Below are 72089 nucleotides of genomic sequence, written 5' to 3'. Positions count from 1 at the left end.
GCGTCGGATTCGAAAATCTAGACTCACAGGAGAACGACCATAAGGTGCCCGAGGCAGCAATAGACCCTTGGAGACAAGTCGGCTGGAGGCCGATGTATTGGATCGCGACGCTATTTGAGTGTTCCATCGTCATTACAAGGCCCTGAACGTTACAATTAACTATAATTTTTGCGTCGGATTCGAAAATCTAGACTCACAGGAGAACGACCATAAGGTGCCCGAGGCAGCTATAGACCCTTGGAGACAAGTCGGCTGGAGGACGATGTATTGAATCTCGACGCAATTTGAGTGTTCCATCGTCATTAGAAGGCCCTGAACGTTACAATTAACTATCATTTTTGCGTCGGATTCGATAATCTAAACTCACAGGAGAACGACCATAAGGTGCCCGAAGCAGCAATAGACCCGTGGAGACAAGTCGGCTGGAGGCCGATGTATTGAATCTCGACGCAATTTGAGTGTTCCATCGTCATTACAAGGCCCTGAACGTTACAATTAACTATCATTTTTGCGTCGGATTCGAAAATCTAGACTCACAGGAGAACGACCATAAGGTGCCCGAGGCAGCAATAGACCCTTGGAGACAAGTCGGCTGGAGGACGATGTATTGATTCTCGACGCAATTTGAGTGTTCCATCGTCATTAGAAGGCCCTGAACGTTACAATTAACTATCATTTTTGCGTCGGAGTCGAAAGTCTAGACTCACAGGACAACGACCATAAGGTGCCCGAGGCAGCAATAGACCCTTGGAGACAAGTCGGCTGGAGGCCGATGTATTGAATCTCGACGCAATTTGAGTGTTCCATCGGCATTAGGAGGCCCTGAACGTTATAATTAACTATCATTTTTGCGTCGGATTCGATAATCTAAACTCACAGGAGAACGACCATAAGGTGCCCGAGGCAGCAATAGACCCTTGGAGACAAGTCGGCTGGAGGCCGATGTATTGAATCTCGACGCAATTTGAGTGTTCCATCGGCATTAGGAGGCCCTGAACGTTATAATTAACTATCATTTTTGCGTCGGATTCGATAATCTAAACTCACAGGAGAACGACCATAAGGTTCCCGAGGCAGCAATAGACCCTTGGAGACAAGTCGGCTGGAGGCCGATGTATTGAATCTCGACGCAATTTGAGTATTCCATCGGCATTAGGAGGCCCTTAACGTTACAATTAACTATCATTTTTGCGTCGGGTTCGAAAATCTAGACTCACAGGAGAACGACCATAAGGTGCCCGAGGCAGCAATAGACCCTTGGAGACAAGTCGGCTGGAGGACGATGTATTGAATCTCGACGCAATTTGAGTGTTCCATCGGCATTAGGAGGCCCTGAACGTTATAATTAACTATCATTTTTACGTCGGATTCGATAATCTAAACTCACAGGAGAACGACCATAAGGTGCCCGAGGCAGCAATAGACCCTTGGAGACAAGTCGGCTGGAGGCCGATGTATTGAATCTCGACGCAATTTGAGTGTTCCATCGGCATTAGGAGGCCCTGAACGTTACAATTAACTATCATTTTTGCGTCGGATTCGAAAATCTAGACTCACAGGACAACGACCATAAGGTGCCCGAGGCAGCAATAGACCCTTGGAGACAAGTCGGCTGGAGGCCGATGTATTGAATCTCGACGCAATTTGAGTGTTCCATCGTCATTACAAGGCCCTGAACGTTACAATTAACTATCATTTTTGCGTCGGATTCGAAAATCTAGACTCACAGGAGAACGACCATAAGGTGCCCGAGGCAGCAATAGACCCTTGGAGACAAGTCGGCTGGAGGACGATGTATTGGATCGCGACGCAATTTGAGTCTTCTATCGTCATTAGGAGGCGCTGAACGTTACAATTCACTATCATTTTTGCGTCGGATTCGAGAATCTAGACTCACAGGAGAAGGACCATGTGGTGCCCGAGGCAGCGATATCCCCTTGGAGACAAGTAGGCTGGAGGCCGATGTATTGAATCTCGACGCAATTTGAGTGTTCCATCGTCATTAGGAGGCCCTGAACGTTACAATTAACTATCATTTTTGCGTCGGATTCGAAAATCTAGACTCACAGGACAACGACCATAAGGTGCCCGAGGCAGCAATAGACCCTTGGAGACAAGTCGGCTGGAGGCCGATGTATTGAATCTCGACGCAATTTGAGAGTTCCATCTTCATTAGGCGGCCCTGAACGTTACAATTAACTATCATTTTTGCATCGGATTCGAAAATCTAGAATTACAAGAGAACGACCATAAAGTGCCCGAGGCAGCATTAGATCCTTGGAGACAAGTCGGCTGGAGGACGATGTATTGTATCTCGACGCAATTTGAGTGTTCCATCGTCATTAGAAGGCCCTGAACGTTACAATTAACTATCATTTTTGCGTCGGATTCGAAAATCTAGACTCACAGGAGAACGACCATAAGGTGCCCGAGGCAGCAATAGACCCTTGGAGACAAGTCGGCTGGAGGACGATGTATTGGATCGCGACGCAATTTGAGTCTTCTATCGTCATTAGGAGGCGCTGAACGTTACAACTCGCTATCATTTTTGCGTCGGATTCGAAAATCTAGACTCACAGGAGAACGACCATAAGGTGCCCGAGGCAGCAATAGACCCTTGGAGACAAGTCGGCTGGAGGCCGATGTATTGGATCGCGACGCTATTTGAGTGTTCCATCGTCATTACAAGGCCCTGAACGTTACAATTAACTATAATTTTTGCGTCGGATTCGAAAATCTAGACTCACAGGAGAACGACCATAAGGTGCCCGAGGCAGCTATAGACCCTTGGAGACAAGTCGGCTGGAGGACGATGTATTGAATCTCGACGCAATTTGAGAGTTCCATCGTCATTAGAAGGCCCTGAACGTTACAATTAACTATCATTTTTGCGTCGGATTCGATAATCTAAACTCACAGGAGAACGACCATAAGGTGCCCGAAGCAGCAATAGACCCTTGGAGACAAGTCGGCTGGAGGCCGATGTATTGAATCTCGACGCAATTTGAGTGTTCCATCGGCATTAGGAGGCCCTGAACGTTATAATTAACTATCATTTTTGCGTCGGATTCGATAATCTAAACTCACAGGAGAACGACCATAAGGTGCCCGAGGCAGCAATAGACCCTTGGAGACAAGTCGGCTGGAGGCCGATGTATTGAATCTCGACGCAATTTGAGTGTTCCATCGTCATTACAAGGCCCTGAACGTTACAATTAACTATCATTTTTGCGTCGGATTCGAAAATCTAGACTCACAGGAGAACGACCATAAGGTGCCCGAGGCAGCAATAGACCCTTGGAGACAAGTCGGCTGGAGGACGATGTATTGAATCTCGACGCAATTTGAGTGTTCCATCGTCATTAGAAGGCCCTGAACGTTACAATTAACTATCATTTTTGCGTCGGATTCGAAAATCTATACTCACAGGAAAACGACCATAAGGTGCCCGAGGCAGCAATAGACCCTTGGAGACAAGTCGGCTGGAGGCCGATGTATTGAATCTCGACGCAATTTGAGTGTTCCATCGTCATTAGAAGGCCCTGAACGTTACAATTAACTATCATTTTTGCGTCGGATTCGAAAATCTAGACTCACAGGACAACGACCGTAAGGTGCCCGAGGCAGCAATAGACCCTTGGAGACAAGTCGGCTGGAGGCCGATGTATTGAATCTCGACGCAATTTGAGTGTTCCATCGGCATTAGGAGGCCATGAACGTTAGAATTAACTATCATTTTTGCGTCGGATTCGATAATCTAAACTCACAGGAGAACGACCATAAGGTGCCCGAGGCAGCAATAGACCCTTGGAGACAAGTCGGCTGGAGGCCGATGTATTGAATCTCGACGCAATTTGAGTGTTCCATCGTCATTACAAGGCCCTGAACGTTACAATTAACTATCATTTTTGCGTCGGATTCGAAAATCTAGACTCACAGGAGAACGACCATAAGGTGCCCGAGGCAGCAATAGACCCTTGGAGACAAGTCGGCTGGAGGACGATGTATTGAATCTCGACGCAATTTGAGTGTTCCATCGTCATTAGAAGGCCCTGAACGTTACAATTAAGTATCATTTTTGCGTCGGATTCGAAAATCTAGACTCACAGGACAACGACCATAAGGTGCCCGAGGCAGCAATAGACCCTTGGAGACAAGTCGGCTGGAGGCCGATGTATTGAATCTCGACGCAATTTGAGTGTTCCATCGGCATTAGGAGGCCCTGAACGTTATAATTAACTATCATTTTTGCGTCGGATTCGATAATCTAAACTCACAGGAGAACGACCATAAGGTGCCCGAGGCAGCAATAGACCCTTGGAGACAAGTCGGCTGGAGGCCGATGTATTGAATCTCGACGCAATTTGAGTGTTCCATCGGCATTAGGAGGCCCTGAACGTTACAATTAACTATCATTTTTGCGTCGGGTTCGAAAATCTAGACTCACAGGAGAACGACCATAAGGTGCCCGAGGCAGCAATAGACCCTTGGAGACAAGTCGGCTGGAGGACGATGTATTGAATCTCGACGCAATTTGAGTGTTCCATCGGCATTAGGAGGCCCTGAACGTTATAATTAACTATCATTTTTGCGTCGGATTCGATAATCTAAACTCACAGGAGAACGACCATAAGGTGCCCGAGGCAGCAATAGACCCTTGGAGACAAGTCGGCTGGAGGCCGATGTATTGAATCTCGACGCAATTTGAGTGTTCCATCGGCATTAGGAGGCCCTGAACGTTACAATTAACTATCATTTTTGCGTCGGGTTCGAAAATCTAGACTCACAGGAGAACGACCATAAGGTGCCCGAGGCAGCAATAGACCCTTGGAGACAAGTCGGCTGGAGGACGATGTATTGAATCTCGACGCAATTTGAGTGTTCCATCGTCATTAGAAGGCCCTGAACGTTACAATTAACTATCATTTTTGCGTCGGATTCGAAAATCTAGACTCACAGGACAACGACCATAAGGTGCCCGAGGCAGCAATAGACCCTTGGAGACAAGTCGGCTGGAGGCCGATGTATTGAATCTCGACGCAATTTGAGTGTTCCATCGTCATTACAAGGCCCTGAACGTTACAATTAACTATCATTTTTGCGTCGGATTCGAAAATCTAGACTCACAGGAGAACGACCATAAGGTGCCCGAGGCAGCAATAGACCCTTGGAGACAAGTCGGCTGGAGGACGATGTATTGGATCGCGACGCAATTTGAGTCTTCTATCGTCATTAGGAGGCGCTGAACGTTACAATTCACTATCATTTTTGCGTCGGATTCGAAAATCTAGACTCACAGGAGAAGGACCATGTGGTGCCCGAGGCAGCGATATCCCCTTGGAGACAAGTAGGCTGGAGGCCGATGTATTGAATCTCGACGCAATTTGAGTGTTCCATCGTCATTAGAAGGCCCTGAACGTTACAATTAACTATCATTTTTGCGTCGGATTCGAAAATCTAGACTCACAGGACAACGACCATAAGGTGCCCGAGGCAGCAATAGACCCTTGGAGACAAGTCGGCTGGAGGCCGATGTATTGAATCTCGACGCAATTTGAGTGTTCCATCGGCATTAGGAGGCCCTGAACGTTATAATTAACTATCATTTTTGCGTCGGATTCGATAATCTAAACTCACAGGAGAACGACCATAAGGGGCCCGAGGCAGCAATAGACCCTTGGAGACAAGTCGGCTGGAGGCCGATGTATTGAATCTCGACGCAATTTGAGTGTTCCATCGTCATTACAAGGCCCTGAACGTTACAATTAACTATCATTTTTGCGTCGGATTCGAAAATCTAGACTCACAGGAGAACGACCATAAGGTGCCCGAGGCAGCAATAGACCCTTGGAGACAAGTCGGCTGGAGGACGATGTATTGAATCTCGACGCAATTTGAGTGTTCCATCGTCATTAGAAGGCCCTGAACGTTACAATTAACTATCATTTTTGCGTCGGATTCGAAAATCTATACTCACAGGAAAACGACCATAAGGTGCCCGAGGCAGCAATAGACCCTTGGAGACAAGTCGGCTGGAGGCCGATGTATTGAATCTCGACGCAATTTGAGTGTTCCATCGTCATTAGAAGGCCCTGAACGTTACAATTAACTATCATTTTTGCGTCGGATTCGAAAATCTAGACTCACAGGACAACGACCGTAAGGTGCCCGAGGCAGCAATAGACCCTTGGAGACAAGTCGGCTGGAGGCCGATGTATTGAATCTCGACGCAATTTGAGTGTTCCATCGGCATTAGGAGGCCATGAACGTTAGAATTAACTATCATTTTTGCGTCGGATTCGATAATCTAAACTCACAGGAGAACGACCATAAGGTGCCCGAGGCAGCAATAGACCCTTGGAGACAAGTCGGCTGGAGGCCGATGTATTGAATCTCGACGCAATTTGAGTGTTCCATCGTCATTACAAGGCCCTGAACGTTACAATTAACTATCATTTTTGCGTCGGATTCGAAAATCTAGACTCACAGGAGAACGACCATAAGGTGCCCGAGGCAGCAATAGACCCTTGGAGACAAGTCGGCTGGAGGACGATGTATTGAATCTCGACGCAATTTGAGTGTTCCATCGTCATTAGAAGGCCCTGAACGTTACAATTAAGTATCATTTTTGCGTCGGATTCGAAAATCTAGACTCACAGGACAACGATCATAAGGTGCCCGAGGCAGCAATAGACCCTTGGAGACAAGTCGGCTGGAGGCCGATGTATTGAATCTCGACGCAATTTGAGTGTTCCATCGTCATTAGAAGGCCCTGAACGTTACAATTAACTATCATTTTTGCGTCGGATTCGAAAATCTAGACTCACAGGAGAACGACCATAAGGTGCCCGAGGCAGCAATAGACCCTTGGAGACAAGTCGGCTGGAGGACGATGTATTGAATCTCGACGCAATTTGAGTGTTCCATCGTCATTAGAAGGCCCTGAACGTTACAATTAACTATCATATTTGCGTCGGATTCGAAAATCTAGACTCACAGGACAACGACCATAAGGTGCCCGAGGCAGCAATAGACCCTTGGAGACAAGTCGGCTGGAGGCCGATGTATTGAATCTCGACGCAATTTGAGTGTTCCATCGTCATTATAAGGCCCTGAACGTTACAATTAACTATCATTTTTGCGTCGGATTCGAAAATCTAGACTCACAGGAGATCGACCATAAGGTGCCCGAGGCAGCAATAGACCCTTGGAGACAAGTCGGCTGGAGGACGATGTATTGAATCTCGACGCAATTTGAGTGTTCCATCGTCATTAGAAGGCCCTGAACGTTACAATTAACTATCATTTTTGCGTCGGATTCGAAAATCTATACTCACAGGAAAACGACCATAAGGTGCCCGAGGCAGCAATAGACCCTTGGAGACAAGTCGGCTGGAGGACGATGTATTGGATCGCGACGCAATTTGAGTCTTCTATCGTCATTAGGAGGCGCTGAACGTTACAATTCACTATCATTTTTGCGTCGGATTCGAAAATCTAGACTCACAGGAGAAGGACCATGTGGTGCCCGAGGCAGCGATATCCCCTTGGAGACAAGTAGGCTGGAGGCCGATGTATTGAATCTCGACGCAATTTGAGTGTTCCATCGTCATTACAAGGCCCTGAACGTTACAATTAACTATCATTTTTGCGTCGGATTCGAAAATCTAGACTCACAGGAGAACGACCATAAGGTGCCCGAGGCAGCAATAGACCCTTGGAGACAAGTCGGCTGGAGGACGATGTATTGAATCTCGACGCAATTTGAGTGTTCCATCGTCATTAGAAGGCCCTGAACGTTACAATTAACTATCATTTTTGCGTCGGATTCGAAAATCTATACTCACAGGAAAACGACCATAAGGTGCCCGAGGCAGCAATAGACCCTTGGAGACAAGTCGGCTGGAGGCCGATGTATTGAATCTCGACGCAATTTGAGTGTTCCATCGTCATTAGAAGGCCCTGAACGTTACAATTAACTATCATTTTTGCGTCGGATTCGAAAATCTAGACTCACAGGACAACGACCGTAAGGTGCCGAGGCAGCAATAGACCCTTGGAGACAAGTCGGCTGGAGGCCGATGTATTGAATCTCGACGCAATTTGAGTGTTCCATCGGCATTAGGAGGCCATGAACGTTAGAATTAACTATCATTTTTGCGTCGGATTCGATAATCTAAACTCACAGGAGAACGACCATAAGGTGCCCGAGGCAGCAATAGACCCTTGGAGACAAGTCGGCTGGAGGCCGATGTATTGAATCTCGACGCAATTTGAGTGTTCCATCGTCATTACAAGGCCCTGAACGTTACAATTAACTATCATTTTTGCGTCGGATTCGAAAATCTAGACTAACAGGAGAACGACCATAAGGTGCCCGAGGCAGCAATAGACCCTTGGAGACAAGTCGGCTGGAGGACGATGTATTGAATCTCGACGCAATTTGAGTGTTCCATCGTCATTAGAAGGCCCTGAACGTTACAATTAAGTATCATTTTTGCGTCGGATTCGAAAATCTAGACTCACAGGACAACGACCATAAGGTGCCCGAGGCAGCAATAGACCCTTGGAGACAAGTCGGCTGGAGGCCGATGTATTGAATCTCGACGGAATTTGAGTGTTCCATCGTCATTACAAGGCCCTGAACGTTACAATTAACTATCATTTTTGCGTCGGATTCGAAAATCTAGACTCACAGGAGAACGACCATAAGGTGCCCGAGGCAGCAATAGACCCTTGGAGACAAGTCGGCTGGAGGACGATGTATTGAATCTCGACGCAATTTGAGTGTTCCATCGTCATTAGAAGGCCCTGAACGTTACAATTAACTATCATATTTGCGTCGGATTCGAAAATCTAGACTCACAGGACAACGACCATAAGGTGCCCGAGGCAGCAACTGACCCTTGGAGACAAGTCGGCTGGAGGCCGATGTATTGAATCTCAACGCAATTTGAGTGTTCCATCGTCATTACAAGGCCCTGAACGTTACAATTAACTATCATTTTTGCGTCGGATTCGAAAATCTAGACTCACAGGAGAACGACCATAAGGTGCCCGAGGCAGCAATAGACCCTTGGAGACAAGTCGGCTGGAGGACGATGTATTGGATCGCGACGCAATTTGAGTCTTCTATGGTCATTAGGAGGCGCTGAACGTTACAATTCACTATCATTTTTGCGTCGGATTCGAAAATCTATACTCACAGGAGAAGGACCATGTGGTGCCCGAGGCAGCGATATCCCCTTGGAGACAAGTAGGCTGCAGGCCGATGTATTGAATCTCGACGCAATTTGAGTGTTCCATCGTCATTAGAAGGCCCTGAACGTTACAATTAACTATCATTTTTGCGTCGGATTCGAAAATCTATACTCACAGGAAAACGACTATAAGGTGCCCGAGGCAGCAATAGACCCTTGGAGACAAGTCGGCTGGAGGCCGATGTATTGAATCTCGACGCAATTTGAGTGTTCCATCGTCATTAGAAGGCCCTGAACGTTACAATTAACTATCATTTTTGCGTCGGATTCGAAAATCTAGACTCACAGGACAACGACCGTAAGGTGCCCGAGGCAGCAATAGACCCTTGGAGACAAGTCGGCTGGAGGCCGATGTATTGAATCTCGACGCAATTTGAGTGTTCCATCGGCATTAGGAGGCCATGAACGTTAGAATTAACTATCATTTTTGCGTCGGATTCGATAATCTAAACTCACAGGAGAACGACCATAAGGTGCCCGAGGCAGCAATAGACCCTTGGAGACAAGTCGGCTGGAGGCCGATGTATTGAATCTCGACGCAATTTGAGTGTTCCATCGTCATTACAAGGCCCTGAACGTTACAATTAACTATCATTTTTGCGTCGGATTCGAAAATCTAGACTCACAGGAGAACGACCATAAGGTGCCCGAGGCAGCAATAGACCCTTGGAGACAAGTCGGCTGGAGGACGATGTATTGAATCTCGACGCAATTTGAGTGTTCCATCGTCATTAGAAGGCCCTGAACGTTACAATTAACTATCATTTTTGCGTCGGATTCGAAAATCTAGACTCACAGGACAACGACCATAAGGTGCCCGAGGCAGCAATAGACCCTTGGAGACAAGTCGGCTGGAGGCCGATGTATTGAATCTCGACGGAATTTGAGTGTTCCATCGTCATTACAAGGCCCTGAACGTTACAATTAACTATCATTTTTGCGTCGGATTCGAAAATCTAGACTCACAGGAGAACGACAATAAGGTGCCCGAGGCAGCAATAGACCCTTGGAGACAAGTCGGCTGGAGGCCGATGTATTGAATCTCGACGCAATTTGAGTGTTCCATCGGCATTAGGAGGCCATGAACGTTAGAATTAACTATCATTTTTGCGTCGGATTCGATAATCTAAACTCACAGGAGAACGACCATAAGGTGCCCGAGGCAGCAATAGACCCTTGGAGACAAGTCGGCTGGAGGCCGATGTATTGAATCTCGACGCAATTTGAGTGTTCCATCGTCATTACAAGGCCCTGAACGTTACAATTAACTATCATTTTTGCGTCGGATTCGAAAATCTAGACTCACAGGAGAACGACCATAAGGTGCCCGAGGCAGCAATAGACCCTTGGAGACAAGTCGGCTGGAGGACGATGTATTGAATCTCGACGCAATTTGAGTGTTCCATCGTCATTAGAAGGCCCTGAACGTTACAATTAAGTATCATTTTTGCGTCGGATTCGAAAATCTAGACTCACAGGACAACGACCATAAGGTGCCCGAGGCAGCAATAGACCCTTGGAGACAAGTCGGCTGGAGGCCGATGTATTGAATCTCGACGCAATTTGAGTGTTCCATCGTCATTACAAGGCCCTGAACGTTACAATTAACTATCATTTTTGCGTCGGATTCGAAAATCTAGACTCACAGGAGAACGACCATAAATTGCCCGAGGCAGCAATAGACCCTTGGAGACAAGTCGGCTGGAGGACGATGTATTGAATCTCGACGCAATTTGAGTGTTCCATCGTCATTAGAAGGCCCTGAACGTTACAATTAACTATCATATTTGCGTCGGATTCGAAAATCTAGACTCACAGGACAACGACCATAAGGTGCCCGAGGCAGCAATAGACCCTTGGAGACAAGTCGGCTGGAGGCCGATGTATTGAATCTCGACGCAATTTGAGTGTTCCATCGTCATTACAAGGCCCTGAACGTTACAATTAACTATCATTTTTGCGTCGGATTCGAAAATCTAGACTCACAGGAGAACGACCATAAGGTGCCCGAGGCAGCAATAGACCCTTGGAGACAAGTCGGCTGGAGGACGATGTATTGAATCTCGACGCAATTTGAGTGTTCCATCGTCATTAGAAGGCCCTGAACGTTACAATTAACTATCATTTTTGCGTCGGATTCGAAAATCTATACTCACAGGAAAACGACCATAAGGTGCCCGAGGCAGCAATAGACCCTTGGAGACAAGTCGGCTGGAGGACGATGTATTGGATCGCGACGCAATTTGAGTCTTCTATCGTCGTTAGGAGGCGCTGAACGTTACAATTCACTATCATTTTTGCGTCGGATTCGAAAATCTAGACTCACAGGAGAAGGACCCTGTGGTGCCCGAGGCAGCAATAGACCCTTGGAGACAAGTCGGCTGGAGGCCGATGTATTGAATCTCGACGCAATTTGAGTGTTCCATCGGCATTAGGAGGCCATGAACGTTAGAATTAACTATCATTTTTGCGTCGGATTCGATAATCTAAACTCACAGGAGAACGACCTTAAGGTGCCCGAGGCAGCAATAGACCCTTGGAGACAAGTCGGCTGGAGGCCGATGTATTGAATCTCGACGCAATTTGAGTGTTCCATCGTCATTACAAGGCCCTGAACGTTACAATTAACTATCATTTTTGCGTCGGATTCGAAAATCTAGACTCACAGGAGAACGACCATAAGGTGCCCGAGGCAGCAATAGACCCTTGGAGACAAGTCGGCTGGAGGACGATGTATTGAATCTCGACGCAATTTGAGTGTTCCATCGTCATTAGAAGGCCCTGAACGTTACAATTAAGTATCATTTTTGCGTCGGATTCGAAAATCTAGACTCACAGGACAACGACCATAAGGTGCCCGAGGCAGCAATAGACCCTTGGAGACAAGTCGGCTGGAGGCCGATGTATTGAATCTCGACGGAATTTGAGTGTTCCATCGTCATTACAAGGCCCTGAACGTTACAATTAACTATCATTTTTGCGTCGGATTCGAAAATCTAGACTCACAGGAGAACGACCATAAGGTGCCCGAGGCAGCAATAGACCCTTGGAGACAAGTCGGCTGGAGGACGATGTATTGAATCTCGACGCAATTTGAGTGTTCCATCGTCATTAGAAGGCCCTGAACGTTACAATTAACTATCATATTTGCGTCGGATTCGAAAATCTAGACTCACAGGACAACGACCATAAGGTGCCCGAGGCAGCAATTGACCCTTGGAGACAAGTCGGCTGGAGGCCGATGTATTGAATCTCGACGCAATTTGAGTGTTCCATCGTCATTACAAGGCCCTGAACGTTACAATTAACTATCATTTTTGCGTCGGATTCGAAAATCTAGACTCACAGGAGAACGACCATAAGGTGCCCGAGGCAGCAATAGACCCTTGGAGACAAGTCGGCTGGAGGACGATGTATTGGATCGCGACGCAATTTGAGTCTTCTATGGTCATTAGGAGGCGCTGAACGTTACAATTCACTATCATTTTTGCGTCGGATTCGAAAATCTATACTCACAGGAGAAGGACCATGTGGTGCCCGAGGCAGCGATATCCCCTTGGAGACAAGTAGGCTGCAGGCCGATGTATTGAATCTCGACGCAATTTGAGTGTTCCATCGTCATTAGAAGGCCCTGAACGTTACAATTAACTATCAGTTTTGCGTCGGATTCGAAAATCTAGACTCACAGGACAACGACCATAAGGTGCCCGAGGCAGCAATAGACCCTTGGAGACAAGTCGGCTGGAGGCTGATGTATTGAATCTCGACGCAATTTGAGTGTTCCATCGTCATTACAAGGCCCTGAACGTTACAATTAACTATTATTTATGCGTCGGATTCGAAAATCTAGACTCACAGGAGAACGCCCGTAAGGTGCCCGATGCAGCAATAGACCCTTGGAGACAAGTCGGCTGGAGGCCGATGTATTGAATCTCGACGCAATTTGAGTGTTCCATCGGCATTAGGAGGCCCTGAACGTTACAATTAACTATCATTTTTGCGTCGGGTTCGAAAATCTAGAGTCACAGGAGAACGACCATAAGGTGCCCGAGGCAGCAATAGACCCTTGGAGACAAGTCGGCTGGAGGCCGATGTATTGAATCTCGACGCAATTTGAGTGTTCCATCGGCATTAGGAGGCCCTGAACGTTACAATTAACTATCATTTTAGCGTCGGGTTCGAAAATCTAGACTCACAGGAGAACGACCATAAGGTGCCCGAGGCAGCAATAGACCCTTGGAGACAAGTCGGCTGGAGGACGATGTATTGAATCTCGACGCAATTTGAGAGTTCCATCGTCATTAGGCGGCCCTGAACGTTACAATTAACTATCATTTTTGCGTCGGATTCGAAAATCTAGAATTACAAGAGAACGACCATAAAGTGCCCGAGGCAGCATTAGATCCTTGGAGACAAGTCGGCTGGAGGACGATGTATTGTATCTCGACGCAATTTGAGTGTTCCATCGTCATTAGAAGGCCCTGAACATTACAATTAACTATCATTTTTGCGTCGGATTCGAAAATCTAGACTCACAGGAGAACGACCATAAGGTGCCCGAGGCAGCAATAGACCCTTGGAGACAAGTCGGCTGGAGGACGATGTATTGGATCGCGACGCAATTTGAGTCTTCTATCGTCATTAGGAGGCGCTGAACGTTACAATTCACTATCATTTTTGCGTCGGATTCGAAAATCTAGACTCACAGGAGAAGGATCATATTGTGCCCGAGACAGCAATATCCCCTTGGAGACAAGTCGGCTGGTGGACGATGTATTGAATCTCGACGCAATTTGAGTGTCCCATCGTCATTAGGAGGCCCTAAACCTTACAATTAACTATCATTTTTGCGTCGGATTCGATAATCTAAACTCACAAGAGAACGACCATAAGGTGCCCGAGGCAGCAATAGACCCTTGGAGACAAGTCGGCTGGAGGACGATGTATTGGATCGCGACGCAATTTGAGTCTTCTATCGTCATTAGGAGGCGCTGAACGTTACAATTCACTATCATTTTTGCGTCGGATTCGAAAATCTAGACTCACAGGAGAACGACCGTAATGTGCCCGAGGCAGCAATAGACCCTTGGAGACAAGTCGGCTGGAGGACGATGTATTGGATCGCGACGCAATTTGAGTCTTCTATCGTCATTAGGAGGCGCTGAAAATTACAATTCACTATCATTTTTGCGTCAGATTCGAAAATCTATACTCACAGGAGAAGGACCATGTGGTGCCCGAGGCAGCGATATCCCCTTGGAGACAAGTAGGCTGGAGGCCCATTTATTGAATCTCGACGCAATTTGAGTGTTCCATCGTCATTAGAACGCCCTGAACGTTACAATTAACTATCATTTTTGCGCCGGATTCGAAAATCTACTCACAGGACAAAGACCATAAGGTGCCCGAGGCAGCAATAGACCCTTGGAGACAAGTCGGCTGGAGGCCGATGTATTGAATCTCGACGCAATTTGAGTGTTCCATCGGCATTAGGAGGCCCTGAACGTTACAATTAACTATCATTTTTGCGTCGGGTTCGAAAATCTAGAGTCACAGGAGAACGACCATAAGGTGCCCGAGGCAGCAATAGACCCTTGGAGACAAGTCGGCTGGAGGCCGATGTATTGAATCTCGACGCAATTTGAGTGTTCCATCGGCATTAGGAGGCCCTGAACGTTACAATTAACTATCATTTTAGCGTCGGGTTCGAAAATCTAGACTCACAGGAGAACGACCATAAGGTGCCCGAGGCAGCAATAGACCCTTGGAGACAAGTCGGCTGGAGGACGATGTATTGAATCTCGACGCAATTTGAGAGTTCCATCGTCATTAGGCGGCCCTGAACGTTACAATTAACTATCATTTTTGCGTCGGATTCGAAAATCTAGAATTACAAGAGAACGACCATAAAGTGCCCGAGGCAGCATTAGATCCTTGGAGACAAGTCGGCTGGAGGACGATGTATTGTATCTCGACGCAATTTGAGTGTTCCATCGTCATTAGAAGGCCCTGAACGTTACAATTAACTATCATTTTTGCGTCGGGTTCGAAAATCTAGACTCACAGGAGAACGACCATAAGGTGCCCGAGGCAGCAATAGACCCTTGGAGACAAGTCGGCTGGAGGACGATGTATTGGATCGCGACGCAATTTGAGTCTTCTATGGTCATTAGGAGGCGCTGAACGTTACAATTCACTATCATTTTTGCGTCGGATTCGAAAATCTATACTCACAGGAGAAGGAGCATGTGGTGCCCGAGGCAGCGATATCCCCTTGGAGACAAGTAGGCTGCAGGCCGATGTATTGAATCTCGACGCAATTTGAGTGTTCCATCGTCATTAGAAGGCCCTGAACGTTACAATTAACTATCATTTTTGCGTCGGATTCGAAAATCTATACTCACAGGAAAACGACCATAAGGTGCCCGAGGCAGCAATAGACCCTTGGAGACAAGTCGGCTGGAGGCCGATGTATTGAATCTCGACGCAATTTCAGTGTTCCATCGTCATTAGAAGGCCCTGAACGTTACAATTAACTATCATTTTTGCGTCGGATTCGAAAATCTAGACTCACAGGACAACGACCGTAAGGTGCCCGAGGCAGCAATAGACCCTTGGAGACAAGTCGGCTGGAGGCCGATGTATTGAATCTCGACGCAATTTGAGTGTTCCATCGGCATTAGGAGGCCATGAACGTTAGAATTAACTATCATTTTTGCGTCGGATTCGATAATCTAAACTCACAGGAGAACGACCATAAGGTGCCCGAGGCAGCAATAGACCCTTGGAGACAAGTCGGCTGGAGGCCGATGTATTGAATCTCGACGCAATTTGAGTGTTCCATCGTCATTACAAGGCCCTGAACGTTACAATTAACTATCATTTTTGCGTCGGATTCGAAAATCTAGACTCACAGGAGAACGACCATAAGGTGCCCGAGGCAGCAATAGACCCTTGGAGACAAGTCGGCTGGAGGACGATGTATTGAATCTCGACGCAATTTGAGTGTTCCATCGTCATTAGAAGGCCCTGAACGTTACAATTAAGTATCATTTTTGCGTCGGATTCGAAAATCTAGACTCACAGGACAACGACCATAAGGTGCCCGAGGCAGCAATAGACCCTTGGAGACAAGTCGGCTGGAGGCCGATGTATTGAATCTCGACGGAATTTGAGTGTTCCATCGTCATTAGGAGGCCCTGAACGTTACAATTAACTATCATTTTTGCGTCGGATTCGAAAATCTAGACTCACAGGAGAACGACCATAAGGTGCCCGAGGCAGCAATAGACCCTTGGAGACAAGTCGGCTGGAGGCCGATGTATTGAATCTCGACGCAATTTGAGTGTTCCATCGGCATTAGGAGGCCATGAACGTTAGAATTAACTATCATTTTTGCGTCGGATTCGATAATCTAAACTCACAGGAGAACGACCATAAGGTGCCCGAGGCAGCAATAGACCCTTGGAGACAAGTCGGCTGGAGGCCGATGTATTGAATCTCGACGCAATTTGAGTGTTCCATCGTCATTACAAGGCCCTGAACGTTACAATTAACTATCATTTTTGCGTCGGATTCGAAAATCTAGACTCACAGGAGAACGACCATAAGGTGCCCGAGGCAGCAATAGATCCTTGGAGACAAGTCGGCTGGAGGACGATGTATTGAATCTCGACGCAATTTGAGTGTTCCATCGTCATTAGAAGGCCCTGAACGTTACAATTAAGTATCATTTTTGCGTCGGATTCGAAAATCTAGACTCACAGGACAACGACCATAAGGTGCCCGAGGCAGCAATAGACCCTTGGAGACAAGTCGGCTGGAGGCCGATGTATTGAATCTCGACGGAATTTGAGTGTTCCATCGTCATTACAAGGCCCTGAACGTTACAATTAACTATCATTTTTGCGTCGGATTCGAAAATCTAGACTCACAGGAGAACGACCATAAGGTGCCCGAGGCAGCAATAGACCCTTGGAGACAAGTCGGCTGGAGGACGATGTATTGAATCTCGACGCAATTTGAGTGTTCCATCGTCATTAGAAGGCCCTGAACGTTACAATTAACTATCATATTTGCGTCGGATTCGAAAATCTAGACTCACAGGACAACGACCATAAGGTGCCCGAGGCAGCAATAGACCCTTGGAGACAAGTCGGCTGGAGGCCGATGTATTGAATCTCGACGCAATTTGAGTGTTCCATCGTCATTACAAGGCCCTGAACGTTACAATTAACTATTATTTATGCGTCGGATTCGAAAATCTAGACTCACAGGAGAACGCCCATAAGGTGCCCGATGCAGCAATAGACCCTTGGAGACAAGTCGGCTGGAGGCCGATGTATTGAATCTCGACGCAATTTGAGTGTTCCATCGGCATTAGGAGGCCCTGAACGTTACAATTAACTATCATTTTTGCGTCGGGTTCGAAAATCTAGAGTCACAGGAGAACGACCATAAGGTGCCCGAGGCAGCAATAGACCCTTGGAGACAAGTCGGCTGGAGGCCGATGTATTGAATCTCGACGCAATTTGAGTGTTCCATCGGCATTAGGAGGCCCTGAACGTTACAATTAACTATCATTTTAGCGTCGGGTTCGAAAATCTAGACTCACAGGAGAACGACCATAAGGTGCCCGAGGCAGCAATAAACCCTTGGAGACAAGTCGGCTGGAGGACGATGTATTGAATCTCGACGCAATTTGAGAGTTCCATCGTCATTAGGCGGCCCTGAACGTTACAATTAACTATCATTTTTGCGTCGGATTCGAAAATCTAGAATTACAAGAGAACGACCATAAAGTGCCCGAGGCAGCATTAGATCCTTGGAGACAAGTCGGCTGGAGGACGATGTATTGTATCTCGACCCAATTTGAGTGTTCCATCGTCATTAGAAGGCCCTGAACATTACAATTAACTATCATTTTTGCGTCGGATTCGAAAATCTAGACTCACAGGAGAACGACCATAAGGTGCCCGAGGCAGCAATAGACCCTTGGAGACAAGTCGGCTGGAGGACGATGTATTGGATCGCGACGCAATTTGAGTCTTCTATCGTCATTAGGAGGCGCTGAACGTTACAATTCACTATCATTTTTGCGTCGGATTCGAAAATCTAGACTCACAGGAGAAGGATCATATTGTGCCCGAGACAGCAATATCCCCTTGGAGACAAGTCGGCTGGTGGACGATGTATTGAATCTCGACGCAATTTGAGTGTCCCATCGTCATTAGGAGGCCCTAAACCTTACAATTAACTATCATTTTTGCGTCGGATTCGATAATCTAAACTCACAAGAGAACGACCATAAGGTGCCCGAGGCAGCAATAGACCCTTGGAGACAAGTCGGCTGGAGGACGATGTATTGGATCGCGACGCAATTTGAGTCTTCTATCGTCATTAGGAGGCGCTGAACGTTACAATTCACTATCATTTTTGCGTCGGATTCGAAAATCTAGACTCACAGGAGAACGACCATAATGTGCCCGAGGCAGCAATAGACCCTTGGAGACAAGTCGGCTGGAGGACGATGTATTGGATCGCGACGCAATTTGAGTCTTCTATCGTCATTAGGAGGCGCTGAAAATTACAATTCACTATCATTTTTGCGTCAGATTCGAAAATCTATACTCACAGGAGAAGGACCATGTGGTGCCCGAGGCAGCGATATCCCCTTGGAGACAAGTAGGCTGGAGGCCCATTTATTGAATCTCGACGCAATTTGAGTGTTCCATCGTCATTAGAACGCCCTGAACGTTACAATTAACTATCATTTTTGCGCCGGATTCGAAAATCTACTCACAGGACAAAGACCATAAGGTGCCCGAGGCAGCAATAGACCCTTGGAGACAAGTCGGCTGGAGGCTGATGTATTGAATCTCGACGCAATTTGAGTGTTCCATCGGCATTAGGAGGCCCTGAACGTTACAATTAACTATCATTTTTGCGTCGGGTTCGAAAATCTAGAGTCACAGGAGAACGACCATAAGGTGCCCGAGGCAGCAATAGACCCTTGGAGACAAGTCGGCTGGAGGCCGATGTATTGAATCTCGACGCAATTTGAGTGTTCCATCGGCATTAGGAGGCCCTGAACGTTACAATTAACTATCATTTTAGCGTCGGGTTCGAAAATCTAGACTCACAGGAGAACGACCATAAGGTGCCCGAGGCAGCAATAGACCCTTGGAGACAAGTCGGCTGGAGGACGATGTATTGAATCTCGACGCAATTTGAGAGTTCCATCGTCATTAGGCGGCCCTGAACGTTACAATTAACTATCATTTTTGCGTCGGATTCGAAAATCTAGAATTACAAGAGAACGACCATAAAGTGCCCGAGGCAGCATTAGATCCTTGGAGACAAGTCGGCTGGAGGACGATGTATTGTATCTCGACGCAATTTGAGTGTTCCATCGTCATTAGAAGGCCCTGAACGTTACAATTAACTATCATTTTTGCGTCGGGTTCGAAAATCTAGACTCACAGGAGAACGACCATAAGGTGCCCGAGGCAGCAATAGACCCTTGGAGACAAGTCGGCTGGAGGACGATGTATTGGATCGCGACGCAATTTGAGTCTTCTATGGTCATTAGGAGGCGCTGAACGTTACAATTCACTATCATTTTTGCGTCGGATTCGAAAATCTATACTCACAGGAGAAGGAGCATGTGGTGCCCGAGGCAGCGATATCCCCTTGGAGACAAGTAGGCTGCAGGCCGATGTATTGAATCTCGACGCAATTTGAGTGTTCCATCGTCATTAGAAGGCCCTGAACGTTACAATTAACTATCATTTTTGCGTCGGATTCGAAAATCTATACTCACAGGAAAACGACCATAAGGTGCCCGAGGCAGCAATAGACCCTTGGAGACAAGTCGGCTGGAGGCCGATGTATTGAATCTCGACGCAATTTGAGTGTTCCATCGTCATTAGAAGGCCCTGAACGTTACAATTAACTATCATTTTTGCGTCGGATTCGAAAATCTAGACTCACAGGACAACGACCGTAAGGTGCCCGAGGCAGCAATAGACCCTTGGAGACAAGTCGGCTGGAGGCCGATGTATTGAATCTCGACGCAATTTGAGTGTTCCATCGGCATTAGGAGGCCATGAACGTTAGAATTAACTATCATTTTTGCGTCGGATTCGATAATCTAAACTCACAGGAGAACGACCATAAGGTGCCCGAGGCAGCAATAGACCCTTGGAGACAAGTCGGCTGGAGGCCGATGTATTGAATCTCGACGCAATTTGAGTGTTCCATCGTCATTACAAGGCCCTGAACGTTACAATTAACTATCATTTTTGCGTCGGATTCGAAAATCTAGACTCACAGGAGAACGACCATAAGGTGCCCGAGGCAGCAATAGACCCTTGGAGACAAGTCGGCTGGAGGACGATGTATTGAATCTCGACGCAATTTGAGTGTTCCATCGTCATTAGAAGGCCCTGAACGTTACAATTAAGTATCATTTTTGCGTCGGATTCGAAAATCTAGACTCACAGGACAACGACCATAAGGTGCCCGAGGCAGCAATAGACCCTTGGAGACAAGTCGGCTGGAGGCCGATGTATTGAATCTCGACGGAATTTCAGTGTTCCATCGTCATTAGGAGGCCCTGAACGTTACAATTAACTATCATTTTTGCGTCGGATTCGAAAATCTAGACTCACAGGAGAACGACCATAAGGTGCCCGAGGCAGCAATAGACCCTTGGAGACAAGTCGGCTGGAGGCCGATGTATTGAATCTCGACGCAATTTGAGTGTTCCATCGGCATTAGGAGGCCATGAACGTTAGAATTAACTATCATTTTTGCGTCGGATTCGATAATCTAAACTCACAGGAGAACGACCATAAGGTGCCCGAGGCAGCAATAGACCCTTGGAGACAAGTCGGCTGGAGGCCGATGTATTGAATCTCGACGCAATTTGAGTGTTCCATCGTCATTACAAGGCCCTGAACGTTACAATTAACTATCATTTTTGCGTCGGATTCGAAAATCTAGACTCACAGGAGAACGACCATAAGGTGCCCGAGGCAGCAATAGATCCTTGGAGACAAGTCGGCTGGAGGACGATGTATTGAATCTCGACGCAATTTGAGTGTTCCATCGTCATTAGAAGGCCCTGAACGTTACAATTAAGTATCATTTTTGCGTCGGATTCGAAAATCTAGACTCACAGGACAACGACCATAAGGTGCCCGAGGCAGCAATAGACCCTTGGAGACAAGTCGGCTGGAGGCCGATGTATTGAATCTCGACGGAATTTGAGTGTTCCATCGTCATTACAAGGCCCTGAACGTTACAATTAACTATCATTTTTGCGTCGGATTCGAAAATCTAGACTCACAGGAGAACGACCATAAGGTGCCCGAGGCAGCAATAGACCCTTGGAGACAAGTCGGCTGGAGGACGATGTATTGAATCTCGACGCAATTTGAGTGTTCCATCGTCATTAGAAGGCCCTGAACGTTACAATTAACTATCATATTTGCGTCGGATTCGAAAATCTAGACTCACAGGACAACGACCATAAGGTGCCCGAGGCAGCAATAGACCCTTGGAGACAAGTCGGCTGGAGGCCGATGTATTGAATCTCGACGCAATTTGAGTGTTCCATCGTCATTACAAGGCCCTGAACGTTACAATTAACTATCATTTTTGCGTCGGATTCGAAAATCTAGACTCACAGGAGAACGACCATAAGGTGCCCGAGGCAGCAATAGACCCTTGGAGACAAGTCGGCTGGAGGACGATGTATTGAATCTCGACGCAATTTGAGTGTTCCATCGTCATTAGAAGGCCCTGAACGTTACAATTAACTATCATTTTTGCGTCGGATTCGAAAATCTATACTCACAGGAAAACGACCATAAGGTGCCCGAGGCAGCAATAGACCCTTGGAGACAAGTCGGCTGGAGGACGATGTATTGGATCGCGACGCAATTTGAGTCTTCTATCGTCATTAGGAGGCGCTGAACGTTACAATTCACTATCATTTTTGCGTCGGATTCGAAAATCTAGACTCACAGGAGAAGGACCATGTGGTGCCCGAGGCAGCGATATCCCCTTGGAGACAAGTAGGCTGGAGGCCGATGTATTGAATCTCGACGCAATTTGAGTGTTCCATCGTCATTACAAGGCCCTGAACGTTACAATTAACTATCATTTTTGCGTCGGATTCGAAAATCTAGACTCACAGGAGAACGACCATAAGGTGCCCGAGGCAGCAATAGACCCTTGGAGACAAGTCGGCTGGAGGACGATGTATTGAATCTCGACGCAATTTGAGTGTTCCATCGTCATTAGAAGGCCCTGAACGTTACAATTAACTATCATTTTTGCGTCGGATTCGAAAATCTATACTCACAGGAAAACGACCATAAGGTGCCCGAGGCAGCAATAGACCCTTGGAGACAAGTCGGCTGGAGGCCGATGTATTGAATCTCGACGCAATTTGAGTGTTCCATCGTCATTAGAAGGCCCTGAACGTTACAATTAACTATCATTTTTGCGTCGGATTCGAAAATCTAGACTCACAGGACAACGACCGTAAGGTGCCCGAGGCAGCAATAGACCCTTGGAGACAAGTCGGCTGGAGGCCGATGTATTGAATCTCGACGCAATTTGAGTGTTCCATCGGCATTAGGAGGCCATGAACGTTAGAATTAACTATCATTTTTGCGTCGGATTCGATAATCTAAACTCACAGGAGAACGACCATAAGGTGCCCGAGGCAGCAATAGACCCTTGGAGACAAGTCGGCTGGAGGCCGATGTATTGAATCTCGACGCAATTTGAGTGGTCCATCGTCATTACAAGGCCCTGAACGTTACAATTAACTATCATTTTTGCGTCGGATTCGAAAATCTAGACTCACAGGAGAACGACCATAAGGTGCCCGAGGCAGCAATAGACCCTTGGAGACAAGTCGGCTGGAGGACGATGTATTGAATCTCGACGCAATTTGAGTGTTCCATCGTCATTAGAAGGCCCTGAACGTTACAATTAAGTATCATTTTTGCGTCGGATTCGAAAATCTAGACTCACAGGACAACGACCATAAGGTGCCCGAGGCAGCAATAGACCCTTGGAGACAAGTCGGCTGGAGGCCGATGAATTGAATCTCGACGGAATTTGAGTGTTCCATCGTCATTACAAGGCCCTGAACGTTACAATTAACTATCATTTTTGCGTCGGATTCGAAAATCTAGACTCACAGGAGAACGACCATAAGGTGCCCGAGGCAGCAATAGACCCTTGGAGACAAGTCGGCTGGAGGACGATGTATTGAATCACGACGCAATTTGAGTGTTCCATCGTCATTAGAAGGCCCTGAACGTTACAATTAACTATCACATTTGCGTCGGATTCGAAAATCTAGACTCACAGGACAACGACCATAAGGTGCCCGAGGCAGCAATTGACCCTTGGAGAAGAGTCGGCTGGAGGCCGATGTATTGAATCTCGACGCAATTTGAGTGTTCCATCGTCATTACAAGGCCCTGAACGTTACAATTAACTATCATTTTTGCGTCGGATTCGAAAATCTAGACTCACAGGAGAACGACCATAAGGTGCCCGAGGCAGCAATAGACCCTTGGAGACAAGTCGGCTGGAGGACGATGTATTGGATCGCGACGCAATTTGAGTCTTCTATGGTCATTAGGAGGCGCTGAACGTTACAATTCACTATCATTTTTGCGTCGGATTCGAAAATCTATACTCACAGGAGAAGGACCATGTGGTGCCCGAGGCAGCGATATCCCCTTGGAGACAAGTAGGCTGCAGGCCGATGTATTGAATCTCGACGCAATTTGAGTGTTCCATCGTCATTAGAAGGCCCTGAACGTTACAATTAACTATCAGTTTTGCGTCGGATTCGAAAATCTAGACTCACAGGACAACGACCATAAGGTGCCCGAGGCAGCAATAGACCCTTGGAGACAAGTCGGCTGGAGGCTGATGTATTGAATCTCGACGCAATTTGAGTGTTCCATCGTCATTACAAGGCCCTGAACGTTACAATTAACTATTATTTATGCGTCGGATTCGAAAATCTAGACTCACAGGAGAACGCCCATAAGGTGCCCGATGCAGCAATAGACCCTTGGAGACAAGTCGGCTGGAGGCCGATGTATTGAATCTCGACGCAATTTGAGTGTTCCATCGGCATTAGGAGGCCCTGAACGTTACAATTAACTATCATTTTTGCGTCGGGTTCGAAAATCTAGAGTCACAGGAGAACGACCATAAGGTGCCCGAGGCAGCAATAGACCCTTGGAGACAAGTCGGCTGGAGGCCGATGTATTGAATCTCGACGCAATTTGAGTGTTCCATCGGCATTAGGAGGCCCTGAACGTTACAATTAACTATCATTTTAGCGTCGGGTTCGAAAATCTAGACTCACAGGAGAACGACCATAAGGTGCCCGAGGCAGCAATAGACCCTTGGAGACAAGTCGGCTGGAGGACGATGTATTGAATCTCGACGCAATTTGAGAGTTCCATCGTCATTAGGCGGCCCTGAACGTTACAATTAACTATCATTTTTGCGTCGGATTCGAAAATCTAGAATTACAAGAGAACGACCATAAAGTGCCCGAGGCAGCATTAGATCCTTGGAGACAAGTCGGCTGGAGGACGATGTATTGTATCTCGACGCAATTTGAGTGTTCCATCGTCATTAGAAGGCCCTGAACATTACAATTAACTATCATTTTTGCGTCGGATTCGAAAATCTAGACTCACAGGAGAACGACCATAAGGTGCCCGAGGCAGCCATAGACCCTTGGAGACAAGTCGGCTGGAGGACGATGTATTGGATCGCGACGCAATTTGAGTCTTCTATCGTCATTAGGAGGCGCTGAACGTTACAATTCACTATCATTTTTGCGTCGGATTCGAAAATCTAGACTCACAGGAGAAGGATCATATTGTGCCCGAGACAGCAATATCCCCTTGGAGACAAGTCGGCTGGTGGACGATGTATTGAATCTCGACGCAATTTGAGTGTCCCATCGTCATTAGGAGGCCCTAAACCTTACAATTAACTATCATTTTTGCGTCGGATTCGATAATCTAAACTCACAAGAGAACGACCATAAGGTGCCCGAGGCAGCAATAGACCCTTGGAGACAAGTCGGCTGGAGGACGATGTATTGGATCGCGACGCAATTTGAGTCTTCTATCGTCATTAGGAGGCGCTGAACGTTTCAATTCACTATCATTTTTGCGTCGGATTCGAAAATCTAGACTCACAGGAGAACGACCATAATGTGCCCGAGGCAGCAATAGACCCTTGGAGACAAGTCGGCTGGAGGACGATGTATTGGATCGCGACGCAATTTGAGTCTTCTATCGTCATTAGGAGGCGCTGAAAATTACAATTCACTATCATTTTTGCGTCAGATTCGAAAATCTATACTCACAGGAGAAGGACCATGTGGTGCCCGAGGCAGCGATATCCCCTTGGAGACAAGTAGGCTGGAGGCCGATTTATTGAATCTCGACGCAATTTGAGTGTTCCATCGTCATTAGAACGCCCTGAACGATACAATTAACTATCATTTTTGCGCCGGATTCGAAAATCTACTCACAGGACAAAGACCATAAGGTGCCCGAGGCAGCAATAGACCCTTGGAGACAAGTCGGCTGGAGGCCGATGTATTGAATCTCGACGCAATTTGAGTGTTCCATCGGCATTAGGAGGCCCTGAACGTTACAATTAACTATCATTTTTGCGTCGGGTTCGAAAATCTAGAGTCACAGGAGAACGACCATAAGGTGCCCGAGGCAGCAATAGACCCTTGGAGACAAGTCGGCTGGAGGCCGATGTATTGAATCTCGACGCAATTTGAGTGTTCCATCGGCATTAGGAGGCCCTGAACGTTACAATTAACTATCATTTTAGCGTCGGGTTCGAAAATCTAGACTCACAGGAGAACGACCATAAGGTGCCCGAGGCAGCAATAGACCCTTGGAGACAAGTCGGCTGGAGGACGATGTATTGAATCTCGACGCAATTTGAGAGTTCCATCGTCATTAGGCGGCCCTGAACGTTACAATTAACTATCATTTTTGCGTCGGATTCGAAAATGTAGAATTACAAGAGAACGACCAGAAAGTGCCCGATGCAGCATTAGATCCTTGGAGACAAGTCGGCTGGAGGACGATGTATTGTATCTCGACGCAATTTGAGTGTTCCATCGTCATTAGAAGGCCCTGAACGTTACAATTAACTATCATTTTTGCGTCGGGTTCGAAAATCTAGACTCACAGGAGAACGACCATAAGGTGCCCGAGGCAGCAATAGACCCTTGGAGACAAGTCGGCTGGAGGCCGATGTATTGAATCTCGACGCAATTTGAGTGTTCCATCGGCATTAGGAGGCCCTGAACGTTACAATTAACTATCATTTTTGCGTCGGATTCGAAAATCTAGACTCACAGGAGAACGACCATAAGGTGCCCGAGGCAGCAATAGACCCTTGGAGACAAGTCGGCTGGAGGACGATGTATTGGATCGCGACGCAATTTGAGTCTTCTATCGTCATTAGGAGGCGCTGAACGTTACAATTCACTATCATTTTGCGTCGGATTCGAAAATCTAGACTCACAGGAGAAGGACCATGTGGTGCCCGAGGCAGCGATATCCCCTTGGAGACAAGTAGGCTGGAGGCCAATGTATTGAATCTCGACGCAATTTGAGTGTTCCATCGGCATTAGGAGGCCCTGAACGTTATAATTAACTATCATTTTTGCGTCGGATTCGATAATCTAAACTCACAGGAGAACGACCATAAGGTGCCCGAGGCATCAATAGACCCTTGGAGACAAGTCGGCTGGAGGCCGATGTATTGAATCTCGACGCAATTTGAGTGTTCCATCGGCATTAGGAGGCCCTGAACGTTACAATTAACTATCATTTTTGCGTCGGGTTCGAAAATCTAGACTCACAGGAGAACGACCATAAGGTGCCTGAGGCAGCAATAGACCCTTGGAGACAAGTCGGCTGGAGGCCGATGTATTGAATCTCGACGCAATTTGAGTGTTCCATCGTCATTACAAGGCCCTGAACGTTACAATTAACTATCATTTTTGCGTCGGATTCGAAAATCTAGACTCACAGGAGAACGACCATAAGGTGCCCGAGGCAGCAATAGACCCTTGGAGACAAGTCGGCTGGAGGACGATGTATTGGATCGCGACGCAATTTGAGTCTTCTATCGTCATTAGGAGGCGCTGAACGTTACAATTCACTATCATTTTTGCGTCGGATTCGAAAATCTAGACTCACAGGAGAAGGACCATGTGGTGCCCGAGGCAGCGATATCCCCTTGGAGACAAGTAGGCTGGAGGCCGATGTATTGAATCTCGACGCAATTTGAGTGTTCCATCATCATTACAAGGCCCTGAACGTTACAATTAACTATCATTTTTGCGTCGGATTCGAAAATCTAGACTCACAGGAGAACGACCATAAGGTGCCCGAGGCAGCAATAGACCCTTGGAGACAAGTCGGCTGGAGGACGATGTATTGAATCTCGACGCAATTTGAGTGTTCCATCGTCATTAGAAGGCCCTGAACGTTACAATTAACTATCATTTTTGCGTCGGATTCGAAAATCTATACTCACAGGAAAACGACCATAAGGTGCCCGAGGCAGCAATAGACCCTTGGAGACAAGTCGGCTCGAGGCCGATGTATTGAATCTCGACGCAATTTGAGTGTTCCATCGTCATTAGAAGGCCCTGAACGTTACAATTAACTATCATTTTTGCGTCGGATTCGAAAATCTAGACTCACAGGACAACGACCGTAAGGTGCCCGAGGCAGTAATAGACCCTTGGAGACAAGTCGGCTGGAGGCCGATGTATTGAATCTCGACGCAATTTGAGTGTTCCATCGGCATTAGGAGGCCATGAACGTTAGAATTAACTATCATTTTTGCGTCGGATTCGATAATCTAAACTCACAGGAGAACGACCATAAGGTGCCCGAGGCAGCAATAGACCCTTGGAGACAAGTCGGCTGGAGGCCGATGTATTGAATCTCGACGCAATTTGAGTGTTCCATCGTCATTACAAGGCCCTGAACGTTACAATTAACTATCATTTTTGCGTCGGATTCGAAAATCTAGACTCACAGGAGAACGACCATAAGGTGCCCGAGGCAGCAATAGACCCTTGGAGACAAGTCGGCTGGAGGACGATGTATTGAATCTCGACGCAATTTGAGTGTTCCATCGTCATTAGAAGGCCCTGAACGTTACAATTAAGTATCATTTTTGCGTCGGATTCGAAAATCTAGACTCACAGGACAACGACCATAAGGTGCCCGAGGCAGCAATAGACCCTTGGAGACAAGTCGGCTGGAGGCCGATGTATTGAATCTCGACGCAATTTGAGTGTTCCATCGTCATTACAAGGCCCTGAACGTTACAATTAACTATCATTTTTGCGTCGGATTCGAAAATCTAGACTCACAGGAGAACGACCATAAGGTGCCCGAGGCAGCAATAGACCCTTGGAGACAAGTCGGCTGGAGGACGATGTATTGAATCTCGACGCAATTTGAGTGTTCCATCGTCATTAGAAGGCCCTGAACGTTACAATTAACTATCATATTTGCGTCGGATTCGAAAATCTAGACTCACAGGACAACGACCATAAGGTGCCCGAGGCAGCAATAGACCCTTGGAAACAAGTCGGCTGGAGGCCGATGTATTGAATCTCGACGCAATTTGAGTGTTCCATCGTCATTACAAGGCCCTGAACGATACAATTAACTATCATTTTTGCGTCGGATTCGAAAATCTAGACTCACAGGAGAACGACCATAAGGTGCCCGAGGCAGCAATAGACCCTTGGAGACAAGTCGGCTGGAGGACGATGTATTGGATCGCGACGCAATTTGAGTCTTCTATGGTCATTAGGAGGCGCTGAACGTTACAATTCACTATCATTTTTGCGTCGGATTCGAAAATCTAGACTCACAGGACAACGACCATAAGGTGCCCGAGGCAGCAATAGACCCTTGGAGACAAGTCGGCTGGAGGCCGATGTATTGAATCTCGACGCAATTTGAGTGTTCCATCGGCATTAGGAGGCCCTGAACGTTATAATTAACTATCATTTTTGCGTCGGATTCGATAATCTAAACTCACAGGAGAACGACCATAAGGTGCCCGAGGCAGCAATAGACCCTTGGAGACAAGTCGGCTGGAGGCCGATGTATTGAATCTCGACGCAATTTGAGTGTTCCATCGGCATTAGGAGGCCCTGAACGTTACAATTAACTATCATTTTTGCGTCGGGTTCGAAAATCTAGACTCACAGGAGAACGACCATGTGGTGCCCGAGGCAGCGATATCCCCTTGGAGACAAGTAGGTTGGAGGCCGATGTATTGAATCTCGACGCAATTTGAGTGTTCCATCGTCATTACAAGGCCCTGAACGTTACAATTAACTATCATTTTTGCGTCGGATTCGAAAATCTAGACTCACAGGAGAACGACCATAAGGTGCCCGAGGCAGCAATAGACCCTTGGAGACAAGTCGGCTGGAGGACGATGTATTGAATCTCGACGCAATTTGAGTGTTCCATCGTCATTAGAAGGCCCTGAACGTTACAATTAACTATCATTTTTGCGTCGGATTCGAAAATCTATACTCACAGGAAAACGACCATAAGGTGCCCGAGGCAGCAATAGACCCTTGGAGACAAGTCGGCTGGAGGCCGATGTATTGAATCTCGACGCAATTTGAGTGTTCCATCGTCATTAGAAGGCCCTGAACGTTACAATTAACTATCATTTTTGCGTCGGATTCGAAAATCTAGACTCACAGGACAACGACCGTAAGGTGCCCGAGGCAGCAATAGACCCTTGGAGACAAGTCGGCTGGAGGCCGATGTATTGAATCTCGACGCAATTTGAGTGTTCCATCGGCATTAGGAGGCCATGAACGTTAGAATTAACTATCATTTTTGCGTCGGATTCGATAATCTAAACTCACAGGAGAACGACCATAAGGTGCCCGAGGCAGCAATAGACCCTTGGAGACAAGTCGGCTGGAGGCCGATGTATTGAATCTCGACGCAATTTGAGTGTTCCATCGTCATTACAAGGCCCTGAACGTTACAATTAACTATCATTTTTGCGTCGGATTCGAAAATCTAGACTCACAGGAGAACGACCATAAGGTGCTCGAGGCAGCAATAGACCCTTGGAGACAAGTCGGCTGGAGGACGATGTATTGAATCTCGACGCAATTTGAGTGTTCCATCGTCATCAGAAGGCCCTGAACGTTACAATTAAGTATCATTTTTGCGTCGGATTCGAAAATCTAGACTCACAGGAGAACGACCATGTGGTGCCCGAGGCAGCGATATCCCCTTGGAGACAAGTAGGCTGGAGGCCGATGTATTGAATCTCGACGCAATTTGAGTGTTCCATCGTCATTACAAGGCCCTGAACGTTACAATTAACTATCATTTTTGCGTCGGATTCGAAAATCTAGACTCACAGGAGAACGACCATAAGGTGCCCGAGGCAGCAATAGACCCTTGGAGACAAGTCGGCTGGAGGACGATGTATTGAATCTCGACGCAATTTGAGTGTTCCATCGTCATTAGAAGGCCCTGAACGTTACAATAGACCCTTGGAGACAAGTCGGCTGGAGGCCGATGTATTGAATCTCGACGCAATTTGAGTGTTCCATCGTCATTACAAGGCCCTGAACGTTACAATTAACTATCATTTTTGCGTCGGATTCGAAAATCTAGACTCACAGGAGAACGACCATAAGGTGCCCGAGGCAGCAATAGACCCTTGGAGACAAGTCGGCTGGAGGACGATGTATTGAATCTCGACGCAATTTGAGTGTTCCATCGTCATTAGAAGGCCCTGAACGTTACAATTAACTATCATATTTGCGTCGGATTCGAAAATCTAGACTCACAGGACAACGACCATAAGGTGCCCGAGGCAGCAATAGACCCTTGGAGACAAGTCGGCTGGAGGCCGATGTATTGAATCTCGACGCAATTTGAGTGTTCCATCGTCATTACAAGGCCCTGAACGATACAATTAACTATCATTTTTGCGTCGGATTCGAAAATCTAGACTCACAGGAGAACGACCATAAGGTGCCCGAGGCAGCAATAGACCCTTGGAGACAAGTCGGCTGGAGGACGATGTATTGGATCGCGACGCAATTTGAGTCTTCTATGGTCATTAGGAGGCGCTGAACGTTACAATTCACTATCATTTTTGCGTCGGATTCGAAAATCTATACTCACAGGAGAAGGACCATGTGGTGCCCGAGGCAGCGATATCCCCTTGGAGACAAGTAGGCTGGAGGCCGATGTATTGAATCTCGACGCAATTTGAGTGTTCCATCGTCATTAGAAGGCCCTGAACGTTACAATTAACTATCAGTTTTGCGTCGGATTCGAAAATCTAGACTCACAGGACAACGACCATAAGGTGCCCGAGGCAGCAATAGACCCTTGGAGACAAGTCGGCTGGAGGCTGATGTATTGAATCTCGACGCAATTTGAGTGTTCCATCGTCATTACAAGGCCCTGAACGTTACAATTAACTATTATTTATGCGTCGGATTCGAAAATCTAGACTCACAGGAGAACGCCCATAAGGTGCCCGATGCAGCAATAGACCCTTGGAGACAAGTCGGCTGGAGGCCGATGTATTGAATCTCGACGCAATTTGAGTGTTCCATCGGCATTAGGAGGCCCTGAACGTTACAATTAACTATCATTTTTGCGTCGGGTTCGAAAATCTAGAGTCACAGGAGAACGACCATAAGGTGCCCGAGGCAGCAATAGACCCTTGGAGACAAGTCGGCTGGAGGCCGATGTATTGAATCTCGACGCAATTTGAGTGTTCCATCGGCATTAGGAGGCCCTGAACGTTACAACTAACTATCATTTTAGCGTCGGGTTCGAAAATCTAGACTCACAGGAGAACGACCATAAGGTGCCCGAGGCAGCAATAGACCCTTGGAGACAAGTCGGCTGGAGGACGATGTATTGGATCGCGACGCAATTTGAGTCTTCTATCGTCATTAGGAGGCGCTGAACGTTACAATTCACTATCATTTTTGCGTCGGATTCGAAAATCTAGACTCACAGGAGAAGGATCATATTGTGCCCGAGACAGCAATATCCCCTTGGAGACAAGTCGGCTGGTGGACGATGTATTGAATCTCGACGCAATTTGAGTGTCCCATCGTCATTAGGAGGCCCTAAACCTTACAATTAACTATCATTTTTGCGTCGGATTCGATAATCTAAACTGACAAGAGAACGACCATAAGGTGCCCGAGGCAGCAATAGACCCTTGGAGACAAGTCGGCTGGAGGACGATGTATTGGATCGCGACGCAATTTGAGTCTTCTATCGTCATTAGGAGGCGCTGAACGTTACAATTCACTATCATTTTTGCGTCGGATTCGAAAATCTAGACTCACAGGAGAACGACCATAATGTGCCCGAGGCAGCAATAGACCCTTGGAGACAAGTCGGCTGGAGGACGATGTATTGGATCGCGACGCAATTTGAGTCTTCTATCGTCATTAGGAGGCGCTGAAAATTACAATTCACTATGATTTTTGCGTCAGATTCGAAAATCTATACTCACAGGAGAAGGACCATGTGGTGCCCGAGGCAGCGATATCCCCTTGGAGACAAGTAGGCTGGAGGCCGATGTATTGAATCTCGACGCAATTTGAGTGTTCCATCGTCATTAGAACGCCCTGAACGTTACAATTAACTATCATTTTTGCGCCGGATTCGAAAATCTACTCACAGGACAACGACCATAAGGTGCCCGAGGCAGCAATAGACCCTTGGAGACAAGTCGGCTGGAGGACGATGTATTGGATCGCGACGCAATTTGAGTCTTCTATCGTCATTAGGAGGCGCTGAACGTTACAATTCACTATCATTTTTGCGTCGGATTCGAAAATCTAGACTCACAGGAGAAGGACCATGTGGTGCCCGAGGCAGCGATATCTCCTTGGAGACAAGTAGGCTGGAGGCCGATGTATTGAATCTCGACGCAATTTGAGTGTTCCATCGTCATTAGAAGGCCCTGAACGTTACAATTAACTATCATTTTTGCGTCGGATTCGAAAATCTAGACTCACAGGACAACGACCATAAGGTGCCCGAGGCAGCAATAGACCCTTGGAGACAAGTCGGCTGGAGGACGATGTATTGAATCTCGACGCAATTTGAGTGTTCCATCGTCATTAGAAGGCCCTGAACGTTACAATTAACTATCATTTTTGCGTCGGATTCGAAAATCTAGACTCACAGGACAACGACCAAAAGGTGCCCGAGGCAGCAATAGACCCTTGGAGACAAGTCGGCTGGGGGCCGATGTATTGAATCTCAACGCAATTTGAGTGTTCCATCGTCATTACAAGGCCCTGAACGTTACAATTAACTATCATTTTTGCGTCGGATTCGAAAATCTAGACTCACAGGAGAACGACCATAAGGTGCCCGAGGCAGCAATAGACCCTTGGAGACAAGTCGGCTGGAGGACGATGTATTGGATCGCGACGCAATTTGAGTCTTCTATCGTCATTAGGAGGCGCTGAACGTTACAATTCACTATCATTTTTGCGTCGGATTCGAAAATCTAGACTCACAGGAGAAGGACCATGTGGTGCCCGAGGCAGCGATATCCCCTTGGAGACAAGTAGGCTGGAGGCCGATGTATTGAATCTCGACGCAATTTGAGTGTTCCATCGTCATTAGAATGCCCTGAACGTTACAATTAACTATCATTTTTGCGTCGGATTCGAAAATCTAGACTCACAGGACAACGACCGTAAGGTGCCCGAGGCAGCAATAGACCCTTGGAGACAAGTCGGCTGGAGGACGATGTATTGAATCTCGACGCAATTTGAGTGTTCCATCGTCATTAGAAGGCCCTGAACGTTACAATTAACTATCATTTTTGCGTCGGATTCGAAAATCTAGACTCACAGGACAACGACCATAAGGTGCCCGAGGCAGCAATAGACCCTTGGAGACAAGTCGGCTGGAGGCCGATGTATTGAATCTCGACGCAATTTGAGTGTTCCATCGTCATTACAAGGCCCTGAACGTTACAATTAACTATCATTTTTGCGTCGGATTCGAAAATCTAGACTAACAGGAGAACGACCATAAGGTGCCCGAGGCAGCAATAGACCCTTGGAGACAAGTCGGCTGGAGGACGATGTATTGAATCTCGACGCAATTTGAGTGTTCCATCGTCATTAGAAGGCCCTGAACGTTGCAATTAACTATCATTTTTGCGTCGGATTCGAAAATCTAGACTCACAGGACAACGACCATAAGGTGCCCGAGGCAGCAATAGACCCTTGGAGACAAGTCGGCTGGAGGCCGATGTATTGAATCTCGACGCAATTTGAGTGTTCCATCGTCATTAGAAGGCCCTGAACGTTACAATTAACTATCATTTTTGCGTCGGATTCGAAAATCTAGACTCACAGGACAACGACCATAAGGTGCCCGAGGCAGCAATAGACCCTTGGAGACAAGTCGGCTGGAGGCCGATGTATTGAATCTCGACGCAATTTGAGTGTTCCATCGTCATTACAAGGCCCTGAACGTTACAATTAACTATCATTTTTGCGTCGGATTCGAAAATCTAGACTCACAGGAGAACGACCATAAGGTGCCCGAGGCAGCAATAGACCCTTGGAGACAAGTCGGCTGGAGGACGATGTATTGAATCTCGACGCAATTTGAGTGTTCCATCGTCATTAGAAGGCCCTGAACGTTGCAATTAACTATCATTTTTGCGTCGGATTCGAAAATCTAGACTCACAGGACAACGACCATAAGGTGCCCGAGGCAGCAATAGACCCTTGGAGACAAGTCGGCTGGAGGCCGATGTATTGAATCTCGACGCAATTTGAGTGTTCCATCGTCATTACAAGGCCCTGAACGTTACAATTCACTATCATTTTTGCGTCGGATTCGAAAATCTAGACTCACAGGAGAACGACCATAAGGTGCCCGAGGCAGCAATAGACCCTTGGAGACAAGTCGGCTGGAGGACGATGTATTGGATCGCGACGCAATTTGAGTCTTCTATGGTCATTAGGAGGCGCTGAACGTTACAAATAACTATCATTTTTGCGTCGGATTCGAAAATCTAGACTCACAGGACAACGACCATAAGGTGCCCGAGGCAGCAATAGACCCTTGAGACAAGTCGGCTGGAGGCCGATGTATTGAATCTCGACGCAATTTGAGTGTTCCATCGTCATTACAAGGCCCTGAACGTTACAATTAACTATCATTTTTGCGTCGGATTCGAAAATCTAGACTCACAGGAGAACGACCATAAGGTGCCCGAGGCAGCAATAGACCCTTGGAGACAAGTCGGCTGGAGGACGATGTATTGGATCGCGACGCAATTTGAGTCTTCTATCGTCATTAGGAGGCGCTGAACGTTACAATTCACTATCATTTTTGCGTCGGATTCGAAAATCTAGACTCACAGGAGAAGGACCATGTGGTGCCCGAGGCAGCGATATCCCCTTGGAGACAAGTAGGCTGGAGGCCGATGTATTGAATCTCGACGCAATTTGAGTGTTCCATCGGCATTAGGAGGCCCTGAACGTTACAATTAACTATCATTTTTGCGTCTGGTTCGAAAATCTAGAGTCACAGGAGAACGACCATAAGGTGCCCGAGGCAGCAATAAACCCTTGGAGACAAGTCGGCTGGAGGCCGATGTATTGAATCTCGACGCAATTTGAGTGTTCCATTGGCATTAGGAGGCCCTGAACGTTACAATTAACTATCATTTTAGCGTCGGGTTCGAAAATCTAGACTCACAGGAGAACGTCCATAAGGTGCCCGAGGCAGCAATAGACCCTTGGAGACAAGTCGGCTGGAGGACGATGTATTGAATCTCGACGCAATTTGAGAGTTCCATCGTCATTAGGCGGCCCTGAAGGTTACAATTAACTATCATTTTTGCGTCGGATTCGAAAATCTAGAATTACAAGAGAACGACCATAAAGTGCCCGAGACAGCATTAGATCCTTGGAGACAAGTCGGCTGGAGGACGATGTATTGTATCTCGACGCAATTTGAGTGTTCCATCGTCATTAGAAGGCCGTGAACGTTACAATTAACTATCATTTTTGCGTCGTATTCGAAAATCTAGACTCACAGGAGAACGACCATAAGGTGCCCGAGGCAGCAATAGACCCTTGGAGACAAGTCGGCTGGAGGACGATGTATTGGATCGCGACGCAATTTGAGTCTTCTATCGTCATTAGGAGGCGCTGAACGTTACAATTCACTATCATTTTTGCGTCGGATTCGAAAATCTAGACTCACAGGAGAAGGATCATATTGTGCCCGAGACAGCAATATCCCCTTGGAGACAAGTCGGCTGGTGGACGATGTATTGAATCTCGACGCAATTTGAGTGTCCCATCGTCATTAGGAGGCCCTAAACCTTACAATTAACTATCATTTTTGCGTCGGATTCGATAATCTAAACTCACAGGAGAACGACCATAAGGTGCCCGAGGCAGCAATATACCCTTGGAGACAAGTCGGCTGGAGGACGATGTATTGAATCGCGACGCAATTTGAGTCTTCTATCGTCATTAGGAGGCGCTGAACGTTACAATTCACTATCATTTTTGCGTCGGATTCGAAAATCTAGACTCACAGGAGAACGACCATAATGTGCCCGAGGCAGCAATAGACCCTTGGAAACAAGTCGGCTGGAGGACGATGTATTGGATCGCGACGCAATTTGAGTCTTCTATCGTCATTAGGAGGCGCTGAAAATTACAATTCACTATCATTTTTGCGTCAGATTCGAAAATCTATACTCACAGGAGAAGGACCATGTGGTGCCCGAGGCAGCGATATCCCCTTGGAGACAAGTAGGCTGGAGGCCGATGTATTGAATCTCGACGCAATTTGAGTGTTCCATCGGCATTAGGAGGCCCTGAACGTTACAATTAACTATCATTTTTGCGTCGGGTTCGAAAATCTAGACTCACAGGAGAACGACCACAAGGTGCCCGAGGCAGCAATAGACCCTTGGAGACAAGTCGGCTGGAGGACGATGTATTGGATCGCGACGCAATTTGAGTCTTCTATCGTCATTAGGAGGCGCTGAACGTTACAATTCACTATCATTTTTGCGTCGGATTCGAAAATCTAGACTCACAGGAGAAGGATCATATTGTGCCCGAGACAGCAATATCCCCTTGGAGACAAGTCGGCTGGTGGACGATGTATTCAATCTCGACGCAATTTGAGTGTCCCATCGTCATTAGGAACCCTAAACCTTGCAATTAACTATCATTTTTGCGTCGGATTCGATAATCTAAACTCACAGGAGAACGACCATAAGGTGCCCGAGGCAGCAATAGACCCTTGGAGACAAGTCGGCTGGAGGACGATGTATTGGATCGCGACGCAATTTGAGTCTTCTATCGTCATTAGGAGGCGCTGAACGTTACAATTCACTATCATTTTTGCGTCGGATTCGAAAATCTAGACTCACAGGAGAACGACCATAATGTGCCCGAGGCAGCAATAGACCCTTGGAGACAAGTCGGCTGGAGGACGATGTATTGGATCGCGACGCAATTTGAGTCTTCTATCGTCATTAGGAGGCGCTGAACGTTACAATTCACTATCATTTTTGCGTCGGATTCGAAAATCTATACTCACAGGAGAAGGACCATGTGGTGCCCGAGGCAGCGATATCCCCTTGGAGACAAGTAGGCTGGAGGCCGATGTATTGAATCTCGACGCAATTTGAGTGTTCCATCGTCATTAGAAGGCCCTGAACGTTACAATTAACTATCATTCTTGCGTCGGATTCGAAAATCTAGACTCACAGGACAACGACCATAAGGTGCCCGAGGCAGCAATAGACCCTTGGAGACAAGTCGGCTGGAGGCCGATGTATTGAATCTCGACGCAATTTGAGTGTTCCATCGGCATTAGGAGGCCCTGAACGTTATAATTAACGATCATTTTTGCGTCGGATTCGATAATCTAAACTCACAGGAGAACGACCATAAGGTGCCCGAGGCAGCAATAGACCGTTGGAGACAAGTCGGCTGGAGGCCGATGTATTGAATCTCGACGCAATTTGAGTGTTCCATCGGCATTAGGAGGCCCTGAACGTTACAATTAACTATCATTTTTGCGTCGGGTTCGAAAATCTAGACTCACAGGAGAACGACCATAAGGTGCCCGAGGCAGCAATAGACCCTTGGAGACAAGTCGGCTGGAGGCCGATGTATTGAATCTCGACGCAATTTGAGTGTTCCATCGGCATTAGGAGGCCCTGAACGTTGCAATTAACTATCATTTTTGCGTCGGATTCGAAAATCTAGACTCACAGGAGAACGACCATAAGGTGCCCGAGGCAGCAATAGACCCTTGGAGACAAGTCGGCTGGAGGACGATGTATTGGATCGCGACGCAATTTGAGTCTTCTATCGTCATTAGGAGGCGCTGAACGTTACAATTCACTATCAATTTTGCGTCGGATTCGAAAATCTAGACTCACAGGAGAAGGACCATGTGGTGCCCGAGGCAGCGATATCCCCTTGGAGACAAGTAGGCTGGAGGCCGATGTATTGAATCTCGACGCAATTTGAGTGTTCCATCGGCATTAGGAGGCCCTGAACGTTATAATTAACTATCATTTTTGCGTCGGATTCGATAATCTAAACTCACAGGAGAACGACCATAAGGTGCCCGAGGCAGCAATAGACCCTTGGAGACAAGTCGGCTGGAGGCCGATGTATTGAATCTCGACGCAATTTGAGTGTTCCATCGGCATTAGGAGGCCCTGAACGTTACAATTAACTATCATTTTTGCGTCGGGTTCGAACATCTAGACTCACAGGAGAACGACCATAAGGTGCCCGAGGCAGCAATAGACCCTTGGAGACAAGTCGGCTGGAGGACGATGTATTGAATCTCGACGCAATTTGAGTGTTCGATCGTCATTAGAAGGCCCTGAACGTTACAATTAACTATCATTTTTGCGTCGGATTCGAAAATCTAGACTCACAGGACAACGACCATAAGGTGCCCGAGGCAGCAATAGACCCTTGGAGACAAGTCGGCGGGAGGCCGATGCATTGAATCTCGACGCAATTTGAGTGTTCCATCGTCATTACAAGGCCCTGAACGTTACAATTAACTATCATTTTTCGTCGGATTCGAAAATCTAGACTCACAGGACAACGACCATAAGGTGCCCGAGGCAGCAATAGACCCTTGGAGACAAGTCGGCTGGAGGACGATGTATTGGATCGCGACGCAATTTGAGTGTTCCATCGGCATTAGGAGGCCCTGAACGTTATAATTAACGATCATTTTTGCGTCGGATTCGATAATCTAAACTCACAGGAGAACGACCATAAGGTGCCCGAGGCAGCAATAGACCCTTGGAGACAAGTCGGCTGGAGGCCGATGTATTGAATCTCGACGCAATTTGAGTGTTCCATCGGCATTAGGAGGCCCTGAACGTTACAATTAACTATCATTTTTGCGTCGGATTCGAAAATCTAGACTCACAGGAGAACGACCATAAGGTGCCCGAGGCAGCAATAGACTCTTGGAGACAAGTCGGCTGGAGGACGATGTATTGGATCGCGACGCAATTTGAGTCTTCTATCGTCATTAGGAGGCGCTGAACGTTACAATTCACTATCATTTTTGCGTCGGATTCGAAAATCTAGACTCACAGGAGAAGGACCATGTGGTGCCCGAGGCAGCGATATCCCCTTGGAGACAAGTAGGCTGGAGGCCTATGTATTGAATCTCGACGCAATATGAGTGTTCCATCGGCATTAGGAGGCCCTGAACGTTTTAATTAACTATCATTTTTGCGTCGGATTCGATAATCTAAACTCACAGGAGAACGACCATAAGGTGCCCGAGGCAGCAATAGACCCTTGGAGACAAGTCGGCTGGAGGCCGATGTATTGAATCTCGACGCAATTTGAGTGTTCCATCGGCATTAGGAGGCCCTGAACGTTACAATTAACTATCATTTTTGCGTCGGGTTCGAAAATCTAGACTCACAGGAGAACGACCATAAGGTGCCCGAGGCAGCAATAGACCCTTGGAGACAAGTCGGCTGGAGGACGATGTATTGAATCTCGACGCAATTTGAGAGTTCCATCGTCATTAGAAGGCCCTGAACGTTACAATTAACTATCATTTTTGCGTCGGATTCGAAAATCTAGAATTACAAGAGAAAGACCATAAAGTGCCCGAGGCAGCATTAGATCCTTGGAGACAAGTCGGCTGGAGGACGATGTATTGTATCTCGACGCAATTTGAGTGTTCCATCGTCATTACAAGGCCCTGAACGTTACAATTAACTATCATTTTTGCGTCGGATTCGAAAATCTAGACTCACAGGAGAACGACCATAAGGTGCCCGAGGCAGCAATAGACCCTTGGAGACAAGTCGGCTGGAGGACGATGTATTGGATCGCGACGCAATTTGAGTCTTCTATCGTCATTAGGAGGCGCTGAACGTTACAATTAACTATCATTTTTGCGTCGGATTCGAAAATCTAGACTCACAGGAGAACGACCATAAGGTGCCCGAGGCAGCAATAGACCCTTGGAGACAAGTCGGCTGGAGGACGAAGTATTGGATCTCGACGCAATTTGAGTGTACCATCGTCATTAGAAGGCCCTGAACGTTACAATTAACTATCATTTTTGCGTCGGGTTCGAAAATCTAGACTCACAGGAGAACGACCATAAGGTGCCCGAGGCAGCAATAGACCCTTGGAGACAAGTCGGCTGGAGGACGATGTATTGAATCTCGACGCAATTTGAGTGTTCCATCGTCATTAGAAGGCCCTGAACGTTACAATTAACTATCACTTTTGCGTCGGATTCGAAAATCTAGACTCACAGGAGAACGACCATAAGGTGCCCGAGGCAGCAATAGACCCTTGGAGACAAGTCGGCTGGAGGACGATGTATTGGATCGCGACGCAATTTGAGTCTTCTATCGTCATTAGGAGGCGCTGAACGTTACAATTAACTATCATTTTTGCATCGGATTCGAAAATCTAGACTCACAGGAGAACGACCATAAGGTGCCCGAGGCAGCAATAGACCCTTGGAGACAAGTCGGCTGGAGGACGATGTATTGGATCGCGACGCAATTTGAGTCTTCTATCGTCATTAGGAGGCGCTGAACGTTACAATTCACTATCATTTTTGCGTCGGATTCGAAAATCTAGACTCACAGGAGAACGACCATAAGGTGCCCGAGGCAGCAATAGACCCTTGGAGACAAGTCGGCTGGAGGCCGATGTATTGAATCTCGACGCAATTTGAGTGTTCCATCGGCATTAGGAGGCCCTGAACGTTAGAATTAACTATCATTTTTGCGTCGGGTTCGAAAATCTAGACCCACAGGAGAACGACCATAAGGTGCCCGAGGCAGCAATAGACCCTTGGAGACAAGTCGGCTGGAGGCCGATGTATTGAATCTAGACGCAATTTGAGTGTTCCATCGTCATTACAAGGCCTTGAACGTTACAATTAACTATCATTTTTGCGTCGGATTCGAAAATCTAGACTCACAGGAGAACGACCATAAGGTGCACGAGGCAGCAATAGACCCTTGGAGACAAGTCGGCTGGAGGACGATGTATTGGATCGCGACGCAATTTGAGTCTTCTATGGTCATTAGGAGGCGCTGAACGTTACAATTAACTATCATTTTTGCGTCGGATACGAAAATCTAGACTCACAGGACAACGACCATAAGGTGCCCGAGGCAGCAATAGACCCTTGGAGTCAAGTCGGCTGGAGGCCGATGTATTGAATCTCGACGCAATTTGAGTGTTCCATCGTCATTACAAGGCCCTGAACGTTACAATTAACTATCATTTTTGCGTCGGATTCGAAAATCTAGACTCACAGGAGAACGACCATAAGGTGCCCGAGGCAGCAATAGACCCTTGGAGACAAGTCGGCTGGAGGACGATGTATTGAATCTCGACGCAATTTGAGTGTTCCATCGTCATTAGAAGGCCCTGAACGTTACAATTAACTATCATTTTTGCGTCGGATTCGAAAATCTAGACTCACAGGACAACGACCATAAGGTGCCCGAGGCAGCAATAGACCCTTGGAGACAAGTCGGCTGGAGGCCGATGTATTGAATCTCGACGCAATTTGAGTGTTCCATCGGCATTAGGAGGCCCGGAACGTTACAATTAACTATCATTTTTGCGTCGGGTTCGAAAATCTAGAGTCACAGGAGAACGACCATAAGGTGCCCGAGGCAGCAATAGACCCTTGGAGACAAGTCGGCTGGAGGACGATGTATTGAATCGCGACGCAATTTGAGTCTTCTATCGTCATTAGGAGGCGCTGAACGTTACAATTCACTATCATTTTTGCGTCGGATTCGAAAATCTAGACTCACAGGAGAACGACCATAATGTGCCCGAGGCAGCAATAGACCCTTGGAGACAAGTCGGCTGGAGGACGATGTATTGGATCGCGACGCAATTTGAGTCTTCTATCGTCATTAGGAGGCGCTGAAAATTACAATTCACTATCATTTTAGCGTCGGGTTCGAAAATCTAGACTCACAGGAGAACTACCATAAGGTGCCCGAGGCAGCAATAGACCCTTGGAGACAAGTCGGCTGGAGGCCGATGTATTGAATCTCGACGCAATTTGAGTGTTCCATCGGCATTAGGAGGCCCTGAACGTTACAATTAACTATCATTTTTGCGTCGGATTCGAAAATCTAGACTCACAGGAGAACGACCATAAGGTGCCCGAGGCAGCAATAGACCCTTGGAGACAAGTCGGCTGGAGGACGATGTATTGGATCGCGACGCAATTTGAGTTTTCTATCGTCATTAGGAGGCGCTGAACGTTACAATTCACTATCATTTTTGCGTCGGATTCGAAAATCTAGACTCACAGGAGAAGGACCATGTGGTGCCCGAGGCAGCGATATCCCCTTGGAGACAAGTAGGCTGGAGGCCGATGTATTGAATCTCGACGCAATATGAGTGTTCCATCGGCATTAGGAGGCCCTGAACGTTTTAATTAACTATCATTTTTGCGTCGGATTCGATAATCTAAACTCACAGGAGAACGACCATAAGGTGCCCGAGGCAGCAATAGACCCTTGGAGACAAGTCGGCTGGAGGCCGATGTATTGAATCTCGACGCAATTTGAGTGTTCCATCGGCATTAGGAGGCCCTGAACGTTACAATTAACTATCATTTTTGCGTCGGGTTCGAAAATCTAGACTCACAGGAGAACGACCATAAGGTGCCCGAGGCAGCAATAGACCCTTGGAGACAAGTCGGCTGGAGGACGATGTATTGAATCTCGACGCAATTTGAGTGTTCCATCGTCATTAGAAGGCCCTGAACGTTACAATTAACTATCATTTTTGCGTCGGATTCGAAAATCTATACTCACAGGAGAAGGACCATGTGGTGCCCGAGGCAGCGATATCCCCTTGGAGACAAGTAGGCTGGAGGCCGATGTATTGAATCTCGACGCAATTTGAGTGTTCCATCGTCATTAGATGGCCCTGAACGTTACAATTAACTATCATTCTTGCGTCGGATTCGAAAATCTAGACTCACAGGACAACGACCATAAGGTGCCCGAGGCAGCAATAGACCCTTGGAGACAAGTCGGCTGGAGGCCGATGTATTGAATCTCGACGCAATTTGAGTGTTCCATCGGCATTAGGAGGCCCTGAACGTTATAATTAACGATCATTTTTGCGTCGGATTCGATAATCTAAACTCACAGGAGAACGACCATAAGGTGCCCGAGGCAGCAATAGACCCTTGGAGACAAGTCGGCTGGATGACGATGTATTGGATCGCGACGCAATTTGAGTCTTCTATCGTCATTAGGAGGCGCTGAACGTTACAATTCACTATCATTTTTGCGTCGGATTCGAAAATCTAGACTCACAGGAGAACGACCATAATGTGCCCGAGGCAGCAATAGACCCTTGGAGACAAGTCGGCTGGAGGACGATGTATTGGATCGCGACGCAATTTGAGTCTTCTATCGTCATTAGGAGGCGCTGAACGTTACAATTCACTATCATTTTTGCGTCGGATTCGAAAATCTATACTCACAGGAGAAGGACCATGTGGTGCCCGAGGCAGCGATATCCCCTTGGAGACAAGTAGGCTGGAGGCCGATGTATTGAATCTCGACGCAATTTGAGTGTTCCATCGTCATTAGAAGGCCCTGAACGTTACAATTAACTATCATTCTTGCGTCGGATTCGAAAATCTAGACTCACAGGACAACGACCATAAGGTGCCCGAGGCAGCAATAGACCCTTGGAGACAAGTCGGCTGGAGGCCGATGTATTGAATCTCGACGCAATTTGAGTGTTCCATCGGCATTAGGAGGCCCTGAACGTTATAATTAACGATCATTTTTGCGTCGGATTCGATAATCTAAACTCACAGGAGAACGACCATAAGGTGCCCGAGGCAGCAATAGACCCTTGGAGACAAGTCGGCTGGAGGCCGATGTATTGAATCTCGACGCAATTTGAGTGTTCCATCGGCATTAGGAGGCCCTGAACGTTACAATTAACTATCATTTTTGCGTCGGGTTCGAAAATCTAGACTCACAGGAGAACGACCATAAGGTGCCCGAGGCAGCAATAGACCCTTGGAGACAAGTCGGCTGGAGGCCGATGTATTGAATCTCGACGCAATTTGAGTGTTCCATCGGCATTAGGAGGCCCTGAACGTTGCAATTAACTATCATTTTTGCGTCGGATTCGAAAATCTAGACTCACAGGAGAACGACCATAAGGTGCCCGAGGCAGCAATAGACCCTTGGAGACAAGTCGGCTGGAGGACGATGTATTGGATCGCGACGCAATTTGAGTCTTCTATCGTCATTAGGAGGCGCTGAACGTTACAATTCACTATCATTTTTGCGTCGGATTCGAAAATCTAGACTCACAGGAGAAGGACCATGTGGTGCCCGAGGCAGCGATATCCCCTTGGAGACAAGTAGGCTGGAGGCCGATGTATTGAATCTCGACGCAATTTGAGTGTTCCATCGGCATTAGGAGGCCCTGAACGTTATAATTAACTATCATTTTTGCGTCGGATTCGATAATCTAAACTCACAGGAGAACGACCATAAGGTGCCCGAGGCAGCAATAGACCCTTGGAGACAAGTCGGCTGGAGGCCGATGTATTGAATCTCGACGCAATTTGAGTGTTCCATCGGCATTAGGAGGCCCTGAACGTTACAATTAACTATCATTTTTGCGTCGGGTTCGAAAATCTAGACTCACAGGAGAACGACCATAAGGTGCCCGAGGCAGCAATAGACCCTTGGAGACAAGTCGGCTGGAGGACGATGTATTGAATCTCGGCGCAATTTGAGTGTTCCATCGTCATTAGAAGGCCCTGAACGTTACAATTAACTATCATTTTTGCGTCGGATTCGAAAATCTAGACTCACAGGACAACGACCATAAGGTGCCCGAGGCAGCAATAGTCCCTTGGAGACAAGTCGGCTGGAGGCCGATGCATTGAATCTCGACGCAATTTGAGTGTTCCATCGTCATTACAAGGCCCTGAACGTTACAATTAACTATCATTTTTGCGTCGGATTCGAAAATTTAGACTCACAGGAGAACGACCATAAGGTGCCCGAGGCAGCAATAGACCCTATGAGACAAGTCGGCTGGAGGACGATGTATTGGATCGCGACGCAATTTGAGTGTTCCATCGGCATTAGGAGGCCCTGAACGTTATAATTAACGATCATTTTTGCGTCGGATTCGATAATCTAAACTCACAGGAGAACGACCATAAGGTGCCCGAGGCAGCAATAGACCCTTGGAGACAAGTCGGCTGGAGGCCGATGTATTGAATCTCGACGCAATTTGAGTGTTCCATCGGCATTAGGAGGCCCTGAACGTTATAATTAACGATCATTTTTGCGTCGGATTCGATAATCTAAACTCACAGGAGAACGACCATAAGGTGCCCGAGGCAGCAATAGACCCTTGGAGACAAGTCGGCTGGAGGCCGATGTATTGAATCTCGACGCAATTTGAGTGTTCCATCGGCATTAGGAGGCCCTGAAAGTTACAATTAACTATCATTTTAGCGTCGGGTTCGAAAATCTAGACTCACAGGAGAACGACCATAAGGTGCCCGAGGCAGCAATAGACCCTTGGAGACAAGTCGGCTGGAGGCCGATGTATTGAATCTCGACGCAATTTGAGTGTTCCATCGGCATTAGGAGGCCCTGAACGTTACAATTAACTATCATTTTTGCGTCGGATTCGAAAATCTAGACTCACAGGAGAACGACCATAAGGTGCCCGAGGCAGCAATAGACCCTTGGAGACAAGTCGGCTGGAGGACGATGTATTGGATCGCGACGCAATTTGAGTCTTCTATCGTCATTAGGAGGCGCTGAACGTTACAATTCACTATCATTTTTGCGTCGGATTCGAAAATCTAGACTCACAGGAGAAGGACCATGTGGTGCCCGAGGCAGCGATATCCCCTTGGAGACAAGTAGGCTGGAGGCCGATGTATTGAATCTCGACGCAATTTGAGTGTTCCATCGGCATTAGGAGGCCCTGAACGTTATAATTAACTATCATTTTTGCGTCGGATTCGATAATCTAAACTCACAGGAGAACGACCATAAGGTGCCCGAGGCAGCAATAGACCCTTGGAGACAAGTCGGCTGGAGGCCGATGTATTGAATCTCGACGCAATTTGAGTGTTCCATCGGCATTAGGAGGCCCTGAACGTTACAATTAACTATCATTTTTGCGTCGGGTTCGAAAATCTAGACTCACAGGAGAACGACCATAAGGTGCCCGAGGCAGCAATAGACCCTTGGAGACAAGTCGGCTGGAGGACGATGTATTGAATCTCGACGCAATTTGAGTGTTCCATCGTCATTAGAAGGCCCTGAACGTTACAATTAACTATCATTTTTGCGTCGGATTCGAAAATCTAGACTCACAGGAGAACGACCATAAGGTGCCCGAGGCAGCAATAGACCCTTGGAGACAAGTCGGCTGGAGGACGATGTATTGGATCGCGACGCAATTTGAGTCTTCTATCGTCATTAGGAGGCGCTGAACGTTACAATTCACTATCATTTTTGCGTCGGATTCGAAAATCTAGACTCACAGGAGAAGGACCATGTGGTGCCCGAGGCAGCGATATCCCCTTGGAGACAAGTAGGCTGGAGGCCGATGTATTGAATCTCGACGCAATTTGAGTGTTCCATCGTCATTAGAAGGCCCTGAACGTTACAATTAACTATCATTTTTGCGTCGGATTCGAAAATCTAGACTCACAGGACAACGACCATAAGGTGCCCGAGGCAGCAATAGACCCTTGGAGACAAGTCGGCTGGATGCCGATGTATTGAATCTCGACATAATTTGAGTGTTCCATCGGCATTAGGAGGCCCTGAACGTTATAATTAACTATCATTTTTGCGTCGGATTCGATAATCTAAACTCACAGGGGAACGACCATAAGGTGCCCGAGGCAGTAATAGACCCTTGGAGACAAGTCGGCTGGAGGCCGATGTATTGAATCTCGACGCAATTTGAGTGTTCCATCGGCATTAGGAGGCCCTGAACGTTACAATTAACTATCATTTTAGCGTCGGGTTCGAAAATCTAGACTCGCAGGAGAACGACCATAAGGTGCCCGAGGCAGCAATAGACCCTTGGAGACAAGTCGGCTGGAGGACGATGTATTGAATCTCGACGCAATTTGAGAGTTCCATCGTCATTAGGCGGCCCTGAACGTTACAATTAACTATCATTTTTGCGTCGGATTCGAAAATCTAGAATTACAAGAGAAAGACCATAAAGTGCCCGAGGCAGCATTAGATCCTTGGAGACAAGTCGGCTGGAGGACGATGTATTGTATCTCGACGCAATTTGAGTGTTCCATCGTCATTACAAGGCCCTGAACGTTACAATTAACTATCATTTTTGCGTCGGATTCGAAAATCTAGACTCACAGGAGAACGGCCATAAGGTGCCCGAGGCAGCAATAGACCCTTGGAGACAAGTCGGCTGGAGGACGATGTATTGGATCGCGACGCAATTTGAGTCTTCTATCGTCATTAGGAGGCGCTGAACGTTACAATTAACTATCATTTTTGCGTCGGATTCGAAAATCTAGACTCACAGGAGAACGACCATAAGGTGCCCGAGGCAGCAATAGACCCTTGGAGACAAGTCGGCTGGAGGACGAAGTATTGGATCTCGACGCAATTTGAGTGTTCCATCGTCATTAGAAGGCCCTGAACGTTACAATTAACTATCATTTTTGCGTCGGGTTCGAAAATCTAGACTCACAGGAGAACGACCATAAGGTGCCCGAGGCAGCAATAGACCCTTGGAGACAAGTCGGCTGGAGGACGATGTATTGAATCTCGACGCAATTTGAGTGTTCCATCGTCATTAGAAGGCCCTGAACGTTATAATTAACTATCATTTTTGCGTCGGGTTCGAAAATCTAGACTCACAGGAGAAGGACCATAAGGTGCCCGAGGCAGCAATAGACCCTTGGAGACAAGTCGGCTGGAGGCCGATGTATTGAATCTCGACGCAATTTGAGTGTTCCATCGTCATTAGAAGGCCCTGAACGTTACAATTAACTATCATTTTTGCGTCGGGTTCGAAAATCTAGACTCACAGGAGAACGACCATAAGGTGCCCGAGGCAGCAATAGACCCTTGGAGACAAGTCGGCTGGAGGCCGATGTATTGAATCTCGACGCAATTTGAGTGTTCCATCGTCATTACAAGGCCCTGAACGTTACAATTAACTATCATTTTTGCGTCGGATTCGAAAATCTAGACTCACAGGAGAACGACGATAAGGTGCCCGAGGCAGCAATAGACCCTTGGAGACAAGTCGGCTGGAGGACGATGTATTGGATCGCGACGCAATTTGAGTCTTCTATCGTCATTAGGAGGCGCTGAACGTTACAATTCACTATCATTTTTGCGTCGGATTCGAAAATCTAGACTCACAGGAGAACGACCATAAGGTGCCCGAGGCAGCAATAGACCCTTGGAGACAAGTCGGCTGGAGGACGATGTATTGGATCGCGACGCAATTTGAGTCTTCTATCGTCATTAGGAGGCGCTGAACGTTACAATTCACTATCATTTTTGCGTCGGATTCGAAAATCTAGACTCACAGGAGAACGACCATAAGGTGCCCGAGGCAGCAATAGACCCTTGGAGACAAGTCGGCTGGAGGCCGATGTATTGAATCTCGACGCAATTTGAGTGTTCCATCGGCATTAGGAGGCCCTGAACGTTACAATTAACTATCATTTTTGCGTCGGGTTCGAAAATCTAGACCCACAGGAGAACGACCATAAGGTGCCCGAGGCAGCAATAGACCCTTGGAGACAAGTCGGCTGGAGGCCGATGTATTGAATCTCGACGCAATTTGAGTGTTCCATCGTCATTACAAGGCCCTGAACGTTACAATTAACTATCATTTTTGCGTCGGATTCGAAAATCTAGACTCACAGGAGAACGACCATAAGGTGCCCGAGGCAGCAATAGACCCTTGGAGACAAGTCGGCTGGAGGACGATGTATTGGATCGCGACGCAATTTGAGTCTTCTATCGTCATTAGGAGGCGCTGAACGTTACAATTCACTATCATTTTTGCGTCGGATTCGAAAATCTAGACTCACAGGAGAAGGACCATGTGGTGCCCGAGGCAGCAATAGACCCTTGGAGACAAGTCGGCCGGAGGACGATATATTGAATCTTGACGCAATTTGAGTGTTCCATCGTCATTAGAAGGCCCTGAACGTTACAATTAACTATCATTTTTGCGTCGGATTCGAAAATCTAGACTCACAGGAGAACGACCATAAGGTGCCCGAGGCAGCAATAGACCCTTGGAGAAAAGTCGGCTGGAGGACGATGTATAGGATCGCCACGCAAATTGAGTCTTCTATCCTCATTAGGAGGCGCTGAACGTTACAATTCACTATCATTTTTGCGTCGGATTCGAAAATCTAGACCCACAGGAGAAGGACCATGTGGTGCCCGAGGCAGCGATATCCCCTTGGAGACAAGTAGGCTGGAGGCCGATGTATTGAATCTCGACGCAATTAGAGTGTTCCATCGTCATTAGAAGGCCCTGAACGTTACAATTAACTATCATTTTTGCGTCGGATTCGATAATCTAAACTCACAAGAGAACGACCATAAGGTGCCCGAGGCAGCAATAGACCCTTGGAGACAAGTCGGCTGGAGGCCGATGTATTGAATCTCGACGCAATTTGAGTGTTCCATCGGCATTAGGAGGCCCTGAACGTTACAATTAACTATCATTTTTGCGTCGGGTTCGAAAATCTAGACTCACAGGAGAACGACCATAAGGTGCCCGAGGCAGCAATAGACCCTTGGACACAAGTCGGCTGGAGGACGATGTATTGAATCTCGACGCAATTTGAGTGTTCCATCGTCATTACAAGGCCCTGAACGTTACAATTAACTATCATTTTTGCGTCGGATTCGAAAATCTAGACTCACAGGACAACGACCATAAGGTGCCCGAGGCAGCAATAGACCCTTGCAGACAAGTCGGCTGGAGGCCGATGTATTGAATCTCGACGCAATTTGAGTGTTCCATCGGCATTAGGAGGCCCTGAACGTTACAATTAACTATCATTTTAGCGTCGGGTTCGAAAATCTAGACTCACAGGAGAACGACCATAAGGTGCCCGAGGCAGCAATAGACCCTTGGAGACAAGTCGGCTGGAGGACGATGTATTGGATCGCGACGCAATTTGAGTCTTCTATCGTCATTAGGAGGCGCTGAACGTTACAATTCACTATCATTTTTGCGTCGGATTCGAAAATCTAGACTCACAGGAGAAGGATCATATTGTGCCCGAGACAGCAATATCCCCTTGGAGACAAGTCGGCTGGAGGACGATGTATTGAATCTCGACGCAATTTGAGTGTCCCATCGTCATTAGGAGGCCCTAAACCTTACAATTAACTATCATTTTTGCGTCGGATTCGATAATCTAAACTCACAGGAGAACGACCATAAGGTGCCCGAGGCAGCAATAGACCCTTGGAGACAAGTCGGCTGGAGGACGATGTATTGGATCGCGACGCAATTTGAGTCTTCTATCGTCATTAGGAGGCGCTGAACGTTACAATTCACTATCATTTTTGCGTCGGATTCGAAAATCTAGACTCACAGGAGAACGACCATAAGGTGCCCGAGGCAGCAATAGACCCTTGGAGACAAGTCGGCTGGAGGACGATGTATTGGATCGCGACGCAATTTGAGGCTTCTATTGTCATTAGGAGGCGCTGAACGTTACAATTCACTATCATTTTTGCGTCGGATTCGAAAATCTAGACTCACAGGAGAAGGACCATGTGGTGCCCGAGGCAGCGTTATCCCCTTGGAGACAAGTAGGCTGGAGGCCGATGTATTGACTCTCGACGCAATTTGAGTCTTCTATCGTCATTAGGAGGCGCTGAACGTTACAATTCACAATCATTTTTGCGTCGGATTCGAAAATCTAGACTCACAGGAGAAGGACCATGTGGTGCCCGAGGCAGCAATAGACCCTTGGAGACAAGTCGGCTGGAGGACGATATATTGAATCTCGACGCAATTTGAGTGTTCCATCGTCATTAGAAGGCCCTGAACGTTACAATTAACTATCATTTTTGCGTCGGATTCGAAAATCTAGACTCACAGGAGAACGACCATAAGGTGCCCGAGGCAGTAATAGACCCTTGGAGAAAAGTCGGCTGGAGGACGATGTATAGGATCGCCACGCAATTTGAGTCTTCTATCGTCATTAGGAGGCGCTGAACGTTACAATTCACTATCATTTTTGCGTCGGATTCGAAAATCTAGACCCACAGGAGAAGGACCATGTGGTGCCCGAGGCAGCGATATCCCCTTGGAGACAAGTAGGCTGGAGGCCGATGTATTGAATCTCGACGCAATTTGAGTGTTCCATCGTCATTAGAAGGCCCTGAACGTTACAATTAACTATCATTTTTGCGTCGGATTCGATAATCTAAACTCACAGGAGAACGACCATAAGGTGCCCGAGGCAGCAATAGACCCTTGGAGACAAGTCGGCTGGAGGCCGATGTATTGAATCTCGACGCAATTTGAGTGTTCCATCGGCATTAGGAGGCCCTGAACGTTACAATTAACTATCAATTTTGCGTCGGGTTCGAAAATCTAGACTCACAGGAGAACGACCATAAGGTGCCCGAGGCAGCAATAGACCCTTGGAGACAAGTCGGCTGGAGGACGATGTATTGAATCTCGACGCAATTTGAGTGTTCCATCGTCATTACAAGGCCCTGAACGTTACAATTAACTATCATTTTTGCGTCGGATTCGAAAATCTAGACTCACAGGACAACGACCATAAGGTGCCCGAGGCAGCAATAGACCCTTGGAGACAAGTCGGCTGGAGGCCGATGTATTGAATCTCGACGCAATTTGAGTGTTCCATCGTCATTACAAGGCCCTGAACGTTACAATTAACTATCATTTTTGCGTCGGATTCGAAAATATAGACTCACAGGAGAACGACCATAAGGTGCCCGATGCAGCAATAGACCCTTGGAGACAAGTCGGCTGGAGGCCGATGTATTGAATCTCGACGCAATTTGAGTGTTCCATCGGCATTAGGAGGCTCTGAACGTTACAATTAACTATCATTTTTGCGTCGGGTTCGAAAATCTAGACTCACAGGAGAACGACCATAAGGTGCCCGAGGCAGCAATAGACCCTTGGAGACAAGTCGGCTGGAGGCCGATGTATTGAATCTCGACGCAATTTGAGTGTTCCATCGGCATTAGGAGGCCCTGAACGTTACAATTAACTATCATTTTAGCGTCGGGTTCGAAATCTAGACTCACAGGAGAACGACCATAAGGTGCCCGAGGCAGCAATAGACCCTTGGAGACAAGTCGGCTGGAGGACGATGTATTGGATCGCGACGCAATTTGAGTCTTCTATCGTCATTAGGAGGCGCTGAACGTTACAATTCACTATCATTTTTACGTCGGATTCGAAAATCTAGACTCACAGGAGAAGGATCATATTGTGCCCGAGACAGCAATATCCCCTTGGAGACAAGTCGGCTGGAGGACGATGTATTGAATCTCGACGCAATTTGAGTGTCCCATCGTCATTAGGAGGCCCTAAACCTTACAATTAACTATCATTTTTGCGTCGGATTCGATAATCTAAACTCACAGGAGAACGACCATAAGGTGCCCGAGGCAGCAATAGACCCTTGGAGACAAGTCGGCTGGAGGACGATGTATTGGATCGCGACGCAATTTGAGTCTTCTATCGTTATTAGGAGGCGCTGAACGTTACAATTCACTATCATTTTTGCGTCGGATTCGAAAATCTAGACTCACAGGAGAACGACCATAAGGTGCCCGAGGCAGCAATAGACCCTTGGAGACAAGTCGGCTGGAGGACGATGTATTGGATCGCGACGCAATTTGAGGCTTCTATTGTCATTAGGAGGCGCTGAACGTTACAATTCACTATCATTTTTGCGTCGGATTCGAAAATCTAGACTCACAGGAGAAGGACCATGTGGTGCCCGAGGCAGCGATATCCCCTTGGAGACAAGTAGGCTGGAGGCCGATGTATTGACTCTCGACGCAATTAGAGTGTTCCATCGTCATTAGAAGGCCCTGAACGTTACAATTAACTATCATTTTTGCGTCGGATTCGAAAATCTAGACTCACAGGACAACGACCATAAGGTGCCCGAGGCAGCAATAGACCCTTGGAGACAAGTCGGCTGGAGGACGATGTATTGAATCTCGACGCAATTTGAGTGTTCCATCGGCATTAGGAGGCCCTGAACGTTATAATTAACTATCATTTTTGCGTCGGATTCGATAATCTAAACTCACAGGAGAACGACCATAAGGTGCCCGAGGCAGCAATAGACCCTTGGAGACAAGTCGGCTGGAGGCCGATGTATTGAATCTCGACGCAATTTGAGTGTTCCATCGTCATTACAAGGCCCTGAACGTTACAATTAACTATCATTTTTGCGTCGGATTCGAAAATCTAGACTCACAGGAGAACGACCATAAGGTGCCCGAGGCAGCAATAGACCCTTGGCGACAAGTCGGCTGGAGGCCGATGTATTGAATCTCGACGCAATTTGAGTGTTCCATCGTCATTAGAAGGCCCTGAACGTTACAATTAACTATCATTTTTGCGTCGGATTCGAAAATCTAGACTCACAGGACATCGACCATAAGGTGCCCGAGGCAGCAATAGACCCTTGGAGACAAGTCGGCTGGAGGCCGATGTATTGAATCTCGACGCAATTTGAGTGGTCCATCGGCATTAGGAGGCCCTGAACGTTATAATTAACTATCATTTTTGCGTCGGATTCGATAATCTAAACTCACAGGAGAACGACCATAAGGTGCCCGAGGCAGCAATAGACCCTTGGAGACAAGTCGGCTGGAGGCCGATGTATTGAATCTCGACGCAATTTGAGTGTTCCATCGGCATTAGGAGGCGCTGAACGTTACAATTAACTATCATTTTTGCGTCGGATTCGAAAATCTAGAATTACAAGAGAACGACCATAAAGTGCCCGAGGCAGCATTAGATCCTTGGAGACAAGTCGGCTGGAGGACGATGTATTGTATCTCGACGCAATTTGAGTGTTTTATCGTCATTACAAGGCCCTGAACGTTACAATTAACTATCATTTTTGCGTCGGATTCGAAAATCTAGACTCACAGGACAATGACCATAAGGTGCCCGAGGCAGCAATAGACCCTTGGAGACAAGTCGGCTGGAGGACGATGTATTGGATCGCGACGCAATTTGAGTCTTCTATCGTCATTAGGAGGCGCTGAACGTTACAATTCACTATCATTTTTGCGTCGGATTCGAAAATCTAGACTCACAGGAGTAGGACCATGTGGTGCCCGAGGCAGCGATATCCCCTTGGAGACAAGTAGGCTGGAGGCCGATGTATTGAATCTCGACGCAATTTGAGTGTTCCATCGTCATTACAAGGCCCTGAACGTTACAATTAACTATCATTTTTGCGTCGGATTCGAAAATCTAGACTCACAGGACAACGACCATAAGGTGCCCGAGGCAGCAATAGACCCTTGGAGACAAGTCGGCTGGAGGCCGATGTATTGAATCTCGACGCAATTTGAGTGTTCCATCGGCATTAGGAGGCCCTGAACGTTATAATTAACTATCATTTTTGCGTCGGATTCGATAATCTAAACTCACAGGAGAACGACCATAAGGTGCCCGAGGCAGCAATAGACCCTTGGAGACAAGTCGGCTGGAGGACGATGTATTGGATCGCGACGCAATTTGAGTCTTCTATCGTCATTAGGAGGCGCTGAACGTTACAATTCACTATCATTTTTGCGTCGGATTCGAAAATCTAGACTCACAGGAGAACGACCATAAGGTGCCCGAGGCGGCAATAGACCCTTGGAGACAAGTCGGCTGGAGGCCGATGTATTGAATCTCGACGCAATTTGAGTGTTCCATCGGCATTAGGAGGCCCTGAACGTTATAATTAACTATCATTTTTGCGTCGGATTCGATAATCTAGACTTTTAGGAGAACGACCATAAGGTGCCCGAGGCAGCAATAGAGCCTTGGAGACAAGTCGGCTGGAGGACGATGTATTGAATCTCGACGTAATTTGAGAGTTCCATCGTCATTAGAAGGCCCTGAACGATACAATTAACTATCATTTTTGCGTCGGATTCGAAAATCTAGACTCACAGGACAACGACCATAAGGTGCCCGAGGCAGCAATAGACCCTTGGAGACAAGTCGGCTGGAGGCCGATGTAGTGAATATCGACGCAATTTGAGTGTTCCATCGTCATTACAAGGCCCTGAACGTTACAATTAACTATCATTTTTGCGTCGGATTCGAAAATCTAGACTCACAGGAGAACGACCATAAGGTGCCCGAGGCAGCAATAGACCCTTGGAGACAAGTCGGCTGGAGGACGATGTATTGGATCGCGACGCAATTTGAGTCTTCTATCGTCATTAGGAGGCGCTGAACGTTACAATTCACTATCATTTTTGCGTCGGATTCGAAAATCTAGACTCACAGGAGAAGGACCATGTGGTGCCCGAGGCAGCAATATCCCCTTGGAGACAAGTAGGCTGGAGGCCGATGTATTGAATCTCGACGCAATTTGAGTGTTCCATCGTCATTACAAGGCCCTGAACGTTACAATAAACTATCATTTTTGCGTCGGATTCGAAAATCTAGACTCACAGGACAACGACCATAAGGTGCCGGAGGCAGCAATAGACCCTTGGAGACAAGTCGGCTGGAGGCCGATGTATTGAATCTCGACGCAATTTGAGTGTTCCATCGGCATTAGGAGGCCCTGAACGTTACAATTAACTATCATTTTTGCGTCGGATTCGATAATCTAAATTCACAGGAGAACGACCATTAGGTGCCCGAGGCAGCAATAGACCCTTGGAGACAAGTCGGCTGGAGGCCGATGTATTGAATCTCGACGCAATTTGAGTGTTCCATCGTCATTAGAAGGCCCTGAACGTTACAATTAACTATCATTTTTGCGTCGGATTCGAAAATCTAGACTCACAGGACAACGACCATAAGGTGCCCGAAGCAGCAATAGACCCTTGGAGACAAGTCGGCTGGAGGCCGATGTATTGAATCTCGACATAATTTGAGTGTTCCATCGGCATTAGGAGGCCCTGAACGTTATAATTAACTATCATTTTTGCGTCGGATTCGATAATCTAAACTCACAGGAGAACGACCATAAGGTGCCCGATGCAGCAATAGACCCTTGGAGACAAGTCGGCTGGAGGCCGATGTATTGAGTCTCGACGCTATTTGAGTGTTCCATCGGCATTAGGAGGCCCTGAACGTTACAATTAACTATCATTTTTGCGTCGTGTTCGAAAATCTAGACTCACAGGAGAACGACCATAAGGTGCCCGAGGCAGCAATAGACCCTTGGAGACAAGTCGGCTGGAGGCCGATGTATTGAATCTCGACGCAATTTGAGTGTTCCATCGGCATTAGGAGGCCCTGAACGTTATAATTAACTATCATTTTTGCGTCGGGTTCGAAAATCTAGACTCACAGGAGAACGACCATAAGGTGCCCGAGGCAGCAATAGACCCTTGGAGACAAGTCGGCTGGAGGACGATGTGTTGAATCTCGACGCAATTTGAGAGTTCCATCGTCATTAGGCGGCCTTGAACGTTACAATTAACTATCATTTTTGCGTCGGATTCGAAAATCTAGAATTACAAGAGAACGACCATAAAGTGCCCGAGGCAGCATTAGATCCTTGGAGACAAGTCGGCTGGAGGACGATGTATTGTATCTCGACGCAATTTGAGTGTTCCATCGTCATTACAAGGCCCTGAACGTTACAATTAACTATCATTTTTGCGTCGGATTCGATAATCTAAACTCACAGGAGAACGACCATAAGGTGCCCGATGCAGCAATAGACCCTTGGAGACAAGTCGGCTGGAGGCCGATGTATTGAATCTCGACGCAATTTGAGTGTTCCATCGGCATTAGGAGGCCCTGAACGTTACAATTAACTATCATATTTGCGTCGGGTTCGAAAATCTAGACTCACAGGAGAACGACCATAAGGTGCCCGAGGCAGCAATAGACCCTTGGAGACAAGTCGGCTGGAGGCCGATGTATTGAATCTCGACGCAATTTGAGTGGTCCATCGGCATTAGGAGGCCCTGAACGTTATAATTAACTATCATTTTTGCGTCGGATTCGATAATCTAAACTCACAGGAGAACGACCATAAGGTGCCCGAGGCAGCAATAGACCCTTGGAGACAAGTCGGCTGGAGGCCGATGTATTGAATCTCGACGCAATTTGAGTGTTCCATCGGCATTAGGAGGCGCTGAACGTTACAATTAACTATCATTTTTGCGTCGGATTCGAAAATCTAGAATTACAAGAGAACGACCATAAAGTGCCCGAGGCAGCATTAGATCCTTGGAGACAAGTCGGCTGGAGGACGATGTATTGTATCTCGACGCAATTTGAGTGTTTTATCGTCATTACAAGGCCCTGAACGTTACAATTAACTATCATTTTTGCGTCGGATTCGAAAATCTAGACTCACAGGACAATGACCATAAGGTGCCCGAGGCAGCAATAGACCCTTGGAGACAAGTCGGCTGGAGGACGATGTATTGGATCGCGACGCAATTTGAGTCTTCTATCGTCATTAGGAGGCGCTGAACGTTACAATTCACTATCATTTTTGCGTCGGATTCGAAAATCTAGACTCACAGGAGTAGGACCATGTGGTGCCCGAGGCAGCGATATCCCCTTGGAGACAAGTAGGCTGGAGGCCGATGTATTGAATCTCGACGCAATTTGAGTGTTCCATCGTCATTACAAGGCCCTGAACGTTACAATTAACTATCATTTTTGCGTCGGATTCGAAAATCTAGACTCACAGGACAACGACCATAAGGTGCCCGAGGCAGCAATAGACCCTTGGAGACAAGTCGGCTGGAGGCCGATGTATTGAATCTCGACGCAATTTGAGTGTTCCATCGGCATTAGGAGGCCCTGAACGTTATAATTAACTATCATTTTTGCGTCGGATTCGATAATCTAAACTCACAGGAGAACGACCATAAGGTGCCCGAGGCAGCAATAGACCGTTGGAGACAAGTCGGCTGGAGGCCGATGTATTGAATCTCGACGCAATTTGAGTGTTCCATCGTCATTAGGAGGCCCTGATCGTTATAATTAACTATCATTTTTGCGTCGGATTCGATAATCTAGACTCACAGGACAACGACCATAAGGTGCCCGAGGCAGCAATAGACCCTTGGAGACAAGTCGGCTGGAGGCCGATGTATTGAATCTCGACGCAATTTGAGTGTTCCATCGGCATTAGGAGGCCCTGAACGTTATAATTAACTATCATTTTTGCGTCGGATTCGATAATCTAGACTTTTAGGAGAACGACCATAAGGTGCCCGAGGCAGCAATAGAGCCTTGGAGACAAGTCGGCTGGAGGACGATGTATTGAATCTCGACGTAATTTGAGAGTTCCATCGTCATTAGAAGGCCCTGAACGTTACAATTAACTATCATTTTTGCGTCGGATTCGAAAATCTAGACTCACAGGACAACGACCATAAGGTGCCCGAGGCAGCAATAGACCCTTGGAGACAAGTCGGCTGGAGGCCGATGTAGTGAATATCGACGCAATTTGAGTGTTCCATCGTCATTACAAGGCCCTGAACGTTACAATTAACTATCATTTTTGCGTCGGATTCGAAAATCTAGACTCACAGGACAACGACCATAAGGTGCCCGAGGCAGCAATAGACCCTTGGAGACAAGTCGGCTGGAGGCCGATGTAGTGAATATCGACGCAATTTGAGTGTTCCATCGTCATTACAAGGCCCTGAACGTTACAATTAACTATCATTTTTGCGTCGGATTCGAAAATCTAGACTCACAGGAGAACGACCATAAGGTGCCCGAGGCAGCAATAGACCCTTGGAGACAAGTCGGCTGGAGGACGATGTATTGGATCGCGACGCAATTTGAGTCTTCTATCGTCATTAGGAGGCGCTGAACGTTACAATTCACTATCATTTTTGCGTCGGATTCGAAAATCTAGACTCACAGGAGAAGGACCATGTGGTGCCCGAGGCAGCAATATCCCCTTGGAGACAAGTAGGCTGGAGGCCGATGTATTGAATCTCGACGCAATTTGAGTGTTCCATCGTCATTACAAGGCCCTGAACGTTACAATAAACTATCATTTTTGCGTCGGATTCGAAAATCTAGACTCACAGGACAACGACCATAAGGTGCCGGAGGCAGCAATAGACCCTTGGAGACAAGTCGGCTGGAGGCCGATGTATTGAATCTCGACGCAATTTGAGTGTTCCATCGGCATTAGGAGGCCCTGAACGTTACAATTAACTATCATTTTTGCGTCGGATTCGATAATCTAAATTCACAGGAGAACGACCATTAGGTGCCCGAGGCAGCAATAGACCCTTGGAGACAAGTCGGCTGGAGGCCGATGTATTGAATCTCGACGCAATTTGAGTGTTCCATCGTCATTAGAAGGCCCTGAACGTTACAATTAACTATCATTTTTGCGTCGGATTCGAAAATCTAGACTCACAGGACAACGACCATAAGGTGCCCGAAGCAGCAATAGACCCTTGGAGACAAGTCGGCTGGAGGCCGATGTATTGAATCTCGACATAATTTGAGTGTTCCATCGGCATTAGGAGGCCCTGAACGTTATAATTAACTATCATTTTTGCGTCGGATTCGATAATCTAAACTCACAGGAGAACGACCATAAGGTGCCCGATGCAGCAATAGACCCTTGGAGACAAGTCGGCTGGAGGCCGATGTATTGAGTCTCGACGCTATTTGAGTGTTCCATCGGCATTAGGAGGCCCTGAACGTTACAATTAACTATCATTTTTGCGTCGTGTTCGAAAATCTAGACTCACAGGAGAACGACCATAAGGTGCCCGAGGCAGCAATAGACCCTTGGAGACAAGTCGGCTGGAGGCCGATGTATTGAATCTCGACGCAATTTGAGTGTTCCATCGGCATTAGGAGGCCCTGAACGTTATAATTAACTATCATTTTTGCGTCGGGTTCGAAAATCTAGACTCACAGGAGAACGACCATAAGGTGCCCGAGGCAGCAATAGACCCTTGGAGACAAGTCGGCTGGAGGACGATGTGTTTAATCTCGACGCAATTTGAGAGTTCCATCGTCATTAGGCGGCCTTGAACGTTACAATTAACTATCATTTTTGCGTCGGATTCGAAAATCTAGAATTACAAGAGAACGACCATAAAGTGCCCGAGGCAGCATTAGATCCTTGGAGACAAGTCGGCTGGAGGACGATGTATTGTATCTCGACGCAATTTGAGTGTTCCATCGTCATTACAAGGCCCTGAACGTTACAATTAACTATCATTTTTGCGTCGGATTCGATAATCTAAACTCACAGGAGAACGACCATAAGGTGCCCGATGCAGCAATAGACCCTTGGAGACAAGTCGGCTGGAGGCCGATGTATTGAATCTCGACGCAATTTGAGTGTTCCATCGGCATTAGGAGGCCCTGAACGTTACAATTAACTATCATATTTGCGTCGGGTTCGAAAATCTAGACTCACAGGAGAACGACCATAAGGTGCCCGAGGCAGCAATAGACCCTTGGAGACAAGTCGGCTGGAGGCCGATGTATTGAATCTCGACGCAATTTGAGTGTTCCATCGGCATTAGGAGGCGCTGAACGTTACAATTAACTATCATTTTTGCGTCGGATTCGAAAATCTAGAATTACAAGAGAACGACCATAAAGTGCCCGAGGCAGCATTAGATCCTTGGAGACAAGTCGGCTGGAGGACGATGTATTGTATCTCGACGCAATTTGAGTGTTTTATCGTCATTACAAGGCCCTGAACGTTACAATTAACTATCATTTTTGCGTCGGATTCGAAAATCTAGACTCACAGGACAATGACCATAAGGTGCCCGAGGCAGCAATAGACCCTTGGAGACAAGTCGGCTGGAGGACGATGTATTGGATCGCGACGCAATTTGAGTCTTCTATCGTCATTAGGAGGCGCTGAACGTTACAATTCACTATCATTTTTGCGTCGGATTCGAAAATCTAGACTCACAGGAGTAGGACCATGTGGTGCCCGAGGCAGCGATATCCCCTTGGAGACAAGTAGGCTGGAGGCCGATGTATTGAATCTCGACGCAATTTGAGTGTTCCATCGTCATTACAAGGCCCTGAACGTTACAATTAACTATCATTTTTGCGTCGGATTCGAAAATCTAGACTCACAGGACAACGACCATAAGGTGCCCGAGGCAGCAATAGACCCTTGGAGACAAGTCGGCTGGAGGCCGATGTATTGAATCTCGACGCAATTTGAGTGTTCCATCGGCATTAGGTGGCCCTGAACGTTATAATTAACTATCATTTTTGCGTCGGATTCGATAATCTAAACTCACAGGAGAACGACCATAAGGTGCCCGAGGCAGCAATAGACCGTTGGAGACAAGTCGGCTGGAGGCCGATGTATTGAATCTCGACGCAATTTGAGTGTTCCATCGTCATTAGGAGGCCCTGATCGTTATAATTAACTATCATTTTTGCGTCGGATTCGATAATCTAGACTCACAGGACAACGACCATAAGGTGCCCGAGGCAGCAATAGACCCTTGGAGACAAGTCGGCTGGAGGCCGATGTATTGAATCTCGACGCAATTTGAGTGTTCCATCGGCATTAGGAGGCCCTGAACGTTATAATTAACTATCATTTTTGCGTCGGATTCGATAATCTAGACTTTTAGGAGAACGACCATAAGGTGCCCGAGGCAGCAATAGAGCCTTGGAGACAAGTCGGCTGGAGGACGATGTATTGAATCTCGACGTAATTTGAGAGTTCCATCGTCATTAGAAGGCCCTGAACGTTACAATTAACTATCATTTTTGCGTCGGATTCGAAAATCTAGACTCACAGGACAACGACCATAAGGTGCCCGAGGCAGCAATAGACCCTTGGAGACAAGTCGGCTGGAGGCCGATGTAGTGAATATCGACGCAATTTGAGTGTTCCATCGTCATTACAAGGCCCTGAACGTTACAATTAACTATCATTTTTGCGTCGGATTCGAAAATCTAGACTCACAGGAGAACGACCATAAGGTGCCCGAGACAAGTCGGCTGGAGGACGATGTATTGGATCGCGACGCAATTTGAGTCTTCTATCGTCATTAGGAGGCGCTGAACGTTACAATTCACTATCATTTTTGCGTCGGATTCGAAAATCTAGACTCACAGGAGAAGGACCATGTGGTGCCCGAGGCAGCAATATCCCCTTGGAGACAAGTAGGCTGGAGGCCGATGTATTGAATCTCGACGCAATTTGAGTGTTCCATCGTCATTACAAGGCCCTGAACGTTACAATAAACTATCATTTTTGCGTCGGATTCGAAAATCTAGACTCACAGGACAACGACCATAAGGTGCCCGAGGCAGCAATAGACCCTTGGAGACAAGTCGGCTGGAGGCCGATGTATTGAATCTCGACGCAATTTGAGTGTTCCATCGGCATTAGGAGGCCCTGAACGTTACAATTAACTATCATTTTTGCGTCGGATTCGATAATCTAAATTCACAGGAGAACGACCATTAGGTGCCCGAGGCAGCAATAGACCCTTGGAGACAAGTCGGCTGGAGGCCGATGTATTGAATCTCGACGCAATTTGAGTGTTCCATCGTCATTAGAAGGCCCTGAACGTTACAATTAACTATCATTTTTGCGTCGGATTCGAAAATCTAGACTCACAGGACAACGACCATAAGGTGCCCGAAGCAGCAATAGACCCTTGGAGACAAGTCGGCTGGAGGCCGATGTATTGAATCTCGACATAATTTGAGTGTTCCATCGGCATTAGGAGGCCCTGAACGTTATAATTAACTATCATTTTTGCGTCGGATTCGATAATCTAAACTCACAGGAGAACGACCATAAGGTGCCCGATGCAGCAATAGACCCTTGGAGACAAGTCGGCTGGAGGCCGATGTATTGAGTCTCGACGCTATTTGAGTGTTCCATCGGCATTAGGAGGCCCTGAACGTTACAATTAACTATCATTTTTGCGTCGGGTTCGAAAATCTAGACTCACAGGAGAACGACCATAAGGTGCCCGAGGCAGCAATAGACCCTTGGAGACAAGTCGGCTGGAGGCCGATGTATTGAATCTCGACGCAATTTGAGTGTTCCATCGGCATTAGGAGGCCCTGAACGTTATAATTAACTATCATTTTTGCGTCGGGTTCGAAAATCTAGACTCACAGGAGAACGACCATAAGGTGCCCGAGGCAGCAATAGACCCTTGGAGACAAGTCGGCTGGAGGACGATGTGTTGAATCTCGACGCAATTTGAGAGTTCCATCGTCATTAGGCGGCCTTGAACGTTACAATTAACTATCATTTTTGCGTCGGATTCGAAAATCTAGAATTACAAGAGAACGACCATAAAGTGCCCGAGGCAGCATTAGATCCTTGGAGACAAGTCGGCTGGAGGACGATGTATTGTATCTCGACGCAATTTGAGTGTTCCATCGTCATTACAAGGCCCTGAACGTTACAATTAACTATCATTTTTGCGTCGGATTCGATAATCTAAACTCACAGGAGAACGACCATAAGGTGCCCGATGCAGCAATAGACCCTTGGAGACAAGTCGGCTGGAGGCCGATGTATTGAATCTCGACGCAATTTGAGTGTTCCATCGGCATTAGGAGGCCCTGAACGTTACAATTAACTATCATATTTGCGTCGGGTTCGAAAATTTAGACTCACAGGAGAACGACCATAAGGTGCCCGAGGCAGCAATAGACCCTTGGAGACAAGTCGGCTGGAGGCCGATGTATTGAATCTCGACGCAATTTGAGTGTTCCATCGGCATTAGGAGGCCCTGAACGTTACAATTAACTATCATTTTAGCGTCGGGTTCGAAAATCTAGACTCACAGGAGAACGACCATAAGGTGCCCGAGGCAGCAATAGACCCTTGGAGACAAGTCGGCTGGAGGACGATGAATTGAATCTCGACGCAATTTGAGTGTTCCATCGGCATTAGGAGGCCCTGAACGTTACAATTAACTATCATTTTAGCGTCGGGTTCGAAAATCTAGACTCACAGGAGAACGACCATAAGGTGCCCGAGGCAGCATTAGATCCTTGGAGACAAGTCGGCTGGAGGACGATGTATTGTATCTCGATGCAATTTGAGTGTTCCATCGTCATTACAAGGCCCTGAACGTTACAATTAACTATCATTTTTGCGCCGGATTCGAAAATCTAGACTCACAGGAGAACGACCATAAGGTGCCCGTGGCAGCAATAGACCCTTGGAGACAAGTCGGCTGGAGGACGATGTATTGGATCGCGACGCAATTTGAGTCTTCTATCGTCATTAGGAGGCGCTGAACGTTACAATTCACTATCATTTTTGCGTCGGATTCGAAAATCTAGACTCACAGGAGAAGGACCATGTGGTGCCCGAGGCAGCGATATCCCCTAGGAGACAAGTAGGCTGGAGGCCGATGTATTGAATCTCGACGCAATTTGAGTGTTCCATCGTCATTAGAAGGCCCTGAACGTTACAATTAACTATCATTTTTGCGTCGGATTCGAAAATCTAGACTCACAGGACAACGACCATAAGGTCCCCGAGGCAGCAATAGACCCTTGGAGACACGTCGGCTGGAGGACGATGTATTGGATCGCGACGCAGTTTGAGTCTTCTATCGTCATTAGGAGGCGCTGAACGTTACAATTCTTTATCATTTTTGCGTCGGATTCGAAAATCTAGACTCACAGGAGAAGGACCATGTGGTGCCCGAGGCAGCGATATCCCCTTGGAGACAAGTCGGCTGGAGGCCGATGTATTGAATCTCGACGCAATTTGAGTGTTCCATCGGCATTAGGAGGCCCTGACCGTTACAATTAACTATCATTTTTGCGTCGGGTTCGAAAATCTAGACTCACAGGAGAACGACCATAAGGTGCCCGAGGCAGCAATAGACCCTTGGAGACAAGTCGCCTGGAGGCCGATGTATTGAATCTCGACGCAATTTGAGTGTTCCATCGTCATTAGAAGGCCCTGAACGTTACAATTAACTATCATTTTTGCGTCGGATTCGAAAATCTAGACTCACAGGACAACGACCATAAGGTGCCCGAGGCAGCAATAGACCCTTGGAGACAAGTCGGCTGGAGGCCGATGTATTGAATCTCGACGCAATTTGAGTGTTCCATCGGCATTAGGAGGCGCTGAACGTTACAATTAACTATCATTTTTGCGTCGGATTCGATAATCTAAACTCTCAGGAGAACGACCATAAGGTGCCCGAGGCAGCAATAGACCCTTGGAGACAAGTCGGCTGGAGGCCGATGTATTGAATCTCGACGCAATTTGAGTGTTCCATCGTCATTACAAGGCCCTGAACGTTACAATTAACTATCATTTTTGCGTCGGATTCGAAAATCTAGACTCACAGGAGAACGACCATAAGGTGCCCGAGGCAGCAATAGACCCTTGGAGACAAGTCGGCTGGAGGACGATGTATTGAATCTCGACGCAATTTGAGTGTACCATCGTCATTAGAAGGCCCTGAACGTTACAATTAACTATCATTTTTGCGTCGGATTCGAAAATCTAGACTCACAGGACAACGACCATAAGGTGCCCGAGGCAGCAATAGACCCTTGGAGACAAGTCGGCTGGAGGCCGATGTATTGAATCTCGACGCAATTTGAGTGTTCCATCGTCATTAGAAGGCCCTGAACGTTACAATTAACTATCATTTTTGCGTCGGATTCGAAAATCTAGACTCACAGGAGAAGGACCATGTGGTGCCCGAGGCAGCAATAGACCCTTGGAGACAAGTAGGCTGGAGGCCGATGTATTGAATCTCGACGCAATTTGAGTGTTCCATCGTCATTAGAAGGCCCTGAACGTTACAATTAACTATCATTTTTGCGTCGGATTCGAAAATCTAGACTCACAGGACAACGACCATAAGGTGCCCGAGGCAGCAATAGACCCTTGGAGACAAGTCGGCTAGAGGCCGATGTATTGAATCTCGACATAATTTGAGTGTTCCATCGGCATTAGGAGGCCCTGAACGTTATAATTAACTATCAGTTTTGCGTCGGATTCGATAATCTAAACTCACAGGAGAACGACCATAAGGTGCCCGAGGCAGCAATAGACCCTTGGAGACAAGTCGGCTGGAGGCCGATGTATTGAATCTCGACGCAATTTGAGTGTTCCATCGTCATTACAAGGCCCTGAACGTTACAATTAACTATCATTTTTCCGTCGGATTCGAAAATCTAGACTCACAGGAGAACGACCATTAGGTACCCGATGCAGCAATAGACCCTTGGAGACAAGTCGGCTGCAGGCCGATGTATTGAATCTCGACGCAATTTGAGTGTTCCATCGGCATTAGGAGGCCCTGATCGTTACAATTAACTATCATTTTTGCGTCGGGTTCGAAAATCTAGACTCACAGGAGAACGACCATAAGGTGCCCGAGGCAGCAATAGACCCTTGGAGACAAATCGGCTGGAGGCCGATGTATTGAATCTCGACGCAATTTGAGTGTTCCATCGGCATTAGGAGGCCCTGAACGTTACAATTAACTATCATTTTAGCGTCGGGTTCGATAATCTAAACTCACAGGAGAACGACCATAAGGTGCCCGAGGCAGCAATAGACCCTTGGAGACAAGTCGGCTGGAGGACGATGTATTGAATCTCGACGCAATTTGAGTGTTCCATCGGCATTAGGAGGCCCTGAACGTTATAATTAACTATCATTTTTGCGTCGGATTCGATAATCTAAACTCACAGGAGAACGACCATAAGGTGCCCGAGGCAGCAATAGACCCTTGGAGACAAGTCGGCTGGAGGACGATGTATTGAATCTCGACGCAATTTGAGTGTTCCATCGTCATTAGAAGGCCCTGAACGTTACAATTAACTATCATTTTTGCGTCGGATTCGAAAATCTAGACTCACTGGACAACGACCATAAGGTGCCCGAGGCAGCAATAGACCCTTGGAGACAAGTCGGCTGGAGGCCGATGTATTGAATCTCGACGCAATTTGAGTGTTCCATCGGCATTAGGAGGCCCTGAACGTTATAATTAACGATCATTTTTGCGTCGGATTCGATAATCTAAACTCACAGGAGAACGACCATAAGGTGCCCGAGGCAGCAATAGCCCCTTGGAGACAAGTCGGCTGGAGGCCGATGTATTGAATCTCGACGCAATTTGAGTGTTCCATCGGCATTAGGAGGCCCTGAACGTTACAATTAACTATAATTTTTGCGTCGGGTTGGAAAATCTAGACTCACAGGAGAACGACCATAAGGTGCCCGAGGCAGCAATAGACCCTTGGAGACAAGTCGGCTGGAGGCCGATGTATTGAATCTCGACGCAATTTGAGTGTTCCATCGTCATTAGAAGGCCCTGAACGTTACAATTAACTATCATTTTTGCGTCGGATTTGAAAATCTAGACTCACAGGACAACGACCATAAGGTGCCCGAGGCAGCAATAGACCCTTGGAGACAAGTCGGCTGGAGGCCGATGTATTGAATCTCGACGCAAATTGAGTGTTCCATCGTCATTACAAGGCCCTGAACGTTACAATTAACTATCATTTTTGCGTCGGATTCGAAAATCTAGACTCACAGGAGAACGACCATAAGGTGCCCGAGGCAGCAATAGACCCTTGGAGACAAGTCGGCTGGAGGACGATGTATTGGATCGCGACGCAATTTGAGTCTTCTATCGTCATTAGGAGGCGCTGAACGTTAGAATTCACTATCATTTTTGCGTCGGATTCGAAAGTCTAGACTCACAGGAGAAGGACCATGTGGTGCCCGAGGCAGCGATATCCCCTTGGAGACAAGTAGGCTTGAGGCCGATGTATTGAATCTCGACGCAATTTGAGTGTTCCATCGTCATTAGAAGGCCCTGAACGTTACAATTAACTATCATTTTTGCGTCGGATTCGAAAATCTAGACTCACAGGAGAACGACCATAAGGTGCCCGTGGCAGCAATAGACCCTTGGAGACAAGTCGGCTGGAGGACGATGTATTGGATCGCGACGCAATTTGAGTCTTCTATCGTCATTAGGAGGCGCTGAACGTTACAATTCTTTATCATTTTTGCGTCGGATTCGAAAATCTAGACTCACAGGAGAAGGACCATGTGGTGCCCGAGGCAGCGATATCCCCTTGGAGACAAGTCGGCTGGAGGCCGATGTATTGAATCTCGACGCAATTTGAGTGTTCCATCGGCATTAGGAGGCCCTGACCGTTACAATTAACTATCATTTTTGCGTCGGGTTCGAAAATCTAGACTCACAGGAGAACGACCATAAGGTGCCCGAGGCAGCAATAGACCCTTGGAGACAAGTCGGCTGGAGGCCGATGTATTGAATCTCGACGCAATTTGAGTGTTCCATCGTCATTAGAAGGCCCTGAACGTTACAATTAACTATCATTTTTGCGTCGGATTCGAAAATCTAGACTCACAGGACAACGACCATAAGGTGCCCGAGGCAGCAATAGACCCTTGGAGACAAGTCGGCTGGAGGCCGATGTATTGAATCTCGACGCAATTTGAGTGTTCCATCGGCATTAGGAGGCGCTGAACGTTACAATTAACTATCATTTTTGCGTCGGATTCGATAATCTAAACTCTCAGGAGAACGACCATAAGGTGCCCGAGGCAGCAATAGACCCTTGGAGACAAGTCGGCTGGAGGCCGATGTATTGAATCTCGACGCAATTTGAGTGTTCCATCGTCATTACAAGGCCCTGAACGTTACAATTAACTATCATTTTTGCGTCGGATTCGAAAATCTAGACTCACAGGAGAACGACCATAAGGTGCCCGAGGCAGCAATAGACCCTTGGAGACAAGTCGGCTGGAGGACGATGTATTGAATCTCGACGCAATTTGAGTGTACCATCGTCATTAGAAGGCCCTGAACGTTACAATTAACTATCATTTTTGCGTCGGATTCGAAAATCTAGACTCACAGGACAACGACCATAAGGTGCCCGAGGCAGCAATAGACCCTTGGAGACAAGTCGGCTGGAGGCCGATGTATTGAATCTCGACGCAATTTGAGTGTTCCATCGTCATTAGAAGGCCCTGAACGTTACAATTAACTATCATTTTTGCGTCGGATTCGAAAATCTAGACTCACAGGAGAAGGACCATGTGGTGCCCGAGGCAGCAATAGACCCTTGGAGACAAGTAGGCTGGAGGCCGATGTATTGAATCTCGACGCAATTTGAGTGTTCCATCGTCATTAGAAGGCCCTGAACGTTACAATTAACTATCATTTTTGCGTCGGATTCGAAAATCTAGACTCACAGGACAACGACCATAAGGTGCCCGAGGCAGCAATAGACCCTTGGAGACAAGTCGGCTAGAGGCCGATGTATTGAATCTCGACATAATTTGAGTGTTCCATCGGCATTAGGAGGCCCTGAACGTTATAATTAACTATCAGTTTTGCGTCGGATTCGATAATCTAAACTCACAGGAGAACGACCATAAGGTGCCCGAGGCAGCAATAGACCCTTGGAGACAAGTCGGCTGGAGGCCGATGTATTGAATCTCGACGCAATTTGAGTGTTCCATCGTCATTACAAGGCCCTGAACGTTACAATTAACTATCATTTTTCCGTCGGATTCGAAAATCTAGACTCACAGGAGAACGACCATTAGGTACCCGATGCAGCAATAGACCCTTGGAGACAAGTCGGCTGCAGGCCGATGTATTGAATCTCGACGCAATTTGAGTGTTCCATCGGCATTAGGAGGCCCTGATCGTTACAATTAACTATCATTTTTGCGTCGGGTTCGAAAATCTAGACTCACAGGAGAACGACCATAAGGTGCCCGAGGCAGCAATAGACCCTTGGAGACAAATCGGCTGGAGGCCGATGTATTGAATCTCGACGCAATTTGAGTGTTCCATCGGCATTAGGAGGCCCTGAACGTTACAATTAACTATCATTTTAGCGTCGGGTTCGATAATCTAAACTCACAGGAGAACGACCATAAGGTGCCCGAGGCAGCAATAGACCCTTGGAGACAAGTCGGCTGGAGGACGATGTATTGAATCTCGACGCAATTTGAGTGTTCCATCGGCATTAGGAGGCCCTGAACGTTATAATTAACTATCATTTTTGCGTCGGATTCGATAATCTAAACTCACAGGAGAACGACCATAAGGTGCCCGAGGCAGCAATAGACCCTTGGAGACAAGTCGGCTGGAGGACGATGTATTGAATCTCGACGCAATTTGAGTGTTCCATCGTCATTAGAAGGCCCTGAACGTTACAATTAACTATCATTTTTGCGTCGGATTCGAAAATCTAGACTCACTGGACAACGACCATAAGGTGCCCGAGGCAGCAATAGACCCTTGGAGACAAGTCGGCTGGAGGCCGATGTATTGAATCTCGACGCAATTTGAGTGTTCCATCGGCATTAGGAGGCCCTGAACGTTATAATTAACGATCATTTTTGCGTCGGATTCGATAATCTAAACTCACAGGAGAACGACCATAAGGTGCCCGAGGCAGCAATAGCCCCTTGGAGACAAGTCGGCTGGAGGCCGATGTATTGAATCTCGACGCAATTTGAGTGTTCCATCGGCATTAGGAGGCCCTGAACGTTACAATTAACTATAATTTTTGCGTCGGGTTGGAAAATCTAGACTCACAGGAGAACGACCATAAGGTGCCCGAGGCAGCAATAGACCCTTGGAGACAAGTCGGCTGGAGGCCGATGTATTGAATCTCGACGCAATTTGAGTGTTCCATCGTCATTAGAAGGCCCTGAACGTTACAATTAAATATCATTTTTGCGTCGGATTTGAAAATCTAGACTCACAGGACAACGACCATAAGGTGCCCGAGGCAGCAATAGACCCTTGGAGACAAGTCGGCTGGAGGCCGATGTATTGAATCTCGACGCAAATTGA

The sequence above is a fragment of the Schistocerca serialis genome, unplaced genomic scaffold (genome assembly GCF_023864345.2).
Source record: "Schistocerca serialis cubense isolate TAMUIC-IGC-003099 unplaced genomic scaffold, iqSchSeri2.2 HiC_scaffold_1393, whole genome shotgun sequence".
Taxonomy (NCBI): Eukaryota; Metazoa; Arthropoda; class Insecta; order Orthoptera; family Acrididae; genus Schistocerca; species Schistocerca serialis.
Note: the sequence above shows the minus strand (reverse complement) of the source record.